At 43.2% G+C, this 61,916-nt stretch overlaps 3 protein-coding genes and 1 pseudogene across 3 annotated transcripts; 2 read left to right on the top strand and 2 right to left on the bottom strand.

The window, feature by feature from the left end:
- The first annotated feature begins 38,777 nt into the window (after window positions 1-38,777).
- On the top strand, window positions 38,778-40,096 carry LOC136524872 (polyubiquitin-like). The gene has a single exon (XM_066518120.1). The coding sequence runs from the start codon at window positions 38,992-38,994 to the stop codon at window positions 39,826-39,828; it is 837 nt and encodes a 278-aa protein (XP_066374217.1). The 5' UTR covers window positions 38,778-38,991; the 3' UTR covers window positions 39,829-40,096.
- Window positions 40,097-45,458: 5,362 nt separating this feature from the next.
- LOC136520146 (polyubiquitin) lies at window positions 45,459-48,566 on the bottom strand. Its single transcript, XM_066513576.1, has 2 exons — window positions 48,409-48,566; window positions 45,459-47,060 (listed from the first exon to the last, which is right to left on the bottom strand). The coding sequence occupies exon 2, from the start codon at window positions 47,058-47,060 to the stop codon at window positions 45,687-45,689; it is 1,374 nt and encodes a 457-aa protein (XP_066369673.1). The 5' UTR covers window positions 48,409-48,566; the 3' UTR covers window positions 45,459-45,686.
- A 960-nt stretch (window positions 48,567-49,526) lies between these two features.
- LOC136524470 (protein RGF1 INDUCIBLE TRANSCRIPTION FACTOR 1-like) lies at window positions 49,527-50,362 on the top strand (annotated as a pseudogene).
- A 4,286-nt stretch (window positions 50,363-54,648) lies between these two features.
- LOC136520144 (polyubiquitin) lies at window positions 54,649-57,733 on the bottom strand. Its single transcript, XM_066513575.1, has 2 exons — window positions 57,601-57,733; window positions 54,649-56,252 (listed from the first exon to the last, which is right to left on the bottom strand). Exon 2 carries the CDS (start codon window positions 56,250-56,252, stop codon window positions 54,879-54,881), a length of 1,374 nt encoding a protein of 457 aa, XP_066369672.1. The 5' UTR covers window positions 57,601-57,733; the 3' UTR covers window positions 54,649-54,878.
- Window positions 57,734-61,916: the final 4,183 nt, after the last annotated feature.

The raw sequence follows: 61,916 nt of genomic DNA, 5'->3' as shown, positions 1-61,916 counted from the left end.
TTAGAACTAGTCATCCTTAACCTTGTCATCCATCCTTTGAAATCAAAACGATTTCCATCGTAGGGGCATGACTACCTTGATTGCCCAATCGATCTCCATTACCATGACCTAACTTAATTGCCTCTGCAAAACACACATTAGTCATAGTAATCTTGTATTGTCATTAATCACCGAAACCCTACTAGGGGCCTAGATGCTTTCAATGAGCATATCCAATGTGTTGCTAGTAGAGAGCTTGAACTTTAATTTGCTATTCGTGGATCAATTGTGTGATCTTGGATTCAAATGCATATTTGGGGTAGATGATGTAGAGATCATAAGTGTAGATGGCTCTAACTTGATCTTCAAAGGCTTTAGATATGAGAATCTATACTTGGTTGATTTCAATGCTAGTGAAGCTAAATTATCTACATGTTTGTTCACTAAGTCTAGCATGGGTTGGTTATGGCATAGAAGGCTTGGTCATGTTGGAATAAAACAATTGAATAGATTGGTTAAGCATGACTTGGTTAGAGGCTTGAAAGATATTGTGTTTGAAAAGGATAAGCTTTGTAGCTCTTGTCAAGCCGACAAACAAGTTGGAAACACCCATCCTAAGAAAAGCATGATGAGCACTAGTAAATCATTTGAGTTATTGCATATGGATTTATTTGGGCCAACACAATACACTAGCATTGATGGAAACAAATATGGCTTTGTGATAGTGGATGATTACACTAGATATAATTAGGTATTCTTTCTAGTGGAAAAAAGGTATGTGTTTGCAACATTCAAATCATTTGTTAAGGGCATTCACAATGAGTTTGAAATAACCATCAAGAGAGTTAGAAGTGGCAATGGTAGTGAGTTTAAGAACACTAGAATTGAGGAGTTGTGTAATGAATTTGGAATTAGACATCAATTCTCGACCAAGTATACTCCACAATCAAATGGCCTTGTTGAGAGGAAAAATAGAACACTCATTGATATGACAAGGTCTATGCTTAGTGAGTATAATGTGAGTCAATCTTTTTGGGCCAAAGCTATCAACATGGCTTGCTATTGTAGCAACCATCTTTATTGTCATTCATTGAAAGAGAAGACACCATATGAGCTCTTGAATAGTAGAAAGCCCAACATTGCATATTTTTGGGTCTTTGGTTGCAAATGCTGTATCTTGAAGAAAGGCACTAGATTGGGCAAGTTTGATAAGAAATATGATGAAGGATTCCTACTTGGTTATTCCACTACAAGCAAAGCATATAGAGTTTGGAATTTGGATAGTGGTACTCTTGAGGAAGTTCATGATGTTGAATTTGATGAAACCAAGGGTCCACAAGAAGAGAATGAGAACTTGGAAGATGTTAGAGGCATTCAACTTTCAAATGCCATGAAGAACATAGATATTGGTAAATTGAGGCCTAGGCAAGTGAATGATGATGAAGATGATCAAGTGCAAGTGCTCTCTAACTCAAATATGCAAGATGATACGAATCAAGCTAGAACAAGTGTCTCACATGATAATGAACAAGATCAAGTGGCTAGTATATCATCTCAACCCAATGATCAAGCAAGTATAAGCAATCAAGTTCCAATCCTCTAACCAACCAATATTGCAAGAGATCATCCATTGGACACTATCATTGGTGATATTTCAAAAGGTGTGCAAACTAGATCAAGATTGGCTTCATTTTGTGAGCATTTCTCATTTGTGTCATCCATTGAACTAAAGAAGATGGATGAAGCATTGAAGGATGTTGTTTGGATGAATGCTATGCATGAAGAATTGAATAACTTCATAAGAAATCAAGTATGTGAATTAGTAGAGAGACCAAAGGGACACAATATGATTGGAACCAAATGGGTCTTTAGAAACAAGCAAGATCAAGATGGGATAGTGGTAAGGAACAAAGCAAGATTGGTAGCACAAGGCTATACACAAGTTGAAGGTCTTGACTTTGGAGAAACATATGCCCCGGTTGCTAGATTGGAAGCAATTAGAATCTTGCTAGCCTATGCTTGTGCCCACAATATCAAACTCTATCAAATGGATGTCAAGAGTGCATTTCTCAATGGTTACATCAATGAAGAAGTATATATTGAGCAACCTCTCAGTTTTGAAGATGACAAGAAGCCCGACTTTGTGTACAAGTTGAAGAAGGCATTGTATGGATTGAAGCAAGCACCTAGAGCATGGTATGAGAGGTTGAGGGACTTCCTACTCTCTAAAGGGTTCATGATGGGCAAGGTTGACACCACTCTTTTCATCAAAAAGATTGGAAAAGATTTATTTGTGTTGCAAATCTATGTTAATGACATCATATTTGGATCAACCAATCAAGACTTTTGTGAAGAATTTGGAAAGATGATGGCTAATGAGTTTCAGATGTCCATGATTAGAGAGTTAAGTTACTTCCTTGGTCTCCAAATCAAGCAATTGAAGAATGGTACTTTTTTTAGTCAAGGCAAGTATACCAAGGACATGATCAAGAAGTTTGACATGAGTGATAGTAAAGCCATTAGCACACCAATAGGAACAAATGATAACTTAGATAGTGATGCAAGTGGCAATATGGTGGATCAAAAATTGTATCGGTCTATGATTAGAAGCCTACTCTATGTGACCGTATCAAGGCCGGATGTCATGTTTAGTGTGTGCATGTGTGTAAGATTTCAATCATCACAAAGAGAAAGTCATTTGAAGGCTACAAAGAGAATATTGAGGTACTTAAAACATACACAAAATATTGGTTTGTGGTATCCCAAAGGAGCAAAGTTTGAGCTAGTTGGTTACTCCAACTCAAATTATGCGGGATGCATGGTTGAAAGGAAGAGCACCTCGGGTACATATCAATTGTTGGGAAGATCACTTGTTTCATGGTCATCAAAGAAGTAAAATAGTGTTGCATTATCAACTGCCGAAGCCGAATACATTTCCGCCGGTAGTTGTTGTGCACAAATACTTTGGATGAAGGCCACCTTGAATGACTTTGGAATCAAGTTCAAGAAAGTGCCATTGCTATGTGACAATGAGAGTGCAATCAAGTTGACCAACAATCCGATTCAACATGCAAGAACAAAGCACATTGATGTCTGTCACCATTTCATAAGAGATCACCAACAAAAAGGGGGCATTTGCATTGAGAGTGTAGGCACCAAAGATCAACTTGCCGATATATTCACCGAGCCATTGGATGAGAAAAGGTTTTGCAAGCTAAGGAATGAGTTGAACATATTGGATTTCTCAAATATGTGTTGATGCACCTCCCACTTATATGACATGCCTCTCCATCGAGCAATTCAAGGTAAAAGTTGATTGGCATGGCATACATCCTTGCTAAGGACTTGTTTAGTGCATCTAGACATCTTTCATATTTATAGGCCCATTCATGAAAATCAAATGAATTTAATGATTGTATGGTACCACTATTGCTTCTATGCTTAATTTGGTCTAGTGGTAGCATATAACATGTTTGTGGGCTTGTAAACCTAGTGTTTGATCTAGAAAATGAGCTCTAAGTGTTTAACTCAATATGGTATATTGGTGCACTCCGATTGGTATCACGCTTCAAAGGTCCATCTTTTATACCTTAGCATCATTTAATAGACATTGTCTCCTATATTTCCTATCTAAGCATATGTGCAAGCTACAATCCAAACTCTTAGCACATATGTGGGGGGAGCAATTGCTACCACTTGGGGTTCATGAAACTTGTGCATATCTATTTACACATGGTAAATATGCTTGGACAAGCAACATTGATTCAATTGAATTTCAATTCATATCTTTATGAAAAGGTTGTCATCAATTACCAAAAAGGGGGAGATTGAAAGCTCTAGTTTGATTTTGGTGAATTGATGAAACTCTATGTGCTAACCTAGTTTATCAAGTGATCATGAGATAGGTAGCACATTCCAAGTGGTGAAGCAAATGAAGATCATGACATGATGATGGTGATGCCATGGTAATGATCAAGTGCTTGGACTTGAAAAGAAGAAAGAGAAAAACATAAGGCTCAAGGCAAAGGTATAAATGGTAGGAGCCATTTTGTTTTGGTGATCGAGACACTTAGTTAGCGTGATCACATTTAGGATCGATAGCCGTACTATTAAGAGGGGTGAAACTCATATCGAAATGCGGTTATCAAAGTGCCACTAGATGCTCTAACTCATTGCATATGCATTTAGGATCTAGTGGAGTGCTAACACCCTTGAAAATGTTTGTGAAAATATGCTAACATATGTACATAAGGTGATACACTTGGTGGTTGGCACATTTGAGTAAGGGTGAAGAAGATAGAGTTGAAAAGGAGTTAGTCACACTGGTCATGTAGTGACTAGACGCTGGGGTCCAGCGTCCGGTCAGTGGAAGCAGTGTAGACGCTAGCGTCGATCTTCAACCAGATGCTAGGTTACTTGGTGACCGGACAATGAGTGGGTGCATCTGGTCCCACTGATGTGGTAGTGCATAGAGGAGACATTGAGTGACCGGACGCTGGGTGAGTCCGGTCGTAATTTTTTGCCTCTTGAGCCTTACTGGAAATGATCGGACGCTGGTGTTGGTGCATCCGGTCACTTTGAGCGGTGCATCCGGTCACTTTGAGCAGTGCATCCGGTCACTACTTAAATGTATTGATGATCATTGAGATCGGGCGATCAGTGTTTGAAGCCGATGACATGTGGCAAGCTTCGGGCGATCGGACGCTGGGGTCATGCGTCCGGTCGATCTGACCAGAGCGTTCGGTCACCCCGAGCTATGCCCAGTGAAGGGGTACAACGGCTCTATTTCATGGGGCCTTCTATTTAAGCCTCATGGCTAGCTCAAGCTCACTCTCTTGGCCATTTGCATTGATATAGCAACCTTGTGAGCTTAGCCAAAGCCCTCCCACTTGAAAGCATCTAGGCCCCTAGTTGGGTTTTGGTGATTAATGACAATACGTGATTACTATGACTAACGTGTGTTTTGCAGAGGCAATTAAGTTAGGTCATGGTAATGGAGATCGATTGGGCAATCATGGTGGTCATGCCCCTACGATGGAAATCGTTTTGGTTTTCAAATGATGGACGACAAGGTTAAGGATGGACTGGTTCTAAGTGTCGTTTGGAGTTGAAGAGACACTTAGAGTAGTTTAGGACTTTGTTTTTCCTTTGGCCATACTATTAAGGAGGGTATGGACAGTTAGCTTGACCTAGGTGAGTCTAGTGAGTTAGGTGTGGTGCACACTTGCTAAATCTAGCACTAGGTAGCTCCAAAATAGCCCTTAGATCCAATGGAGCAAACTTCATTCACGTATGATCGAGAGTTGGAAGTGAATGGAGGGTTAAATACTAACCGAACGCTGGCTCAGGGTCTGGTCAGTTCATTTGACCGAGGTGTTTTCGTCTGGTGTGACTAGACGCTGAGAGATCAAGTGATCGGACGCTGAGGGCCAGCGTCTGGTCGACTCCAGTAAGGTTCCAGAGAGGGAAAATCTCGACCGGACGCGTCCGGTCAGCGTCCGGTCACACTGTAAACACTGGAGTTTAGGGTGAACTGACCGGCACGTCCGGTCAACGTGACCGGAGCATTCGGTCACCCCGGAGAGGCACATAATGGTTCGTTTTTCAGCCCATGTTATAAATACTTCCTCCATTCGTGTGTGGGGGTACTTTTGCTCATTTCAACAGCTAAAAACACATCCTTGAGAGTGCTAAGAAGTGCAAGGTCCTAGTGAGATGATTGAGATTTGAGAATCCCAAAGAGAGCCCTCATTAGTGAGATCAAGAGTAGCAAAGTGTGCTTCCACCCTTCTCATTAGGCTTGTCGTGGTCAAGTGAGAGTTTGTGCATGTTACTCTTGGTGATCGCCATCACCTAGATGGCTTGGTGGTGATTGGGATATTGGTAATCATCCGGCGGTGCTTGTGGATGACCCAACTCAAGTTATGAGTGGTTGTGGGTGATTCACCATGACGGAGTGTCGAAGAATCAACCCGTAGAGAGCACTTGATCCTTGCACGGATCAAGGCAGAGCTACACCCTTGCGTGGGTGCTCCAACAAAGACTAGTAGGGAGTGACGACTCTCTAATACCTTGGTAAAACATCGCTACGTTCCTTCTTCTCTCTTTACTTTGAGCATTTCCTTTGAGCAATTCAATTCTTGTCATTTACATTCCTAGAATTGCCATGCTAGAGTCGGATTGGAACTTAGGGTGCTAAACTTTTGTGTGTTAGATCAATAGAAACACCTTCTAGGCACAAGAGGTTAATTGGGCTAACCATAGAGTTTAATTATTGCAAAGAAATTTAGAATTAGCCCAATTCACCCCCTATTGGGCATCTTGATCCTTTCAATTGGTATCAGAGCCTCGTGCTCACGTATTTAGGCTTAACCGCCTAGAGAAAGATGTCTTACAGGGATGGACCTCCTCCTATCTTTGAGGGGGATGATTTTCTATATTGGAAAATTCGCATGGAGGCGTACTTAGAAGCTCTAGATGTTGGAATACTTAGAGCCGCCTCACAAGGCTTCCCAAAACCTCGGGATGCTACTAACCTACAAGGCAATGAGGTGAATTACGAGAAATGGAATGCAAAGGCTCTAAACACCATCTTTAGAGGTCTTTGCAAAGATGTGTTCAACTGGGTGAGGAACCACAAAGACGCCCATGCACTATGGTCAGACGTTTGTGCGCTCCATGAGGGAACAAAGAGTGAGCGTGAGGAAATGTATTCCTAAAGAATGTGCTAATAAAATGTCATAAAAAAGCTTAACTCTTTTGAGATGCTTCCTAAAGAATGTGCTAATGAAATGTATTCATGTTTGAATGTTCTTGTAGAGGAAGTCAATGGGCTTGGACTCACTCAAATCCAACCATCTGATGTTGTAAGAAAGATCTTGAGTGTCCTCCCCATTGACAAATATGGGCATATTGTGACTGTGCTTCATCAAGGTGATCTTTTCACCGCTACACCGATACAAATCTTGGGAAAGATCAATGCTCATGAGATGTACATGCACATCACACCTCAAGATGACTCATCCTCTAACAAGAAGAAAGAAAAGGACTTAGCATTCAAAGCTAGTCAAGAGAAGGGCAAAGCAAGGCTTGAGTATGAGAGCTCAAGTGATGATGAAGTTGATGATGCAAGCCTTGCTCTCATGGTGAGAAAAACTACCAAGATGCTAAAGAAGCTCAACAAGAGTGGCATCAAGTTTGATGGCAAGAAGAAGTTCTTCACTAGCTCTAGAAGGAAGCCAATCTCCGAGATGGATTGCTACAATTATGGAGAACTTGGTCATCTAGCTTACCAATGCACAAAGCCCAAGAAAGACAAGTTAAAGAACAAGAACAAGGGCAAGAAAGATGACTCAAGTGATGAAGATGAGAAGAAGAAGAAAGACAAGCCATACAAAAAGAGGGATGGCAAGAAGGACTTCCACAAGAAGAAGAAGAGTGGAAAGGCATACATCGTCGATGATTGGCTCATGAACATTGATTCATCTAGTGGCTCATTCGATGATGATAGTGACAACGAGAAGGTGGACGCCATTGTTGTTGACTCTTCATCATCTTCACCGCCACCATCGCCATCATCCTCTACACACCTATGCCTTATGGCTAAGGGTGAACGCAAGGTATCAAATGATGATGAGAGTAGTGGTGATGAACATGCTAGTAATGATGATAGCGATAGTGATGATGATGAATATGAATCACCCTCTTATGATGATCTTGTTAAATTGCTAAATAAATACTCCAAGATCATTATTAAGACTAGAGCTAAGAACAAGCTAGAAGCTAAGAATGATTCTCTTTTAGCTAAATGTGATATAGCCAAAAAGGCTAGTGTTGAGCTTAGAGAAGCAAATGAAGCTATGTCATCCAAACTCAAAGAGCTCAAATCTTCTAAGAAAGAGCTTAAAGATAAACATGATAAACTTGAGAGGATGCATAAAGAGCTCATCACTAGCCATAATATGCTAAAAGATGAATATACTACTCTTAAGATTAATCATGATAATCTAGTTATTGCTCAAGAATATTTATTCAATAAGCCACATGATGCTACTAACAATGTTGTTAAGATTGATATAGCTACATCATGTGATGATTTGATCATTGAGAGCATTGAGCAAAGCTCTAGTAGCAAGGGCAAGCAAGTGGTTGAGGCCGATGATTATGATGAGTTTGTCAAGCTCAAGAATGACAATGAAAAGCTCAAGAAAGTTCTTGAAGAACTCAAAACCACCAAGTCTATTGTGCTAGAAACTCTTGATCATGATGGTGAGTTGATGCTTGAGAATGAGAAGCTCAAAGAAGAAAACAAGAAGCTCAAGGAAGAGAAAAACAATGATTCTCTTAAGGAAGAAAACAAGAAGCTCAAGTTGGAGAAAGAGCATCTCAAGATTGGATTGAGCAAGTTCACTAGAGGCAAGTATCTTCAAAGTGAGCTACTAATGAACACCGTCATGAAGATGGATAAAAGTGGCATTGGGTACATGGCAAACAAAGAGAAGAAGGCTCAAGCTCAATAACAACAAAAGCCAAAGCCAAAGAAGTGTTTTGAGGGTGGACAAGAAGATCACTTTGCTCATGAGTACCAAACTCCATCACCACAACCCTTGCCCAAGCATGCTAGACCTTTTGCCTTCAATGCTCACTACTTGCTTAGAAAGGATTCTAGTGGAAAGATGAAAGTCATGTTCTTAGGACCTCCCAACAAGAATAGTGTGGCAGAACCTCCTAAATTATAGGACCCACATGCACTTGTCACTGTCCATTGACCTTTGACAACTATGCATATGTTCCTGGTAACTTAAGAAGTCTATCGGGTGTCCTCGGGGAACCTCGAATCATCCACGATTTCCAAGCAGGATCACATTACAGAGTCATTGAAGTATTACAACATTTATTCAAATATCAATACCAGAGTAAAAACAGCGGAAGTCTTACGATAACTTAGTTTACAAACCAGTTGTTTCAAACCTTACAAACTAAGTTCGATAATTATTACAAACCGTAGTAGTAGTGGAGTGACATTATAATATAATACAAAACACACAATGAAACTGCCCTGCCCAAGGGCCACACATTCACTTCTCATCGTCATCACAAGGAACAACCATCATGCAGCATGATTCGAAACAGATCTGCTCATGAGGCTCACCTGCAACAAGGGTCAATGAACCCTAAGTACAAAAGTACTCAACAAGACTTACCCGAAATAATAACTGATAAACTAAGGAATGCAGGCTCAGGGATTCAAGGTATGGCTTTAACAATAATCAAAGTTCTTTTGAGTAAAAGCTCTTTAACAAAATTCTTTACTTCAAAGGTAAAACTTTATAAGTACTACATATGAATCTGCCATGATCCGTAATGAGATCATGAACTTCATATCAATCTCTTTCGCAAACCTTTCTCAAGTTCCAGTTATTAATACTACGATGATGAACAGTGAGTTGAGTCTCCATAACCGAGGAGCAACGACGATTCGAACCGATTAAAAACCCAGCTGGGAATTCCAGACCACACGACATATGCAGATCCTTGACCTCCATATACCAACCTACCCTTGGATCCTCTAAACAAGAATGGGTCCGCGCCACCTGAGAACACAGTACTCCACCAATCCAGCCCATGGCCACGTGGGTACACGCTATTCCCGCCATCTCTCCACTCCTAGTGCGCGAGTAGCCATTCTCATACTAGAATCACCAAGTTAAGGCTTACCAGAGTATGTGGTTAGTACTACAAATTCTCACCTCATGCAATTCAACAACGGACGTGCCTTAATCGACACAGGCGGAAAGAACCTGCTCACAAGACCTCCATGTCTTGTGGCTCACACACACCGAGTCCGCCCGGTCTAGATTTATTACTCCACATTCCCATATCACATGATAACATAAGTAACCAAGGTTCCATTTAAAACTTGTAGGTGGCAAGTAATCACCCGACTTTCATCGTTCTAAGCATAGCTAAGCAAAACCAGGCATATATGAATTTAAAACTGGTAATATGGTAAATATGGAATAACAAGGTTGGTAATGTACCAATTTGGCTTGTACTTGACTCCTAATCACTTAATGCAGTAAAAAGAAGCAAAAGCGAAATCAATTTGTAAAATACAAGGTAAGGTTGTATGCATCCGGGGCTTGCCTTCGTTGACGGAAAAGTCCGGTTCCTGCGACGTTTCACAATTATTCGATCCAACCTCAACAGACGGATTAACTTCCTCAACAACTTGATTAACTACCACGTGTTCACCTTCGTTCACTACACGTAATCACAATGCCATGTTTAACATGATGCAGAATACGAAACATGATGCTCGATGATGGATGCAAACATTAACAATTTGAATATAACTTTCCTTCGCGGTACAGTTGCAAGTCAAACAAACTAAATCTCTTTCGTAACACATACATCAATTGCCAAGGATCATTATCAACAAATGACCCAAGGTCATCACTCAATCAAAATTTCAAACAAAACCTAAATCATTAAAGGTTACTATTTGCTTTTATGAATTAATTATTTAATTCAAAATTATGAAATAAATCAACTTATTCCAATTGAGCTCAAAATTTTAGTATATGTTAATTATATGATAAGTAAGTGGCAAAACAAATTTCATAATTTTTGGACAATTAAATAAGCCTAGAAAAATCATGGAAATCCATTTATTAATAAATTGAGCAATTTTTATCACATTCAAAAAGTACTGAAAAACATTATTTCATATTTTTCTTAAATACTATACATCACAGAGAAGTCACACAAAAATTTTCATAATTTTTGGAGCTCTAAATAAATTTACACAAAAATAACAAATTACATCACTATTAATTCAAATCTGAAAATAGAAAAATTCCATTTGAACGTTGAGTCACTGACAACCCGACCCCACCTGTCATCCCTAACCTCACGCGCTGACCACGGCAATGACGACGCTGATCGGCGATATCTCCACGACGGCGAGACCAACGGCGACGGCCAAGGCACCAAAACACTCCCCTCGACTAGGCGCATCATTCTAGGACACAAGCTGGACTAGCTACGGACTGGACCAAGCACTACGCCGGCCATGGCGGGCACAACGGCACGGCAGCGCTACGCCGACGAGGCAAGCACGGTAGAGGTTAAACGCTTAGCATAGAAGGGTTCAGCACCTCACCCCGAACACGACTGAGCAACGAGCAGGGTCAGAGGAGCAACGAAGAGGTGGGTCGACGTTCCGAGCAAGCACGGCGGAGCAGATCGTCGTCGGTGACGTTATTCCGGAAGCTGTGGTGGTCCAAATGAGAAATCAATGGGTCATGGAGTACTACAGCATCGTGGTGAAGCTGAAACAAGACTCAGCAGGGGCAGAGGCTCACCGTAACACGCTGGCCACGGCGAGGCACGTTCGACGGAGATGCTGCCGGCCATGGGGAAGAAAGACGACGCGCGATGAAATTTGGCAAAGTCAGACGACTACGACTGGTTGGATGGGTGCACAAGGAAGAGGCGAAGCTATTGAGCACTTTGCTGTGATGACACAGGCGCTGGTTCGACGGTGAGGGCTCAACGGAGCTGCGGCAATGGCGCCGGGAAAACAGAGGAAGGGAAACGGCGAAGAACGGCGACGGCTTAGGCCTTAAGGAGCGGCCAGAAGCGCAAGGAAGCCACGCAGGAGCCTTTCCCACGCCAGCACGAAGCCGAGGACGTCCACGCACACGTCTGGAAGCGAACCGAAGGTCGCCGGCGGTGTAGCTACGGCGGTGAACACTGTTCACAGTATTTACAATTTTGCCATTCGCCAAAATTCACAAATTACTCTCAAATTTTCATAACAACTCAAAAATCTCCAAAAACAAAAGTTGTTCAAAATCAAAAGTTCTACAACTTTTCTTTTATAACCAACTCCTAATTCGGTCTAGATTTTGAAATGAACTTTTGAATTCGAATAGGGAAATTTAACGAATTACGCCTTTTCGAATTACTCCAAATTTTTCTAAACAACTTGAAAAACTCCAAAAATAAACTTTGTATAACTTGTCAAGCTCTACACTTTTACTTTTGGGCTCAACCCCAAAATATGCTTAGATTTTGAAATGAATTTTCAGGGTAGGGTTTAAATACTGAAAATCAGGGTTTTCGGAATTTCAAATCAATACAAAGATTTCGAACTTGATTCAAACAATACCAAGCAATGCTTATAACATAAATGTAAACTTATTTTAGTGAATGCATACAAAGTTTTTAATATGACTAATTACCTTGCAATGCATATGATGACATGGCAGTTTTAGTATTTAAACACCCAGGGTGTTACAATCCTTCCCCCTAAAAGAAATCTCGCCCTGAGATTCAAAGCCATAGAGTAAATAATGGAAAAGGAAATGTGTCGGTCCAAAAACATCCAAAACTTGTCCATAAAACAGCTGAGGTTCCTTTACAAAACACAATTTGTAGCAACCGAGCTCAACTAACATTACTCTATTCTATATTGACGCTAGAAACTCTGGAAACTTTTCTAACAAGTAATCTTCTGATTCCCAAGTAGCTTCCTCTCCTGAATGTTGATTTCATTGTATTTTATAGAACTTGATTGTCCGTCTTCGAGTAACATGATCTTTCTGATCTAACACTCAGATAGGATATTCGGAATAAGTTAAATCCGGTTCTAGTTCCACTCCTTCAACTTCAACATTCTGTTCAGGCACTCGGAGAAACTTCTTCAATTGAGAAACATGGAACACATCATGCACAACTATGAGATGTTCAGGTAATTTCAAGCGATATGCCACTTTTCCATACCTCTCCAAAATTTGATATGGTCCAATATATCGGGGTGCCAACTTTCCTTTAACACCAAAACGGGTAACTCCCTTCATTGGTGATACTTTCAGATATACAAAATTTCCTTTGTTAAATACCAATAGTCTCCGTCTTCTATCTGCATAACTCTTTTGGTGGGACTGAGCTATTTTCAAATTACTCTGTATTTGCCTAACTTTGTCTTCTGTTTCTTTCATAAGGTCAACTCCAAAGAATCTTCTTTCTCCAGGCTCAGACCAACTCAACGATGTTCTGCATCTACGACCATAGAGTGCTTCAAATGGAGCCATTCTAATGCTTTCCTGATAACTATTATTGTATGAGAACTCGGCCAAAGGTAAGCATTCATCCCACTTATTGGAATAGTTAAGGACACAACACCTTAACATATCTTCAAGCACTTGATTGACTCTTTTAGTCTGTCCATCAGTCTACGGATGATAAGCTGTACTATATAGAAGTTTGGTACCCAATGAAGAATGCAATTGTTTCCAAAAGTTAGAGACAAACTGTGTACCCCTATCTGACACAATAGTCTTGGGTACTCCATGGAGACTCATGATTCTTGCTAAGTACATCTTGGCATATTGGATCATAGGATATATAGTCTTGACAGGAAGAAAATGTGCTGACTTAGTGAGTCGATCTACAATAACCCATACTGAGTCAAATCCTTTTGATGTCTTGGGTAGACCAACAATAAAATCCATACTGATGTCCTCCCACTTCCAAGATGGAATAGGTAATGGTTGTAATTCACCAGCAGACCTCAAATGTATAGCTTTCACCTTTTGACAAGTATCACATTTTGCTATATATCTAGCAATCTCTATTTTCATTTTAGTCCACCAAAATCTTTGTTTCAAGTCATGGTACATCTTGTTGCTTCCCGGATGGATAGATAACCTAGTAGCATGTGCCTCATCTAGAATTGACTGCCGCAACTCAGGAACTTTTGGTACCACCAGGCGATCCTTGAATCATAACACATCTTCATCATCTATGCTAAAGCATTCTGCTTTTCCACTCTTGACTCTTTCCTTGATATGGGCTATACCCTTGTTTTCCTTCTGAGCAGCAATAATTTGATCTCGAATAGTGACTTCAACAATTATGTTGGTCAAACTTCCTTGTTGAATTACTTCTACATTCAACTTCTCCATTTCTTGACATAAATTCAAACCCATTGTTCTCACTGTCAGACAATTGTAATAACTTTTGCGACTGAGGGCATCTGCAACCACATTTGCTTTACCCGGGTGATAATGTACTTCCAAATCATAATCCTTAATCAGTTCTAACCATCTTCTTTGTCGCATGTTCAACTCTGACTGGGTAAAGATATACTTTAAGCTCTTGTGGTCTGTATACATATGGCACGTATTACCAAGCAGGTAATGCCACCAAATCTTCAGAGCATGAACCACAGCTGCTAACTCCAGGTCATGAGTCGGATAGTGTTCTTCATGCTGCTTAAGTTGCCTAGATGCATAAGCAATGACTTGGCCTTCTTGCGTCAACACACATCCAATACCAATATCTGAAGCATCACAATAAACATCAAACGGCTTTTCAATATCAGGTTGGGCTAGTACTGGTGCAGTAATCAATAGCCTTTTCAAAGTCTGAAAAGCCTTTTCACATTCAGATGACCAGACAAACTTAACTTGGTTCTTCAACAATTCAGTTATGGACTTTGATATTTTAGAGAAATCTGGAATAAACCGACGGTAATATCCTGCCAAACCCAGAAAACTCCGAACTTGATGAACTGTGGTTGGCGGTTTCCAATCAAGCACATCCTTCACTTTGCTGGGATCAACTGCAACTCCTTTGGCTGACAAGACATGTCCAAGAAATTACACTTCCTTAAGCCAGAAATCACATTTGCTAAACTTGGCATATAGTTGATGTTCTCTCAAGCGGGTCAGAACAATTCTAAGATGTTCCGCATGTTCTTTCTTATTCTTAGAATATACTAAAATGTCATCAATAAACACTACTACAAACTTGTCTAGCTCAGGCATGAATACTGAGTTCATCAGATACATGAAATGAGCTGGAGCATTTGTCAAACCAAAAGACATTACCAAGTATTCATATAATCCATATCTTGTGGTAAATGCCGTTTTGGGAATATCTTCAGGCTTTATCTTGATTTGGTGATATCCTGACCTCAAATCTATCTTGGAGAAAACTTTAGCTCCGGCCAATTGATCAAAAAGCAAATCTATCCGAGGTAATGGATACTTATTCTTGATGGTCACTTCATTCAACGGATGATAGTCGACACATAACCTCAGGGTCTCATCTTTCTTTTTCACAAAAATTGCCGGACATCCCCAAGGTGATGAACTAGGTTGGATAAACCCCTTTTCAATCAATTCTTGTAACTGAGTCTTCAACTCGGCCAATTCCTTAGGTGGCATCCTATAAGCTCTCCGAGAAATTGGAGCTATTCTAGGTTGTAACTATATGTTAAACTGTACATCCCTATCAGGTGGTAGTCCGGGTAAATCTTTAGGAAACATGTCCAGAAATTCACACACTACCGGGATATCTCTAATTTCTTTGACAGCAGTTGCACAAACCTTGCCCACTGATCTTCTTAGGGTTGGAAGTTGGATGAGAAGTTAAGAATTACTATTAGGCAAACTTACCCTTAATGTCCTATTCAAAGCATCTATAACAGCCCTATGCTGATACATCCAATTCATTCCCAAGATTACATCTATATCCTGATCCTTAAGGATAATCATGGTAGTGGGAAAAATATGCCCACCCAGGTTTACGGGTACCTAGTATACCATTTCCTTAGTACACAGACGTCCCCCAGGCGACTGTAAAAAGAAACTTTCCTTTGTTGCCCCAATTGAAATTTCATACTTCATGACAAATGTTCTATTGATGAATGAATACGATGCGCCAGAATCAAAAAGTATAACTGCAGGGTGATTGGCAACAGGAAACATACCCATCATCACTGGCTCTCCTTCTGGAATTTCTCCAGCTTGAATATAGAACACCCGTCCTGTCTTCCTCTCATCTTTGCCCTTCTGAGTATTCTGATTGGGGTTCTTGTTTGATGCCTGACCCTGTTGTTGATTTGCAGGGGCCTTCGGATAATTTTGATTAGCCTGCCTAGGATATGGACATTCCCTGGAGAAATGACTAGTCCTTCCACAATTGTAACATGGATAGTTGTGACCCTAGGACGTTGGAGCATTGCCACCAGGAGCATTGGCCGACTGTGAATTCGGATAGGTTATAGCAGGACGGACATTTGACTGTTGCCCAGCTTGAGACTATGGCAGATGGTAAGGAGGACGATTATGATGTACTGGATGATAAATCACCCTCTGCCTCTTCTGATTTCCCCCAAAAGATCCGGACGACATACTCTTTTTCTTTTTGAGCTCCTTATGCTGCCGATACTTTGACTCTGAAGCAATTGCAATATTTACGGCCTCATGATAAGTGACATTGGTGCAAGTTGTCATCATTGTTTGCAGCTTGGTATTCAAACCTCTCATAAACCACCTCTTCTTCTTGGCATCAGTATTGACATGTTCTGATGCATATTGTGATAGGTGATTAAATCTTCCCACATACTGCATCACGGTTTGATCTCCTTGCTTCAAAGCAAGGAATTCATCTAGCTTCATTGCCATCACTCCTTTAGGGATATAATGGGCTCTGAAGGCAGTACGGAACTTAGCCCAAGTTATTGGAATGCTAGCTGATTGCATAGCCACTAAGTTCGCCCACCAAGCACTTGCTGCTCCTCTAAGTTGCTGGGCAGCAAACGCAGGTTTCTGATACTCCGTGCATGGAATAAGGTCAAATTTCTGCTCCATGGTTCGAAGCCAGTCATCAGCCTCCAATGGTTCATCTGCCTTGGTGAACACCGGTGGTCTTGTGTCTGTAAAATCAACATATGTAGTCTCCTATCTGTTATGGTGGCGACCACGGTTTTCTTGCATCTGATTCTGATTACTTAGAGCTATCTCATGAAGCAAACGAGAATTTTTGGCCGTCACATTGACAAGTGCGGTTATGGCATCAGCTATATTTGTTGGAACTGGTGGTGGATCTGGAATACCATCCTCATCTTGTGAAGTTCCAGGAACATACAAACCCCGCATACGACGCATCTGCTCATAACAAACCAAACTTTATTCACAAGCCTTTATTGAATTGCACAAAAGCTTACTCCAGACACATTACATAGGGTTTACTAATATAAACACCAGAACCTGTAAGTACCAAAACAAAACTACATAACTTAACTATAACTAACTATTATACAACTCTACTCCTTTCCGTGATTACTTCAAACTTCAGGCTCGGTATCCATTCCGAAATTATTACCGCCTTCATCATCACTTTCATTGATCATTACTAACTCTTCAGGATCTTCTTCTTCTTCCTCTTCTGATTCATTATCATCGGCAAGGATGACACTGGGGTCCATGGCATCAGCTTGGGGCTCATGATTTGGATTTAGTAGATTGCTAAGCCTATGAACTTCCTCATGCAGATAAGTATTATGTTCTTCTAAATCTTCTACATAGAATTCTAGCTCATGAGTTCTAGCTCTAGCTACATTTTCCCTATGCCAAGCTTCATTTCTTCCCTCCACCGTACGAACTAACATGCTTTCACAGTTCCTGTGTACGGTGGTGAGATGCCTCAATTGATCCTATAATTCTCCTACCAGTATAGCATCCAAAGCCCTATCTCTAGTAGCTTGTGCTAACTCTGTAGAAATCCTCTATATCTCTGACTGGGGATCAGGCCTAGAACTGCTACTGCTAGCACCGTCATTTCTAGGGGTAAGTTGGTGACGAGGAACTCCTTTGGGTCCAGTGGACTTATGGGGCGTCATCTTGGCATGAGCCATACTGTAGGAAGCCAATTTAATCCAAGTAAGACCATTTGCTCAAAGTCTAAAGAGTAGCTAAGATGGATTACATTACTCAAACTAGACTCACTACTCAACTCCAGACTAAGAGGTGATGGAAGTAACAAGTGAATTAATCATGATGCATGAATCGTTCTTACGAACAAAAACATCAAAGTTTATAATGCACATAAACAACATTTATTTTTATATAGGGCATAGTAAGATTACTACTCCACCATACAAAACCTTTTTAATCAAATACGGAATGGTGAGGAAGAAATAAGATAAGTTAGAAGCAATTTGGACCAAACTATCAAGTTAAATTTAGTCATCCCAAATCATTTTGAAGTTTTTGTAAAACAATACAACAAAAACCTTGTAACGATCGCTCTGATACCATTCTGTGGCAGAACCTCCTAAATTATAGGACCCACATGCACTTGTCACTGTCCATCGACCTTTGACAACTATGCATATGTTCCTGGTAACTTAAGAAGTCTGTCGGGTGTCCTCAGGGAACCCTGAATCATCCACGATTTCCGAGCAGGATCATAGTACAGAGTCATTGCAGTATTACAACATTTATTCAAATATCAATACCAGAGTAAAAACAGCGGAAGTCTTACGATAACTTAGTTTACAAACCAGTTGTTTCAAACCTTACAAACTAAGTTCGATAATTATTACAAACCATAGTAGTAGTGGAGTGACATTATAATATAATACAAAACACACAATGAAACTACCCTGCCCAAGGGCCACACATTCACTTCTTATCGTCATCACAAGGAACAACCGTCATGCAGCACGATCCGAAACAGATCTGCTCATGAGGCTCACCTACAACAAGGGTCAACGAACCCTGAGTACAAAAGTACTCAACAAGACTTACCCAAAATAATAACTGATAAACTAAGGAATGCAGGCTCAGGGATTCAAGGTATGGCTTTAACAATAATCAAAGTTCTTTTGCGTAAAAGCTCTTTAACAAAATTCTTTACTTCAAAGGTAAAACTTTATAAGTACTACATATGAATCTGCCATGATCTGTAATGAGATCATGAACTTCATATCAATCTCTTTCACAAACCTTTCTCAAGTTCCAGTTATTAATACTATGATGATGAACAATGAGTTGAGTCTCCATAACCGAGGAGCAACGATGATTCGAATCGATTAAAAACCTAGCTGGGAATTCCAGACCACACGACATATGTAGATCCTTGACCTCCATATACCAACCTACCCTCGGATCCTCTAAACAAGAATAGGTCCGCGCCACCTGAGAACATAGTACTCCACCAATCCAGCCCATGGCCATGTGGGTACACGCTATTCCCGCCATCTCTCCACTCCCAGTGCGCGAGTAGCCATTCTCATACTAGAATCACCAAGTTAAGGCTTACCAGAGTATGTGGTTAGTACTATAAATTCTCACCTCATGCAATTCAACAACGGACGTGCCTTAATCGACACAGGCGGAAAGAACCCGCTCACAAGACCTCCATGTCTTGTGGCTCACACACACCGAGTCCGCCCGGTCTAGATTTATTACTCCACATTCCCATATCACATGATAACATAAGTAACCAAGGTTCCATTTAAAACTTGCAGGTGGCAAGTAATCACCCGACTTTCATCGTTCTAAGCATAGCTAAGCAAAACTAGGCATATACGAATTTAAAACTGGTAATATGGTAAATATGGAATAACAAGGTTGGTAATGTACCAATTTGGCTTGTACTTGACTCCTAATCACTTAATGCAGTAAAAAGAAGCAAAAGCGAAATCAATTTGTAAAATACAAGGTAAGGTTGTATGCATCTGGGGCTTGCCTTCGTTGATGGAAAAGTCCGGTTCCTACGACGTTTCACAATTATTCGATCCGACCTCAACAGACGGATTAACTTCCTCAACAACTTGATTAACTACCACGTGTTCACCTTCATTTACTACACATAATCACAATGCCATGTTTAACATGATGCGGAATACGAAACATGATGCTCGATGATGGATGCAAACATTAACAATTTGAATACAACTTTCCTTCGCGGTACAGTTGCAAGTCAAACAAACTAAATCTTTTTCGTAACACATACATCAATTGCCAAGGATCATTATCAACAAATGACCCAAGGTCATCACTCAATCAAAATTTCAAACAAAACCTAAATCATTAAAGGTTACTATTTGCTTTTATGAATTAATTATTTAATTCAAAATTATGAAATAAATCAACTTCTTCTAATTGAGCTCAAAATTTTAGTATATGTTTATTACATGATAAGTAAGTGGCAAAACAAATTTCATAATTTTTGGACAATTAAATAAGCCTAGAAAAATCATGGAAATCCATTTATTAATAAATTGAGCAATTTTTATCACATTCAAAAAGTACTGAAAAACATTATTTCATATTTTTCTTAAATACTATACATCACAAAGAAGTCACACAAAAATTTTCATAATTTTTGGAGCTCTAAATAAATCTACACAAAAATAACAATTTACATCACTATTCATTCAAATCTAAAAATATAAAAATTCAATTTGAACGTTGAGTCACTGACAACCCGACCCCACCTGTCATCCCTAACCTCGCGCGCTGACCACGGCAACGACGGCACTGACCGGCGATATCTCGACGATGGCGAGACCAACGGCGATGGCCAAAGCACCAAAACACTCCCCTCGACTAGGCGCATCATTCTAGGGCACAAGCTGGACTAGCTACGGACTGGACCGAGCACTACGCTGGCCATGGCGGGCACAACGGCACGGCAGCGCTACGCCTGCGATGCAAGCACGGTAGAGGTTAAACGCTTATCACAGAAGGGTTCAGCAGCTCACCCCGAACACGACTGAGCAACGAGCAGGGTCAGAGGAGCAACGAAGAGGTGGGTCGACGTTCCGAGCAAGCACGGCGGAGCAGATCGTCGTCGGTGACGATGTTCCAGAAGCTGTGGTGGTCCAAATGAGAAATCAATGGGTCATAGAGTACTACAGCATCGTGGCAAAGCTGAAACAAGACTCAGTAGGGGCAGAGGCTCACCGTAACACGCTGGCCACGGCGAGGCATGTTCGACGGAGATGCTGCGGGCCGTGGGGAAGAAAGACGACGCGCGGCGAAATTTGGCATAGCCAGACGACTACGACCGGTTGGATGGGTGCACAAGGAAGAGGCAAAGCTATTGAGCACTTTGCTGTGATGACACAGGCGCTGGTTCGACGGCGAGGGCTCAACGGAGCTACGGCAATGGCGCCGGGAAAATAGAGGAAGGGAAATGGCGAAGAACGGCGACGGCTTAGGCCTTAAGGAGTGGCCAGAAGCACAAGGAAGCCACGCAGGAGCCTTTCCCACGCCAGCACGAAGCTGAGGACGTCCACGCACGCGTCTGGAAGCGAACCGAAGGTCGCCGGTGGTGTAGCTACGGCGGTGAACACTGTTCACAGTATTTATAATTTTGCCATTCGCCAAAATTCACAAATTACTCTCAAATTTTCATAACAACTCAAAAATCTCCAAAAACAAAAGTTGTTCAAAATCAAAAGTTCTATAAGTTTGCTTTTATAACCAACTCCTAATTCGGTCTAGATTTTGAAATGAACTTTTGAATTCGAATAGGGAAATTTAACGAATTACGCCTTTTCGAATTACTCCAAATTTTTCTAAACAACTTGAAAAACTCCAAAAATAAACTTTGTATAACTTGTCAAGCTCTACACTTTTGCTTTTGGGCTCAACCCCAAAATATGCTTAGATTTTGAAATGGATTTTCAGGGTAGGGTTTAAATACTGAAAATCAGGGTTTTCGGAATTTCAAATCAATACAAAGATTTCGAACTTGATTCAAACACTACCAAGCAATGCTTATAACATAAATGTAAACTTATTTTAGTGAATGCATACAAAGTTTTTAATATGACCAATTGCCTTGCAATGCATATGATGACATGGCAGTTTTAGTATTTAAACACCCGGGGTGTTACAAATAGGCCAAAGAAAATTTAGGTTGCTAAGTCACTTGTTGAGAAGGTGAAGGGCCCTCAACAAGTTTGGGTTTCTAAAGCTTGATCTCTTGTGTGTAGGTGAACTACAAGACCGGTGGAAGTCATTGGGTTATTGATAGTGGTTGCACACAACATATGACCGGTGATCCTCGTATATTCACCTCACTAGATGAAGAAGTAGATGGACAAGAAAGAATCACATTTGAAGATAACTCAAAGGGCAATGTTAAAGGATTGGGTAAAGTGGCAATATCAAATGATCATTCTATCTCAAATGTGCTATATGTTGCTTCATTGAGCTTCAACTTGCTATCCGTTGGACAATTGTGTGATCTTGGCTTTCAATGCTTGTTCACCGAGAAGAAAGTTGTTGTATCTAAGAAGGATGATGATCAAGCTAATGAAGAATGATTTGGTGAGAGGGTTGAAGGATGTGAAGTTTGAGAAGGACAAGCTTTGTTGTGCATGTCAAGCCAGCAAGCAAGTTGCAAATACTCATCCAACCAAAGCTTTCATGTCAACCATAAGAGTGCTAGAACTCCTTCACATGGACTTATTTGGGCCAACAACGTACAAGAGTTTGGGAGGAAATCTTTATTGTCTTATGATTATTGATGACTATTCAAGATATGCATGGGTATTCTTCCTTCATGACAAATCCAAAGTTGCATGTTGCTTCAAGAAGTTTGCCAAGAGAGCACAAAATGAGTTTGAAGTGAAGCTCAAGAAGATAAGAGGTGACAATAGGAAGGAATTTGACAACACAAACATAGAAGCATACTGTGATGAAGTTGGGATCAAGCTGAGGTCTCCGCAATATATACTCCTCAACAAAATGGTGTAGTTGAGAGAAAGAATCGGACATTGATCACTCTTGTAAGAACAATGCTAGATGAGTACAACACCCCCGAAGCTCTATGGGTGGAAGCTATCAACACCACATGTTATGCATCCAACCGCCTATTCCTTCAAAAGTTCCTTGGCAAGACACCTTATGAGTTGCTCAATGGGAAGAAGCCGAACATCTCCTTCTTTAGGGTGTTTGATTGCAAATGCTACATCTACAAGAAGCGGCAACACCTAGGGAAGTTCCAAAGACATTGTGATATTGGTTTTCTTGTTGGTTACTAATCAGAGTCCAAAGCATATAGTGTACTTAATCATGCCACCGGCTTGGTTGAAGAAACATATGATGTGGAATTTGATGAATCTAACGGCTTCCAAAGAGCACATGAGAATCTTGATGATGTAGGTGATGAACCATTGAGGGCGGCTATGAAGAATATTCTGGTTGGAGATATCAAGCCAAAAGATGATGAAGATGATGTACAAGTGATTGATCCACCCTCTTCATCAAGTGTACCACAAGATGGTGAAAAAGATGGGAGAGTAGAAAATGAAAACACTCATGTCTCCCATGAGCAAATGGTGGTACAAGCACAAGATGTTGATGCTCCACAACCTCCTCCTCAAGTGGTCAATAGAAGAAATACACCTCTACTACAAGATCATCCACAAGATCTCATCATAGGTAGTCCATCAAAGGGTGTAATGACTTGATCTCAAAAACTTGCTTCATTTATTGCTCATCACTCTTTTGTCTCTTGCTTTGAGCCTACTAAGGTAGAAGAAGCTCTTCAACATCCGGATTGAATAAATGCCATGCATGAAGAGTTGAACAACTTCACTCATAATGAAGTTTGGACTCTTGAAGAGCGGCCAAAAGGTGCAAGAGTCATTGGAACAAAGTGGGTGTTCCAAAACAAGCAAGATGATCAAGGTGTTGTTGTGAGGAATAAGGCAAGAGTAGTTGCAAAGGGGTTCTCTCAAGTTGAAGGTTTGGACTTTGGAGAGACATTTGCACCGGTTGCAAGATTAGAAGCCATCCGTATCCTCCTTGCATATGCATCACATCATGAAATAAAGCTTTATCAAATGGATGTGAAAAGTGCTTTTTTAAATGGCTTTATTAATGAACTAGTCTATATTGATCAACCTCCCGGGTTTGAAGACCCTAGATATCCTAATCATGTTTATAGGTTGTCCAAGGCACTATATGGGCTTAAGCAAGCCCTAAGAGCTTGGTATGAGCGCCTTCGGGACTTCCTCATTGAGAAGGGCTTCACAATTGGGAAGGTCGACACCACACTATTCACCAAGAAGCTTGATGGGCATATCTTCATTTGTCAAGTGTATGTTGATGATATCATCTTTGGATCATCAAATAAAGACTCTTGCAAAGAATTTGGTGAATTGATGTCGAAGGAGTTCGAGATGTCCATGATTGGTGAGCTTATATTCTTTCTTGGTTTTCAAGTCAAGCAAATGAGAGACAGGATTTTCATCTCTCAAGAGAAATACACTAATGGTCTTCTCAAGAGATTCAAGATGGATGAATGTAAGCCAATCAAGACACCAATGCAAACCAATGGACATCTCGACCTAGATGAGGGAGGTAACCCAGTTGATCAAACTCTCTATCGCTCTATAATTGGTAGCTTGTTGTATTTGACCGTATCTAGGCCCGACATCATGTTTAGTGTGTGTATGTGTGCTAGGTTTCAAGCTAATCCTAAGGAAACTCATTTAATTGCCATAAAAAGAATCCTTAGGTATCTTAAGCACACACCAAGCATTGGCCTTTGGTATCCCAAAGGAGCTAGATTTGAATTAATTGGCTATTCTGATTCGGATTATGCCGGGTGCAAAGTTGATAGAAAAAGCACATCCGGAGGGTGCCATTTGCTTGGTAGATCTCTTGTGTCTTGGTCCTCCAAGAAATAAAATAGTGTGGCTTTGTCCACCGCCAAAGCAGAATACATTGCCGTGGGTGCTTGTTGTGCACAAATCCTTTACATGAAACAAACTTTGCTAGACTATGGTGTAGTTCTAGATAAAGTACCTCTTTTGTGCGACAATGAAGGTGCGGTAAAACTTGCAAATAATCCAGTTCAACACTCTCGCACCAAGCACATAGATATCCGCCATCACTTTCTAAGAGATCATGTGGCTAGAAATGATATATCACTAGAAGGTGTAAGGACCGAGGATCAATTGGTGGATATCTTTACTAAACCGCTAGATGAGGCAACATTTTGTAGATTGCGGAATGAACTCAATGTGCTTGATTTTAGTAACTTCACTAAAAATTGAGCTTGTGTTGTTCCTTGCAATGCATTGTAATATACAACATGTTTAATGTTTTATATTGCATATAGGGCTTGTCTAACATGGTTAAGATAACCGCCGTAAAGCGTGTGAAGAAGCTTAATCTTGGATAAAATTTGACAAGCAACTAGATTTATCTTCCAAGTATTGCATTACATATGCATGAAACTTGTTTTATCGTTCATCTTCAATTGCCCTCTTATTGCCTATTTTCATAAAAAGAATTATAGCCTAAGGCAAAATATTTTTGAAAAACATGAGGGTTTGAGAGAGGTCACTCACATCAGTCCCAATTGGTGTTTATTTGGATCTTATTGGAGTTGGGACTTGATTGGGAACAAGCAGCATGAAGGACTTTGAAGATTCGCTGGAAAAGGAGTGACCGGACGCTGCACTGGACTCTGATGTCCAGCGTCTGGTCAGTTCACAGGTGGTGAACTGCTGCTGCGAAGGAGTGACCGAACGCTAAAACAACATTCTCCCAGTGTCTGGTCAGATGGTGGCTCTACGTCCGGTCGATCAAAGACGATGAAGATAGCTTGCACCGGACTCTGGCTGCGCCCGGTCGGTGTCCACCGGATGCGTCTGGTCGTGATTCCAGGGGTTTTGGACCTTACTAGAATCGACTGGACGCTGGGTGGCAGCGTCCGGTCGCTGCCACCGGAGCGTCCGGTCAGTAGAAAACGTGCGGGACCCGGATTCTTTCTCCTTTTCCTTTTCTACTCCGTGGGGGACCCCATATAAGTCGCGTGTCACTTGACCTATTCCCGTACCACACATCGACATCGCTGAGCCGCTGCATCGCCATTGCGCCTAGTTGCCGAGCTCGCCTCTACCGCCGCTCGCGCTGGTCGCCGCCGCTGCCGCGCTATGCCTCCATGCGCTGCCGCGCTATGCCTCCATGCGCCGCCGCTCATGCTCGCCGCGCGTCATCGCGCCTCCGCTCCTGCGCGCCGCTGCTCGCACTTGGTCGCACCCTAGCTGCCCTAGCGCCACCGCTCTTGCTCTGCCGCCCTAGCACCGCCGCTCCCGCACAGCCACCCTTGCGCCGCTGTGCCCTAGCTCCAGTGCCGCCGTGCCTCAGCCTCACCCTCAACCTCACACTGCATTCAGTGTTGGTGACCCTAACTCCCATCCAGTGTCGACGACCAGCGTCTTTGGGCAGTCACTGAACCCTAGCTTCATTGCTGACCCGATGGTTCCTCGATCCGTACCTCTTCTTGTCGTTTCACCGGTTCATCAGGTAGCAAGCCCTTGATTCAATTTCGTACCTAATTGCTTGCTTTCTTAGGGTTTCGTATCTCTAGATGAATAATTAAGATTATCAGTATATCCTCTATTCTATCATGCAGTGAGTCGGTGCCGTTGAGGTCATACTTGCAGTTGTCAGTCAACTCGGGGCCAAGTTCGTGAGTATGAATGGAGGCTAAGCCTCAGAAGTGACAGTTAGCAGTTGTTTCTTATCAGCAGCAATTGCTCTTTTCAGATCCAACCAATGGTTTGTGTCAAGAATGTTGAAGGTGGTCCTGGTGATGAGGATCCGTGGCGTCCGCCTTGCTTGCCTATAGATCCAAAAGGCAAGGCGACAAAGAAATTGGCAATAAAGAAGCACAAGTATTTAGATGCAGATACAGCTAGAGCAGCTGCAGTTGTAGAGGCCGTACAGCATGCTAAGAGTGGAGGTGCTCGTAGTGGTGTAGTCATTGTAGATTGGTAGCTTCCACTAGCGACAATAGAAGCACTTGAGCATGTTGAGCGCTATGATGGTGGTCCAGCTGGGACTGTCATGGTTGCGGGACGGTGAGTTGTCTTGGATGAGAGTCAGCCACCGAGGGAGTCATAGTAGGAGCCACAGGCAGTAGAGCAGACTCAGGAGGGACAGCAGGCCCAGGAGACAGAGCAGGCACCTCAGCCACAGCTTTGCCGCTCTGGTTGTACTCGTGCTCTAGTAACATCGAGGGCAGATACACAGCGGAGGGATTCTCGTCCACCGCCCAGACCATAGGGTCCGCCTCTAGTGACTCATCTAGATCTGAGGGCCGCCACGGCCAAGTAGGTGCAGCAGCTCAGATTTGTGAAGTTTGAGCAGTGGTTTCCGTCGAGGCGAGATGAGCGTGCATCAGAGGGCTTCTACACACCACTGCAGGAGGATTTCTACAATGCATATCTTAACAGTGGAGCCATTTTTAGATCTCAGAGGGTGTGCAATATAGAGTCTATTATTGCAGCAGCTGGAGAGCACATTCGCCCTGACCTTTCTTACCTGCCAGGGTTGACAGACTTACTTGGACGGACAGGATTGTATGTTCCATCTTGGGTCCGTCAGTTCTATGCTTCTCTCTAGATTGACATACAACACAGATTCATACACTTTGCATTCAGTGGCAGAGATTACAGGCTGACAAGCACTAGGGTCAGAGAGATACTTAGGCTTTAAGAGCAGCCCGTCTAGCTACATGAGGTTTGCTATGGACAGACAGCGCCCCTAGATGTCCTCATGGCGGGATGGTGCCTCCTACTGATCTGTCCGCCACTGCTTCATAGAGCCATTCGACGAGGGGTCAAGCAGGACACCCAGTGATCTTACTCCCACTACTAGAGTGCTTGATGCCATTATGAGGAGGACACTGCTTTCAAGGATGGGGTATCGCGAGGGCTTGACTTGCATCCAGTTGTGACTACTAAACTGTCTGATGCAGCAGATCGTGTTTGATATTTGGGATCTTCTTCTATCAGAGATGGAGGACACTATTGCTAAGGGGTTCAGAGGTCACCAACAGTTGCCCTATGCCCACTAGATCACATTTCTTATTCACAGGGCAGTTACAGTGAGGCCGCCTGAGATGCTAGCTGAGTATAGTGGTGCTATGATAGAGTTCCCTACATATAACCTGACTCAGATGATCCGCCATAGTACACTGACTGCACCTAGCTAGCCACATCATCGTCTAGATGTGCCAGAGACAGCAACCCAATAGGATGATACTATCAGGGGCATAGCAGCTATAGAGGGGGAGCAGTTGGATGCTCAGCAGGAGGGGATGGTCGAGAGTGACCCCAGTGACAGCTCAAATGAGGACTACCATGATATTCCTCAGATGCCTCCACGACGACATGATCATGAGGCCGGTAGCTCTAGTTCAGCTCCATTTGCACCACAGACAGACCCTGCTCTATTTGCCATACTTGAGCGGATGAGGCAGGATCAGGCTCGCTAGGCTCAGGAGACCGCCGCTACCTTTGCACAGTTCTAGGCTCGACAGGATGAGTTTTAGCGGCAGTAGCAGCAGGCCATGCATGAGCAACAACTCCTTATGCAGTAGCAGCTCCTTAGATTTATGCAGCATGTAGTGACAGCTATTGGGGTTCCACCACTATAGTCTTCACCCCAGCTTGGTCAGCCTGCCACCACTTCTATGACTCCAGCGTTACAGCCTAGTGGGCTTCAGAGTCAGGGACAACCACTAGCATAGTTTGCTTCACCTACAGAGCATGTGTTCTAGTGGTTTGCTTTGCCTGTGATAGGCCCGTAGTTCACACCTCTCTAGATGGGCTTTACACCGACTCAAACTTCTTCGCTGCTAGTGCCAGAGACTATAGTGTCCAGGAGCCTTGGTGCATCCTTCAGTGAGTTGATAGGGCAGCCTACTCCGCTATATTTGCATGTCCTAGGTCCTTCTATCATTGCACCTATTACCAGGACTACAGAGATGCTCCCTTCATCAGTGGCATCATCAGAGCCAGTTGCGCCAGTCATACCTGCATAGTCTACAACAATTCCAGTTGTTGATCCGACCTAGACTGCTTCAGCGTCGCTTCCAGCTACAGAGGGCCAGACAGCTCCGAGCTCTGGTTCAGATGATGATGACACTCAGTTCTAGCTTGCTCCTCGTACCTCAGCGCCTGACTCATCCGCTGCTGCCCCGCCGACCGACCCTTAGGTTTTGGTGTTTGACGCCAAAGGGGGAGAGGGATCGAGTATGCTAGACTTAGGGGGAGCTTAGTTTACATAGACTATCTATTATATTTGGTTTTCATGTGTGATACACTATTATGCATTCGTCGTGTGTTTACTTTTATGCATTAAACTATTTATGTGATAGTGATATCTATGTGATCGTGATATATGACATGTGTGTGTGATAGTGATATCTACGTGATCATGATATATGATATGTGTGCTCTCTACTTTGAATTAGTTATATGTCATATCACTTGTGCTATGATCATTTGCTTTGCTTCCGAGTTTCACTCTGATGCAAATGAGTTTCATTACTTGTACTCATGCTTATTTCATATCTTTTGAGTACATCATGTTGGCTTGGGTCATATAAGCTTGCCTAACACCTTTGTTCTTATTGCCAAAAGCTTATATGAACCAAGCATGTTAAAAACCTCATCTCTTTCACATACTCGAGGTGGTATTGTCATCAATCACCAAAAAGGGGAGATTGAAAGCATCTAGGCCCCTAGTTGGGTTTCGGTGATTAATGACAATACGTGATTACTATGACTAACGTGTGTTTTGCAGAGGCAATTAAGTTAGGTCACGGTAATGGAGATCGATTGGGCAATCATAGTGGTCATGCCCCTACGATGGAAATCATTTCCGTTTTCAAAGGATGGACGACAAGGTTAAGGATGGACTAGTTCTAAGTGTCGTTTGGAGTTGAAGAGACACTTAGAGTAGTTTAGGACTTTATTTTTCCTTTGGCCATACTATTAAGGGGGCTATGGATGGGTAGCTTGACCTAGGTGAGTCTAGTGAGTTAGGTGTGGTGCACACTTGCTAAATCTAGCACTAGGTAGCTCCAAAATAGCCCTTAGATCCAATGGAGCAAACTTCATTCACATATGATTGAGAGTTGGAAGTGAATGGAGGGTCAAATACTGACCGGACGCTGGCTCCAGTGTGACCAGATGCTGGCTTAGGGTCCGGTCAGTTCATTTGACCGAGGTGTTTTTGTCTGGTGCGACCGGACGCTGAGAGATCAAGTGACCGGACGCTGAGGGCCAGTGTCCGGTCGACTCTAGTAAGGTTCCAGAGAGGGGAAATCTTGATCGGACATGTCCGGTCAGTGCCAGCGTCCGGTCACACTGTAAACACTGGAGTTCAGGGTGAACTGACAGGCGCGTCCGGTCAATGTGACTGGAGCGTCCGGTCACCCCAAGAGGCACATAACGGTTCATTTTTTAGCCCATGTTATAAATACTTCCTCCATTCGTGTGTGGGGGTACTTTTGCTCATTTCAACAGCTGAGAAACATCCTTGAGAGTGCCAAGAAGAGCAAGGTCCTAGTGAGGTGATTGAGATTCGAGAATCCCAAAGAGAGCCCTAATTAGTGAGATCAAGAGTACCAAAGTGTGCATCCACCCTTCTCATTAGGCTTGTCGTGGTCAAGTGAGAGTTTGTGCTTGTTACTCTTGGTGATCACCATCACCTAGATGGCTTGGTGGTGATTGGGAGATTGGTGATCATCCGGCGGTGCTTATGGATGACCCAACTCAAGTTGTGAGCGGTTGTGGGTGATTCACCGCGACGGAGTGTCGAAGAATCAACCTGTAGAGAGCACTTGATCCTTGCGCGGATCAAGGGGGAGCTACACCCTTGCGCGGGTGCTCCAATAAGGACTAGTGGGGAGTGGCGACTCTCCGATACCTCAGCAAAACATCGCCGTGTTCCTCCTTCTCTCTTTACTTTGAGCAATTCAATTCTTGTCATTTACATTCTTAGAATTGCCATGCTAGAGTCGGATTGGAACTTAGGGTGCTAAACTTTTGTGCGTTAGATCAATAGAAACACCTTCTAGGCACAAGGGGTTCATTGGGCTAACCGTAGAGTTTAATTATTGCAAAGAAATTTAGAATTAGCCCAATTCACCCCCCTCTTAGGCATCTTGATCCTTTCACCACTCATCTCCATCATAGATTCAACATCTTTGTGAGATTGGGAGAGAATCCAAGTGCATTGCTTGAGTGTTTGCATTTAGAGGCACTTGGTGTTCGTGTTTCGCTGCGGAATTCGCTTGTTACTCTTGGTGGTTGCCGCCACCTAGACGGCTTGGAGCAGCGAGGATCATCGAGCGGAGGTTGGTGATTGTCTCCGGCTCCGATCGTGGTGATTGTGAGGGGTTCTTGACCTTTCCCCGACGAAGAGCCAAAAGGTACTCTGGTGAATTGCTCGTGGCTTGTGTGATCCTCATCTTGTGTTGGTTGTGTGGCACCCTATTCAGGGTTTGGTGTGTGATGCCAATTAGCGCGTGAACCTCCAAGTGAGTGAATCGCCACAATGAGGACTAGCTTGCCGGCAAGCAAGTGAACCTCGGTAAAAAATCATTGTGTCATCATTTGATTTCGAGGTGATTGATCTTCGTTGATATTTATCCTTGTGATTGATTGGTTCACTTCTCGACATGGTGGTATAACCATCTTGCTCACTCTCTCTACATTACCGCAAACTAGTTATCAAGCTCTTTAGTATAGCTAGTTGTGAGAGCTTGTTAGTTTGGTTTGTGTGGCTCTTTAGTTAGCCTTTGAGAGCACACTAACTTAGTATAGTGACATAGCCATTGTGTGGTTAGAAATTATAGAAACTAGAATTGTGGTAGGTGGCTTGTATTTTTAGTAGGCTAGCGCAACACTTGCTTCACCTCATAGTTGTCTAACCGGTTTGCTAAGTGTTATTGTAGAATTTTTTAATAGGCTATTCACCCCCCTCTAGCCATTAGGACCTTTCAGCAGCCCTGATGATTGGTCCTCCGTCATCCTCGTCCTTGCCCCCGCCCTCGTCCCTGTCCCCCGACCCCGTCCTCCCTTAATCCCAGAGTAGGTCACTGCTGACCTCCGTCGCGCCGCCTCCACCCCATCGACCCCGTCCTCCCCTAACCTCTACCACGACGCCTCCGCCGTCCTCGTCCTTGGCCTCGCCCCTCAACCCAGCCCTCCCCTAAACCCAGAGCAGGTCGATGATGATCTCCACCATGATGCCCTCATTGCCCACCCCGCCCAACTGCCTTCTCCCGCTACCTTACCCCACCGTCGTCTCACCCGCCTCCACCGCCGTGTCGCGGTCGCCACCCCCAAAATCTCCTTCTAAGCCCGCCGAGAACAGATCCCCTAACCCGCCATCGTCGTCTTCTTCTTCATCTCTGGTGGGGGGGGGGGGGTGGACACGGTCGAAGCTGTGTCACTTGGGAGAAGGGTCGCGTGGGCGCGGGCGCGTGGGAGCGGGCATCGTGCTAGAGCGCGACGGTCACGTAGTAGAATTTCCACTACAAGTAGTAATACGAAGCAAGGAATCAAGGAGTTTTAATTTGCTTCTTGGATCACATATAGATGCAACAAACAAAGCAGAACATACCAAATTGTATTATTGAAGAAAAAAAAGAAAATCCAAACTACAGAAAACAGGAAAAGGAAACGAAAAGCAATATGGCGTCTATGTTGGCCTCGATGATCTCTCGCGGTCCTAGAGTGGATTGGCGGGGTGAACTCCTGTCTCCTGGCTTGGAATTGTAACACTACTCAATGCTCACCATACCAGGTCGCCCGGTGGAAGGGCTGATGCCGCCTCAGCTGTCGTTCATGAGGTGCATCTGACGTGGTCGATGGATAAGGCAGGGACTGTGCTGTTCTATGTGCTTCCGGCCTTCAACGACTAGTTGGCGTTGAGAACTTCAATGGGTCTTACACTGTTGGGCCCTCCAATATAGTGGTGGCACAGAGAGCCCTTGGATGAACTTTTGAAACAAATGGTCCATTAGTGCACCATGCATTGTGTATACTAGAAGAACACCCCGCGCGTTGCGGCAGGAACTACTGATTTGGAATGAAATTTCACTATTCATATAATTCTTAGAAAGAGATTAACTATTATAAACTAATGTTAGTGGATAGCGTGGCACGCTGATGTGAACAACTAAATGTATGTTAGTGGATGATATGTCTCGCTGACGTAGATATCATAATTGCTTATGCTAGGGGACTTTAATTGCAAGTGATAGTTGACTGATGTGGTAGACACCTTGCATGTCAAGATAATATTCTAGTAGGGTTTAGAATTATAAGAGATATAGATTATATGAGCAGTATTTATTAATTTTTACAAATATATACTTGTTGACACCAATTTTGGCATATCCAAAAATGTGTGAAAACATTTATACCATATTAAATAAAATGGTATAGATGATCAAGTTTTATATGAATATGATATAGACAAATAAGAAATAATATAACATCGCTAAAGAGGAAAAGAAGATGGAGCAAAAAGAAAAAGGGTACACACATGTACATATATGCATGAGCGTGTTCACGCTTGGAAAGAAAATGAAACTAATGTATGTATATATATATATATATATATATATATATATATATATATAGTGCATACAAATATGCACGATGAGTATATATATATATATATATATATATATATATATATATATATATATATATATATATATATATATATATATATATATATATATATATATATATATAGTGCATACAAATATGCACGATGAGTGAAGGTGTATACCTATATAGGGTTCTAAATTCTAAAGGGAGTTGACAGCATAATCTATCATATAAGTGACGTGGTGATTATTCAAAAGGAGAAAGAAAAAGATAATGGCTTATGCAAATGTATATGCACGTATGGAACAAGTCGGACCATGGATCCTCTCATACGGCACTGCGGGAGTAAATAAGTATTATCATATGTCCCATAAATACACCCGACCGTAAATGCAAACACACTTTGCACACGCGTGGATTAAAGTATGATCATGCAACGTAGTATAGTGGTGTACTACCTAGCGTGTAGCGCTACGTATGCCGGCCAGGAGATAAACCTCCCCATTTTCCTTTATTAAATTAATTACTTCAATCTAAAGATAAAGTGGCCCACAAGCCATAGAGGGAGCAGCAGGTCTCGATGCGACCAAGTCCAAGTCCAAAGACGATTCAAACTCCCACGAACTTCACGCTCCCTCTCTACTTGTTCGGATCAAACCACCTCCCGAAGGGACGCGGTGTTGACACGATTTTTGGCTCACTTATATTATGTGCAATATTTGCTTTAAATAAATATAAATGATATATATATATGTCATTTATATATATGGCCTAATTCCATAATAAGAGAAATAATATTGGCTATGAAAGTCAGTGCATCCAAGAGCGCACGACAAGCAAAGGTGTGTGCTCGTGTATTTCGTTTGTGTAAATCAAATACCATGTACTCATGTGAATACGTGGCCAGCTGGCAAATCATCCGAAGAGCACATATGAAAATAAAATACTTTGTTGATTGACTAAAATAATCAATCATTTTCAATGTCAAAAGATGATGTGGTGATTAGTGGAAAATTAAGAAGAAGAAAAGAAAGCTAGAATAAAGAAAGGAGGACATATACGCATATATGCATGAGCATGACTATATCTTGGCAAAGTATATATAGTGACAAAAGCACGGCTATTACATGTCATATTAAAAACGCTCGGTCGTAAATACATACACGCTTCCATACGCATGGATTAAAAAAAAAGAGACCATGCAAATACGTACGTGTGTGTACATACACAGTAAACGTATAGCACATATGTGTATGCCGGCAAGGAGGGAGCTCCTGAACGCGCTCTACACATTCAAACTGAGTCAAGCGCTGGTCATACACAACTCCCATGCACGTTCAACAAGCGCGCGCAAAGTTCAAACTCCAGCGCACCGGCGTCATTAGCGAAGGGAAATCAAACTCCAGAGCGCCAGGCAGTCCAGCAACTGCTCCCGCAGCCTTAGACCTTGACGTGATTTCAAATCAGACGAACCGCTGGTTGCTTGTCTATAAGTAGCAGGCTAGTGTAAACGTCTGGCTTCCCACACATACACATACACACCCGCTCTCTGATCACAGTGTCGCCAGGCTACTGCCGCATACACACATACACCCGCTCTCTGATCACAGTGCCGCCAGGCTGCTGCCACATACACATACACACCCGCTCTCTGATCACAGTGCCGCCAGGCTGCTGCCACATACACACATACACCCGCTCTCTGATCACAGTGCCGCCAGGCTGCCTCTCTGCCGCATCACCAGAGGCCACAAGCCTACGACGCCGTTGCTGCACCAGCTAGAGTTTCAGGGAAGGTGAGAAGCGCATCATGGTGTTCATCTGATTTGCTTCCTCTCTCTCCATCTTCACGGCTTTACAGTGCTCGGCGACAACCAAATCTTCACCGACAACTTGTCGTGCCCCGGTATACGGCTGGCCTATGTTATTGAGGATGAGCAGTGCACGTAGGTCTTACCCTGGTAAAAGGTAAAAGAAATGGTGATGGTTGCGCTATGCGCATGGGCTGCAAGCCCCGGTAAAAGGTCGGCCAACAGTGCCACGACCGCGCTATGCGCATGGGCTTTGTGCCCCGGTAAAGGTGTGAAAGGCCAGCAAATATGGCTCTGTGAAATTTGGGTCGGACGCGCTGTGGCTCCACCCCGATTACGTTCATGGTGAAAATTCGGTTGGGCGCGATCTTGGCTCCAACCTGGTTAAAGGTTCATGGTACAAAATTGGTGGACGCGCTCCACCCGGTTCATGGTAAATTTGATATGGATGCGAATCGGCTCCATTTCTAACAAATCTACATGTGTTTTGGCGACGGCAACGCCGACCCATTCTTATCATGTATCAAAGAAAATAAAGAACTCGCATGCTACTGCCATGAAGAAAGATCATGCATGGGTTTCTATCAAATCAAAGAAACAATCATATATGCAAATGAAATTATATAAAAAACAAGACATTGACAACGTACCGCAACCCCAAATAAGTCTGTGTTGATCACTGCCACGATTTTGCCGGCCTATGTCTATTCATACGGTTCATAAGAGAAAACAAATTTTGCATGCTACAATCACCAAGGTTTTGCATGCCAAAAGATAAAGTCTTAATTAAAACTGATACAAAAAAAATATCAGTGTTGTCTTGCATCATACAATTGTGCATCACGTTATGTCTCCTAGTTGGGCGTATGTGATCAGTACTAATCAAGTTGCATGCTCAAAGTTTAAAACCCTTAATTAAATCAATGAACCGAGTAAAAGATGTTGCATATGTGCAATCCATAGGCTAGTTAATTAGCATCCCTCTCGCCGAAATGCAAACTAGCTTGCCTGCTCCGTCTTGCATGAACGGCGGATGATCGAACCGCCTATACCACATAGATGAAGTCAATTTAGTGTTGCATCAAAATCAACACGGCGCACTTGCATATACCTGCCCCTGACTAATCAAAGCTAGGATGCAAATAAGAAAACCTGCACACTATGCTGTGGTCATGTTGTGGAATCAAATATGCCAAATCACGCATTAGATAAAATTACGCCATTTTAAATGATGGCTAGACCGTATAAATAAACTTAACTAAATTCATTTCATCATATCAAATTCTATATCATGATTGCCTATGCTAATTAACCTGCTACGGCCCCAGGTTAGAATAACCAAAGTGTCCTGAACATCGATATAGATTTAGCTAAGTCAAATAAGCTTTGTCATATTTATCATAATTTCCAAGCGCATCATCCATGCCCAACATAGGCCTTCCAAGTGCCATGCATAATGGGTAAATTAAGTATTGCATCTTAGCTAGATTGTATCCATGAATGTTCATGCCTAGCTAAGTCGTTAAAAAGGGTAGACCAAATTAAATTGGATCATATAGCACCGTGCACGCAAATCCCTGGCCAAACGCTGTACTATGAGTATGCATGCTAACCTTGATAAAATAAATTAATTGCACGTGCCTCGGCCGAGTCAATGATGCGACATATCTTTCTAGGCCATGACAAATTAAATACTTTGGCTTAGCCCAAATAAATATTGCACCATATGCTGAGTACATCTATGAACGGGCATCTAAAAAACATGCTAAATCATGATCTTAAATGATCCAAAAGACTATGTCAAATTTAGTCTTCAAAGTAAATTACGTGCATACATACATGATACTATGCACCAAAAAAATGTCTATACAAACAAACAAATCATTTCCTCGTGGTCAAGATGCCGCATGCTGAGTTAGCTAAATTTAGTGCCATATCATGATATGAACAAATAATAATATATTCACACATGCTTTGCATAGATTAACTACATGCATATCATGGGTCGCTAGAAAGCTAAACAAGCTAGCGACCAATTTTATAAGGAGTATACGGTTAGCTCCTCAACAAATGAAAATGTCATGTTTAAATAAAATAACATGCATCAAGTTCAAGCCTATGCCAAGCATGCATATTCATCCATCCACGGCCACAAGATCGAAGACTTTGTTTTCTTTTGTAGTTTGTAATAGGAAGCCATATGATGTAATCTTATTCTTTATGTACTCATGTTGGAACTCTTAATCAGGGGTGTTCTCTTCGGAGATGTAATTAACACAATTTTTATGCAAATATAAGAATTATGGAAGTATGGACTCGCAATACCTGCTCTCTTTCTCTTTTTGTCCCAATTAAATTTAATCAAAACCAAATTTGTCTCTGCTGACGCGGAGGCGGGTCATAGCCGCCCGTTTCTCCGCCATCAATACTCATATAGTCATATGCATAATATATAATACATAAAACCGGAATGGTATGCTGGAACGCACCGGTATTGACACATTCCAATTCAGGAGGAAAACAAGAAGAGATACGTTTGGTTTGTGCCAAACTGCCAATGCATTCCCTTCAATTTGTTCTTCGATCTCACCTTGAGGCTTGAGCCACATCTTCATCCTCAATTCCGTTTCTTCTCCATCATCGGTATCCTCATGCAATTCAATACTATTGCCAACCCTGTTGAGCACCTGCACAAACAACATCAACTAGAAACTTGATATTGCATGTTCTAAATATTCTAGTTAATAAAGAGATTTCTTAATTTACAAAACCTAGTCCATGCTATCTTATGTACAATACACGACTCCTACTAAATATTTTCAATTTAATTTTAATGAAAAATAAAGTACATAAATATAATACGATAAATACAACTTATTAGATCTCTATAAACCTATTGACCACTAAACCTATGTGTAGATCCTAGGTCCAAATCTAATCCTAGGACTAATTCTTATCAAAATGGTAGGCCTAATTCGATCGGGTCTAATACTCTAACTATAGTCTAAATCTAACCACTAGATAACTAAAGTGTAATACTAGGTATTCTTGCCGATAGATCAAATGTAAAATAAAGTTTGTGCAATGCATCTTAAACTAATCTCAATTTGAATAGCGCCAGGCTATTCCAACTCCCTCAACCCTCTCTCTTTCCTTTCCTTCCCTCCTCTTTATTTTCAAATTATTCTAGGATTTCTAGCGATTTTCTCTCTTTTTATAGGCACGCAACGGAAAAGAGACCGCCACACCAATAGACGACAAAGGCCTCTCTCTTTCAAATTTTATTAACGATGGTGGGTGCATAATAAACCCATAAAAATTAAATTTATTTTTGTTAGGTTTATGAATAAACCCGCTTGCGCCCCTAGCTATGAGTCTGGTGTGAATTTCTTAATGCCGATTCCACTAGCAGTACCAAACAATGCGTTACGATTACACATCAAAATGCATGGAATGTGGCCAAATAATACGAAATGTGTGCAACGGCCAACTTCAGAAAAATATCACTCCAAACAGCTAGATGTTTATACAAATCTACTACCGCCGTTGTTGCAAGAGGCGGTATTTATAAATCGCATTTTTTAGCCTAGATTTGCAAATCTTTTCCGTCCGCAACTATCTATTCTAAGCAGGAAAAATAGTAAAAAATAAACAAAATCAAATCCCGCGAGGTGCAACTGTAACGGTTCCACACACGCCGCCCCGCTGGATCTTCGCCGCGGACGCTTCGCTTCGCCCGCAACTTCCGCATGCACGAGAAGCGAACGCGCGCCGGCACAGGCACAGCTCACCGCGCCACCACGTCAGGGACCTTCCTCTTCTGCGCCTCGCCGCGCCGCGCCGTGGGGACCAGCAGGGGACCACCGCGATATATACAGACCGATCGATCCGCCGAGAGGGCGAGGGATAGTGACAGCCGGGGAACGAAGGAGCGCGATCGACGGAATGGACGTGACGTTCGTGACGCCGGGGGGCCGGGAGTTCACCCTCGAGGTGTGGTACTTCGCGACGGTGCGGGAGATGAAGGAGGCGGTCCACGCGCGCGAGGGCATCCCCGTGGCGTCGCAGCGGCTCTTCCTCGCCGGGCGGGAGGAGGAAGAGGAGAACGACCAGGAGCTCGACGACGCGCGCGACACCGCGCACTACGGCATCGTCCAGGGCTCCCGCGTCCTCCTCGTCCTCCCCGACGACGCGCCGCCCTCGCCCTCCCCGTCCCCCGCGCCCACCGCCGCCGTCGTCGTCCGCGTCGCCGACCCCGAGATCCGGCCGCGCAGCGTCGCGCTCGACGACGTCCCGGCCTCCGATACCGTGGCCCGCCTCAAGGAGCTCCTTCAGGACCGCACCGACGGCGCGCTGCCCGCCACGAGGACGGCGCTCTTCCTCGGCAAGGCGGAGATGGAGGACGGCAAGATGCTGGCGGACTACGGCCCGCCGGCCGACGGCATGGACGTGAGCGCCGTCGTGCGACCGCAGGCCCCCGTGGCGTCAGGCGGCGGCGGCGGCGGAAACGGCGCCGGGTCCAGGAACCAGCAGAGGATCGAGGTGAGCGTCATGTTTGGCGAGACGGCGGTGGCGCTGGAGGTGGGCGCCATGGATTTGGTCCGGGACCTGCGCAAGAAGGTGGAGAGGCTGCGCCTCCCCGTGCGCGACGGCAGCGGCGGCGGATACTTCTTCGTGTACAAGCAGAATGTTATGGATGAGGACTGTACCCTTCGGTGGCACGAGGTTAAGAACGGCGACACCATCGAGATCTTCAACGGCACCGTCACCGGCGGCGCCTGATCGCCCCCATCAGATCAGGGGTTTAACAAAGGGTTTATGCCTTTAGGGTTTGTTTCATCTCCAATCCTGCATTGCCATATTTCAGAGCTTCATCGTTTTAGGGTGGCATGTCCAACAGCGATCGAACAATGCTATGCTATAGTAGGAATTTTTCTTCTATATAAATTCAAATGGTACGGAATGGAAATGTAGGAATGTCCACAGTACCAGGATTTAGTTAGATCCAATTCAAGAGATTTTGTAGATTAATTAATCAAGGGTTGGCAGAAGAACTTGAGAAGTTTCCAAGAATTAAAGATCCAAATCACGAAATTGCATTTCAATTATTTGTGAAAAGGATATCAATCGCTAGAACCCTTGATAAAAGAAAGCAATGATGCTTATGAATCACTCACCTATTCTTCCGAATTATATGTGTCCATGAGATTAATTTTCCTAACATCTAGTTTTCATAACCATCATATTAGCAAGAAACTATCTTTGGGAACTCCTTATCACAATGCATGATTTCAATACCTAAGCCCTAATAATTGTATCTATCATTTCACTCACACCATCATCCTCGTCTATGAATGTCAAGCAGCTGGCGATCTCAACCTCTGCATGACAGCTGGGCCCAACGGATCTCTAGAGTCCCACATTAGATCTGTGCGCATACAGGCAAGACTCCATTGTCTGATTTGCGATAACCGCTAGTGGCTATTTTCTAGCTAGCTACAACCACACTTTGCAACGGGCAAGGCACTTATGAGCACGGTGCTAGGGCATAGTCTTGTCCCCATCTTAGGCCCCACAAACGTGTGGGGCGAAGAAACGCCCTCTCGTCCACCCCTTCACAAAATCACCAATTTCTTCGTGTGATGGAAGTTGTGGATTTCGTTTCTTACATGATAAACGATATCTTTCTTTTTTTTCTTGTTAATTAACGCCCTTATCAAAGCATCTCCAATAGTTCTCCAAAATTAGTTGGTAAATCAATGAGTTTTAGAAGTGGCTAAAAAAAGTTGGGAGTATATTTGATGGCTTTCTCTAACAGTTTTCATAACCTCACTCCTAAAGTATAAAAGACAATCATATGATCTGACTAGTTGGGTCTGCCCCAAGTATATGGCCATATCTTGTTCTGAATCATAAGGTTTAACAAGGGGTTTGTGGTGTTCGATCCGCAATCCTGCATTGGGATTTTAGAAGTTGTTTTGTCTCTTTAATAGATTTCCTCTGCTTTTTAGAAAGCCATAGAGTTTAAAGAGTAATGTTGAGGTCACTAGCTAACAAAGTTGCAAAAGTCAAGAACTGAACTCAACTAGGCAATTACACACAAATTAGATTTCCCCAACATCAGAAAGCCAACCTACCTTTGTCTTGCTAGTCAACTCCAAACACAAAGACCCACAAAAGTGAGGTCTTTGTGTATTTCTTGCAAGGACTACTCTGCTAGTTGTACATGAATTTCTGAGATGATATAATTCTGTATTCACACATTGTCTTTTTTTTATTTTGAAGAGTTAGCTTAGATTATTAGTCTAGTCTCTCAGCTTGATTAAATTGTCCAATGCACTGTAGATCCATGCTTACTTTTCCTTGTCGTGATGATCAGAGATGTCGCATTGTTTGATGATTACAAAAACAGTTCTCTGATGGATTGAATTTGTGTGTTTGGTCCTTCCAGAAGTAGACGTAGATTATTCTATCCCAAGGAATAATATCCAGCAACTACTTGTACTCTACCACTTATTAACAACGATGACACAAGGTCCGTGCCCAGTACGGCCACAGTTTAATCTAAAGGCATTAGGGAGAGTTTCAAACAGCCCCCTCAGTCTCTTGACAAGCAGCAGGCAGAGAGACGGGTGGAGTAGCGCATCGAACTGTCTTGGTGCTTTTTTCGGTTAAAACATGGTAATTTTGCTGTCGGCGTAAAAAAGTTAACCATGAGACATGCTCCAAAAAGATACTTGAAAAGTCTATGCGAGCTTGATAACGTCCTGCATAAGGATCATGTCCAGAGTTTTTTTTTCTTTTTATTTGGCCTTATATATGACTAGCTGCATTATAATTTACACTAAAATACTCTTAACTATAATTCCTATATTAGTAGATTGGATAAGGGCTCCAGCTTTTCATTTTAGTTCATGAGCTCTTATTCAAACTACAGAGTCTATGATATGTCATATGTCTTTTTCAGCAAAAGAACAAGGAAATGTTTCCTTCTATATGTAATAGAGGATTGTGCAACTCAAAAGCTTTAAGAAATTGTCTTCACTCCTTCAGTTTGCCGAAATTGTCTTCATAAAAGGTTCCTAAAGTAAGAAGAGATAAACAATGTATGTCAGAAATAGATTGTTTGGTTATAAATATAAGAAAAATCGTAGCCTTTGCTACCACTATATTCTAATTCTAATACTGCTGTATTTTCAAATTTTCATTGCATAAATATAATATCTATAGGATGTGCGCAGAAGTCATGTATGCTGCTATCAAAGCAAAATGGTTGTTTAGTGTACGGTGGGCTAACATATTATAATGTAATAGGAAGATCATAGCTGTACACTTGTATTTTTCAGGTAAAGAGATCTTATATTTACCTCAATGATACCCTTTGCTTCATTGGTGCTGCTTCTTTGATTTGTCAAGGTGATATATGGACCAGACGAGGTCTGATTCGTTATCGGTTAAGTATAAGTTTTTTTTTAAAAAAAAAAACCTCCGTAGTAGAGTATTTTGGAGAAATTGTGCACTCTTGTTCAAGCACTCATCTTGATCCCAAATGCTGAAAGTTTAAAGTTCATAGAAGGCTTTAATAAATGTTAGTTTTGAAAATAAACTATTTTGTCCCCTCTGACATCGAGTTTGTTCCATATCCATGTACTGTATCCCACAGAATGCTAAACATGCTCTAAATTTGTAGCCTTGCAAAATGGAGCAACACATTTTCAAATTATGCAGTGCTGTGTCAGAATCGAATTGGTGGCCCAATAGTACCACTAAAGTACTAATCAGCAAAAATTACAACGTGTGTAGGAGAGATTGATCAGGAAGCCACTGGATCTGGCAAACATTTCTGCAGGACCATGACAGAGGTTCTAAGGATGACTTCCGGTGTCTAACATATCTGAATATTTTTTATCTAAAGTATACTATTTATCAGTTGAAACAGAGTGCAAGGTTCTAAGAATTTCTTACCTAAGTAAAGGTGTACCTTTCCTAGGGATTGATCAGTTGAAACAGAGTAGTTACCAAAGATTACGACTCTTGAAAGTTACTCTTTTGCAGTATACAGAACTGAGAAGATGGAACCCGAAATCAAACGGGGGATCTAAACCTGTTTAGATGTGAGGTCCTTGTGTATTTTCTTGCAAGGACTACTCTGCTAGTTGTACATGTATTTCGAGAGGATATAATACTGTATGCACACATTGTCTTTTTTTTTTTTGAAGAGTTAGCTTAGATTATTAGTCTAGTCTCTCTGCTTAATTAAATTGTCCAATGCATTGTAGATCCATGCTTAATTTTCCTTGTCCTGTTGATCAAGATGTCGCGTTGTTTGATATAAAAACAGTTCTCTGATGGATTGAATTTGTGTGTTTGGTCCTTCCAGAAGTAGATGTAGACTATTCTATCTCAAGGAAAGGCATTAGGGAGAGTTTCAGACAGCCCTCTCTGTCTCTTGACAAGGGGCAGGCAGAGAGCCGAGTGGACTGTGGAGTACAGCTTTCTTGGTGCTTTTCGGTTAAAACATGTTCATTTTCTTGGTGCTTTTCGGTTAAGAAATGTTGATATTGCTGTCGGCGTAAACAAGTTAGCTATGAGACATGCTCCAAAAAGATAATTGACAAGTCTATGCGATTTTGAGAATGTCCTGCATAAGTATCATGTCCAGAGTTTTTTTTTTTTTTTTTTTTGGTCTTATATATGACTAGCTGCATTACAATGTACACTAAAATTACTATAATTCCTGTATTAGTAGATTGGATAAAGGCTCCAGTTTTTCATAGCAGTTCTAGATCTATAGAGTCTATCATATGTCATACGTCTTTTTCAGCAAAAGAACAAGGAAATGTTTCCTTCTATATGTATTAGAGGCTTGTAACTCAAAAGCTTTAAGAAATTGTCTTCATTACTTCAGTTTGCGAAATTGTCTTCATAAAAGGTTCCTAAAGTAAGAGGAGATAAACAATGGGTGTCAGAAATAGATTGTTTGGTTACAAATATAAGAAGAATCATAGCCTTTGCTACAACTATATTCTAATTCTAATGCATTTTCAATTTTCCATTGCATAAACATTATATCTATAGGATGTTCGCAGAAATCATGTATGCTGCTATCAAAGCAAAATGGTAGTTTAGGTAAACACTCGGTCTCTTTCATAAGTAAACACTCGGTCTTTTTCAGTAAACGAGATCTTATATTTACCTCAATAATACTCCATCCATTCCAAATTATAAGTCGCTTTGACTTTTTTTATACATCTATTTTGCTATGCATCTAGATACATAGTAAAATGGATGAACCAAAAAAGTCAAAGCGACTTATAATTTGAAATGGAGGGAGTAATACCCTTTGCTTCATTGGTGCTGCTTCTTTGATTTGTCAAGGTGATATGAAGCAGAAGAGGTCTGATTTATCTGTTTTTTTTAAAAAAAAAAAAGAACTCCGTAGTAGATTATTTTGGAGAAATAGTGCACTCTTGTTCGAGCACTCATCTTGATCCCAAATGCTGAAAGTTTAAAGTTCATAGAAGGCTTCAAAAATGTTAGTTTTGAATATAAACTATTTTTTTTCTGACATACCAAGTTTGTTCGATATCCATGTATTGCATCCCACAGAATGCTAAACATGATCTAAATTTGTAGCCTTGCAAAATGGAGCAACACGTTTTCAAATTATGCATTGCTGTGTCAGAATCGAATTGGTGGACCAATAGTGCTGTGTCAAAATCGAATTGGTGGCCCAAAAGTACTACTACATATATACAGTGCTCAGCAAAAATTGCAGCCGATTAACAGGCACTCCACAGATTGATCAGGAAGCCACTGGAGCTGGCAAACATTTCTGCAGGACCATGACAGAGGTTTGTAAGGATGACATCCGGTGTCTAATATATCTGAATATTTTTCATCTAATAAAGTTTACTATTATTATCAGTAGAAACAAAGTGCAAGGTTCTAAGAATTTCTTCCCTAAGTATAGGTGTACCTTTCCTAGGGATGGATCAGTTGAAACGGAGTAGTCACCAAAGATTATTACTCTTGAAAGTTACTCTTTGCAGCATCAACCACCCAACTAAATGCAAGTACACACAACTTCTTCTTTTTTTGAATTAAACGGGAGATCTAAACCTTTTTAGATGTGAACACCGGTGGTTTTTGACGATCACTCGAGCAGCACAAAACAAACCGGTTGTTTCTATCACTCAACCAGCACAAATGAAATCTAGAAAACCAGAGCAACCAGCATGACCAATTGAAGAATGACCCAAAGTTCAACTGCATCTTAGTCTGTTGAAGCAGAACTTCCTCTGAACCAACTAACAGAAACCAAGAACCATCAAAACACAAGCAGAATTGTAGTAGCAACGCAATAGAAGATTAGAGCTTCCACTTCAAAAACATAAGCTAACACACACATATAACCAGAAACCAGGGTTCAATTATTTCATTGCACAGTTCCAACCAAACCGCTGCGCAGCAGCAGAAATGTTCACAAACACAACCAGACTGACATAGGACTCAAATTTCTTGGAAAAACATAGGGACTCGATCATGACACGACGACGACATGCAGATAATCTCCATTGGAGGGAGATAAGGCACCAGACTTGTGAACCCTGGAAGGACAGCTGCTCATGGTCCAGGACTTACTGGCCACCACGGAGACGGAGCACCAGGTGGAGAGTGGACTCCTTCTGGATGTTGTAGTCTGCCAGGGTACGGCCATCCTCCAGCTGCTTGCCGGCGAAGATGAGACGCTGCTGGTCCGGGGGGATGCCCTCCTTGTCCTGGATCTTCGCCTTCACATTGTCGATGGTGTCAGAGGACTCCACCTCCAGCGTGATGGTCTTGCCGGTGAGGGTCTTGACGAAGATCTGCATACCACCGCGAAGGCGGAGCACCAGGTGAAGGGTGGACTCCTTCTGGATGTTGTAGTCAGCAAGGGTGCGGCCATCCTCAAGCTGCTTGCCGGCGAAGATGAGACGCTGCTGGTCCGGGGGAATGCCCTCCTTGTCCTGGATCTTCGCCTTCACATTGTCGATGGTGTCAGAGGACTCCACCTCCAGGGTGATGGTCTTGCCGGTGAGGGTCTTGACGAAGATCTGCATACCACCGCGAAGGCGGAGCACCAGGTGAAGGGTAGACTCCTTCTGGATGTTGTAGTCTGCCAGGGTGCGGCCATCCTCAAGCTGCTTGCCAGCGAAGATGAGACGCTGCTGGTCCGGGGGGATGCCCTCCTTATCCTGGATCTTCGCCTTCACATTGTCGATGGTGTCAGAGGACTCCACCTCCAGGGTGATGGTCTTGCCAGTGAGGGTCTTGACGAAGATCTGCATACCACCACGAAGGCGGAGCACCAGGTGAAGGGTGGACTCCTTCTGGATGTTGTAGTCAGCAAGGGTGCGGCCATCCTCAAGCTGCTTGCCGGCGAAGATGAGACGCTGCTGGTCCGGGGGGATGCCCTCCTTGTCCTGGATCTTCGCCTTCACATTGTCAATGGTGTCCGAGGACTCCACCTCCAAGGTGATGGTCTTGCCAGTGAGGGTCTTGACGAAGATCTGCATGCCACCCCTGAGCCTGAGCACAAGGTGGAGAGTCGACTCCTTCTGGATGTTGTAGTCAGCGAGGGTTCGGCCATCCTCAAGCTGCTTGCCAGCGAAGATAAGACGCTGCTGGTCCGGAGGGATTCCCTCCTTGTCCTGGATCTTGGCCTTCACGTTGTCAATCGTGTCAGAAGACTCGACCTCAAGCGTGATAGTCTTGCCAGTGAGGGTCTTGACGAAGATCTGCATGCCTCCCCTGAGCCTGAGGACCAGGTGGAGGGTGGACTCCTTCTGGATGTTGTAGTCAGCTAGGGTACGGCCATCCTCGAGCTGCTTGCCAGCAAAGATCAGCCTCTGCTGATCCGGAGGAATGCCTTCCTTGTCCTGGATCTTAGCCTTGACATTGTCAATAGTGTCTGAGGACTCAACCTCAAGGGTGATGGTCTTGCCAGTGAGGGTCTTAACGAAGATCTGCATCTGCAAGCATTGAGGACCAGAAGAGTAAGCGACCATAAGTTACTATGAATCTAACAAAAACTGATCAACTGTTGAACAGAAAAGAATTCAAAAACTGATCAGCTGTTGAACAGAAAAGAATTGAAACATGAAACAAAGTTGTAGGATCAGCTGCTCAGCATCCTAATTCGAGGGATAGGCAACTAAACTATGAAGCAGATCTTTCTAACAAGTACCAGAACTATATAGCATTTAAAATAAGAGAACCATTACCAAAAAAAATACATGATATATGGTCTTAATCAGAATAGAACAATTTAGCAAAACATGCAGGGACCAGTTCAATCTTCATGGGTTAAGGAAGTGACTAAAAATTGTGCCATGGTATGTACTTGATATATGATTAAACGATCAACTAATTAATTCCAGTGATATATGATTATCATCAGGCATGAGCAGAAGGCACATACAGCATTAAACATACGAACCTGATTCTTACTAACAAGTAGCTATAGTATTTCACATTAGAGAACCACGCAAAGCATACATGGATCAGTAAAATTTGCATTTGTTAAGGAACTAAGCAATTGTGCCATGGTATGTACATGAAACATGATTCAACAATCAACTAATTAATTCCACAGTGATCTATGATTATCATCAGGCGTGAGCAGAAGTCACGTATGGCATGTAATAAGGGTAATAAGTTACCAATATAATATAATCTACTAAAAAGATTAAACAGCAATCTAAGCAGTGTCCCTTTTACAGCCTAGATGAGTGGAACAAACAATATAAACTAAATCGCATAATTGCAACATGAGTACAGGACCAAACAATTAGCCGCAAGTCCCTACACCTGTAACTGATACATGACTATGCAATCAACTAGTTAGTTCCACAGCCATCTATGATTATCATGAGGCATATGAGCGGTAGGCGCATCTGGCACATAAGCTTCTACAGATCTAAAAAGTCCAAACCAAATCACATAATCGTAACGAGATCTGGCAATCAAACGCAAGTCCTGCTGCGGGATCACGCGCAACGGCGCATGCAACATCATCCCAGCCCAACCCTAGAGCGGCAAACGAACCAACCGGTCCAACCATCATATCTACTCGAGCCCACCCGCAGAATCACGCAAGCACGATCACACCAAATACCTTCATCACAGCCCGCAGATCTACAGCACGACCCGCAAATCGACTACAGATCGAAGGACGCGAGCAGGCCATCTCCTCACACGACCTAATCAAACACTACGACGAACACGAACAGGGAAAGCATACCTAATCAAACGCTACGACGAACACAAACAAGGAAAGCATACGAGGGGGTCGAGAGGGGAATCGGAAACTCGCAGCACCTTGAGAGGATCGGGAGGATTCGCTTCGCTTCGATGAATTTCTCCGACGATGGGATTGGGGACTGGGATTTGGATGGACGAGGCAGGGAGGGGATGAAGCCAATTTATACACGGGGGAGCAGGGAGAAAGAGTCCCGTGAGGCTACGGCACCGAGCGGTGTGGGGCCCAGCGGCGAGAGGCGGTTGCGGCGCGGTCTCGTGGAATCCGTCCCCACCGCGCAATTCCGCGGAAAAAGCCAGAGGCCGCCGCGGAGATATCGAGGAGGAGGACGCCGTTTCTTCCCGCGGTTGGTGGCCGTTAAGGATTACAAAATATCTCTAGATCCGGTTAACACCGTTACTATACCGTTTGCTTCAATCGTGCATTGGCTTGATTTTTTCTTTACGTAGACCATTTCAAGTTTTCTATATACCGTTTGCTTCAATCATGCTCATGCATTGGTTCGAGCCCTGTTCACTTGGCTGATAAGCTATGACTGAAAGTACTGTTAGCTGATTTGTTATGAAAAAAAATATTGTTCATTAATTGAAAAAGTACGGCTTATAAGCCCAGCGAACAGGGCGTTGAATTTTTTCCCCGTATAGAACATTTCAAGTTTTTGTATACTATATATATAACGTGGAGCGAATCCTTAGATGGCCCACCACGTCCATTCACGAACACTGCCGACACTTTAGGCACTGTTCATGTTACTTTGAATACGACATAGGCATAGTTCATCTCGGTATTACATTTATGTCTCACATGACGAGAATTAGCACCGCTAAGAATGGTGTGGAACTCCACGTTTTTCGGTCTTTGAATTGAAATCGAGTTTATCGTTGCTCATGGCCATCTACATTCTTGGTCTCTGAATTGGAATCGAGTCTATTGTTGCCCATGCCTCCTCTACGCGCTCGCTAATCCAATCGAACCATAAGCATCTCGCATGTCGAGAATCGGCACCCCACGGAATGGTGCGGAACTCTGCGCTTTTCGATCTTTCAATTGAAATCGAGTCTATTGTTGCCCATGCCCCCTCTACGCGCTCGCTAATCCAACCGAGCCTACTAGCAGCCCATCTATTCCCCCACCGGCCCAGATCGATGCGCGCATGCGGACAGACGATGAATCGGCGATGCAGCCAGCGGTTGTGCGCAGCGCCCCACCGTGGTTGCGCGAGCTGCTATCGGAGGAGTTCTTCGACGCGTGCGTCGCGCACCCAGGGGAGCGCAAGAATGACAAGAACCACTTTTGCGTCGACTGCGCCGCGGCGCTATGCCGCCACTGCCTCCCGCACAAACACGCGCACGACGTCCTCCTCACGCTGTTTCTTTCCACGCTGCACTTCGGCAGTCGGCATGCATGCCGGCCAGCCGTTGCTACCAACAAACCGATCTCAAACTCTTCTCTTTATATATTTGATGATTGACGGTATGTAATGGAACCCAAAGATCTGGAAGTACGCGTCCTGCTTCGTCGTCCGCGTCGATGACTTGAAGCTGTTCAATTGCACTGGCATCGATGACTTGAAGCGATCAGCGAGCGCGGAGAACCCAACCCCTACGCCGCGTGCGCGCGGCCACTCCTCTCCGACCACGACTACTGCTCACTCTTCTGCGAGGTACTAAGGCGCGTGCTACGTGTGAGCCGACAGGAGGTGGCTCCCATGCCGGAGCTGCAAATCGAGAAGAGGAGATCGTCGTCGTCGTCATATGCGAGGCAAAACTGCGGCGGATCGTTCCGGAAGCAGAGCCGGCACAGGCGCCATTTTGTTGACACCCGGGCATTGGCTTGCCGCTTTTTATGGCTGGGCTATTGCATGCATGCCCTACACGTATCCATTTGTTTCCGGGGTCTTTTTGGGTGGTTTTTGGGGTTTGTTTGGCACTGTTCCCACCCCGCTTTGGCTATAGTTTCACCAACAATTCTTTGTTCATTTAGCAAAAGCTTTACCCGAGCCGCCGAGAATAAGGGGCCGTTTGAAAGGGCTTATACAAGGTCTGGCTCCTCCAACTCATACATCGTTCATAATATTGTTTATCGGAGCCGTTTTTCTTTCTGTTCTTCAAATGAACTAGGGACATGTTTTCTTTACCAAAAATAATGGCTCCAGCTATATCAAGCAGGTTCGAAATCTATTATGACAACCAAAAAATAAATATGCTTGATTTAGGATTTAGGTCAATACTAAATTGAACTATAATAATTTGAAACGGAGTGAGTGACTCTTCAGAAGCCGACTAACCAAGGATGACTAAGAACCCTACAGATGGTCACTAAAATCTATCAACGCTTAAAAGGGTTTGAACATCAAAAACAAGATTAGGATGTAGATGTTTATAAAGCTAAAGGGAAAGGCAAAGAAAAAAAAAACATATGTGTTAAAAGTAAGGCCGGACGAAAAGCTCGCAGCTCGTTAGCTCGCTCGGCTCGTGGCTGGCTCGACTCGGCTCGTTATGATAACGAGCCGAGCTGAGCCAAGATTTTAGCTCGTTAGCTATAACGAGCCAACTCGAGCAAGCTCGCGAGCAAAACGAATCAAGCTTTCAGGAAAAAAAGTATCAAAACTTATATTAGTTTTTGTATTACTTCATGTCTTGCACTTTATAATTGACTGGTAACTGGTCTAGATGCATTTTTTTATATTATTATTATTCTCAAACTTTAGATAAATGCAAATATTATATTTTGTGTATTTTTTATACCTGGCTCGCGAATTTAATGAGCCAGCTCGAGCTTTTAACGAGCCAAGCCAAACTGGCTTTCTGGCTCGTTAGGATAACGAGCCGAGCCGAGCTAGCTCGTTATCTTAACGAGCCAGAACGAGCCGAGCCCAACCAGCTTATTATCCAGCCTTAGTTAAAAGCATGCATAAGGTCAAATGACTCCATACACGGATAGAAAAACTGGACGAGAGGGTTAGAACGTACTCCTAGAAGATAATAATCATTTGGAGTTGCATATCCAAAATGTCAACTTTTTGTAAAACGATTAAACATGAATTTACGTGTAGTTTTTGCTTACACAAGAGTGCAAGACATTTGACACTTCGAAAAGGTTGGCAACATCGCATCCAAGATTAAGTTACCTTGAAAATCCCCTATCTATATAAGCTTCAAAATTTATCAACTAAAATATAGACATGAAAATATTATTTCACTAACACTTTTTTTGTCACGAATGATTGTGTAAGTCTTTGAGATATAGTGATAAAGATATATGATCTATTTGGATGGGCTAAAAACAACCTAATTTAGGTGTTGAGTATTTTTTTGGGGGTCTGTAGCCACTAGAGCAACTCCAAAACCCTCTTTATATCATTTTGTGTTGATAGGAGATTTTCAACTACAGTCATCCTCTATTCTTGGTTTTCTCACTAAACAAAGATAGAGAACAAAAATGACTCTCCAAAGTGCGCACACAATATATAGAGAAGCCATTAGATGGAAAGATATAGACATTATTTTTATTCAAATGGCTCGAAAAGAGAATTTAGAGAGTAAGCCTAAGAAAAAATATAAGGGTAAATTTAAAAACGGTAAATTTAAGCTAACTTTAGCTAGCTAGTTATTCAAGTATGTCTATAGAAAAGTAAGGGTACGAATATGTGCTTGTAATTGTGGTCGTGCTCATAATAAAAAAGAAAATAATAGGCTTAGCACTTAATCATTGGTGGTCGTGATGCTATAGAGTTTTATTAAGGGCATGTTTGATAGGCTCTGACTCCTCTAAAAATGGCTCCTGCTCTAGCTCCTCTGAAGGAGCTGAAACCGTTCTAGAAAATGTTTGGCAAAACGGCTCCTTTGCACTAGACGACGTGAACCCACAACAAGGAGCTGCGCGAAGCTCGTTTTTTAGGCTTCTCCTGCGCAGGCAAAAAATAGCTTTGGCTCTTGATCAGCTCTTCATGCGGAGCTTTTTCCAAAACAAATGTTTAGCACAGCTCCTGCAGAAGCCGAAACTAAAACCTCTACGAAAACCTATCAAAGAGGCTCTAAAACAGCAGAACCTAAATTAGCTGGAGTACTCCAAGATGGACCAGAGGAAAAGAGCACGTCGGCATTCCTAGCGTGCCGTGCGCTTAACGGCCACGTCCGTTTGGCCGACGTGACTTTTACACGGCGAAGACACGGAGGGAATCTCACAAGCCCTGCCCTGCGCTCTCGTGGTCCTCCCTCCCAATCTTTGCGGTTGCGTTTTGCTTTCGTCCACTTTTATTTTTCTTTTCATTATTTTATTTGTGAAAGACGTATGATTAGACCGAACGTCCTTGTTCGTGTCAGGGCCATTTCTCAGCGAGAAAAATCGTCAACACACATTTCTTAATCGCGCGAGACAGAGACATTCCGCCTGGTTTCTTCGGGCGTGTGTAGTGGTGGGTCGACTCACCGAGGTCACGTATGACGTATGTACACAACAAGGTGCAATTGAGTTAAATTAAAAAATGTTTTGTTCTCTTAAGCCGAACACATACACCAGCGATCCGGTGCTTTCCGTCCTTTTTCCTCTTCCTCTTCTTTCCGCGTGAATACTATTTTAATTAGAATGAATTGACTCATGTTTGGTGGTCGGCTCCTGACACACTCCATGCATCGGTTTGCTTCAGCAGTGCATGCATCGACTCATGCCAAATAAAATAATTCCATGAGTCTAGAAACACCAGTGGAGAAGCTCTTCTCCTCCTTCGAAGCCACAATCACATACGTAAGCAAAGCAAAGAATATTTTAATCATCTAGCAATAGCAGACAGCAGCATCTCCCTCTCTCGTCGTTTCCCTATTGGAAGGAAAGAAAAATTGGCATTGCTTGGTCCGGCAGACTTGCGCTGATGTAGGGTTCTAATTTAAAAAAAAAAGATCATGAATGATGGAAGGATCCAAGACTCCAAGACCTCCAAAGAGAAAGCGTAGACAATACTCCATCCATTCCAAATTTTTAGTTGTTCTAACTTTTATAGTATGTGTCTAGACGTAATAATATATATTTAAATATATAGTAAAAGTTATGTATTAAAAAATCAGAACGACTTATAATTTAGGAGAGTAAGAGTTATGTTTGAAAAATTCAGTCGATAAGCAAGATTTTCTACTCAAGAATTATCGGGGTTTTTTTAGCGTAAGAGAATGCCTGCCGCTCAGAATGTTTTTTTTTGTGCCAAGTCATCACCTTTTTTTAGGGGAGCCAAGTCATCACCTGCTCGAGTATAAAAAATCCACCAATTAGGCCATGACCGACGACGTCCTTAGAGTTTTGAGTGAGCCTAATACTGCAACAGGCCAGGCCCGAGTATTATACACTGAAATGTAGCCGAACTGAATGCAATGTAAGCTTTCGGGCTAAAATTAGCCCGTCCATTTTTTTAAAGAGAAAGTGTATCTTTCTTCTCTGAGTGATATCTTTTTAACCAGATTTTTTAGTTGGATGTTAGTTTTGAATATAAAGTATTTTTTTTTCTCTGACATACCAAGTTTGTTCGATATCCATGTATTGTATCCCACAGAATGCTAAACATGATCTAAATTTGTAGCCTTGCAAAATGGAGCAACACGTTTTCAAATTATGCATTGCTGTGTCAGAATCGAATTGGACCAATAGTGCTGTGTCAAAATCGAATTGGTGGCATAGTACTACTACATATATACAGTGCTCAGCAAAAAATGCAGCCGATTAACAGGCACTCCACAGATTGATCAGGAAGCCACAGATTGTAAGGATGACATCCGGCGTCTAATATATCTGAATATTTTTCATCTAATAAAATATACTATTATTATCAGTTGAAACAAAGTGCAAGGTTCTAAGAATTTCTTCCCTAAGTAAAGGTGTACCTTTCCTAGGGATTGATCAGTTGAAACAGAGTAGTCACCAAAGATTATTACTCTTGAAAGTAAATCTTTGCAGCATCAACCACCCAACTAAATGCAAGTACACAGAACTTTTTTTTGTGAATTAAACGGGAGATCTAAACCTTTTTAGATGTGAACACCGGTGGTTTTTGACGATCACTCGAGCAGCACAAAACACACCGGTTGTTTCTATCACTCAACCAGCACAAATGAAATCTAGAAAACCAGAGCAACCAGCATGACCAATTGAAGAATGACCCAAAGTTGAACTGCATCTTAGTCTGTTGAAGCAGAACTTCCTCTGAACCCAACTAACAGAAACCAAGAACCATCAAAACACAAGCAGAATTGTAGTAGCAACGCAATAGAAGATTAGAGCTTCCACTTCAAAAACATTAGCTAACACACATATAACCAGAAACCAGGGTTCATTTATTTCATTGCACAGTTCCAACCAAACTGCTGCGCAGCAGCAGAAATGTTCACAAACACAACCAGACTGACATAGGACTCAAATTTCTTGAAGAAAAACATAGGGACTCGATCAGGACACGACCACGACATGCAGATAATCTCCATCGGAGGGACAGAAGGCACCAGACTTGTGAACCCTGGAAGGACAGCTGCTCATGGTCCAGGACTTACTGGCCACCACGGAGACGGAGCACCAGGTGGAGAGTGGACTCCTTCTGGATGTTGTAGTCTGCCAGGGTACGGCCATCCTCCAGCTGCTTGCCGGCGAAGATGAGACGCTGCTGGTCCGGGGGGATGCCCTCCTTGTCCTGGATCTTCGCCTTCACATTGTCGATGGTGTCAGAGGACTCCACCTCCAGGGTGATGGTCTTGCCGGTGAGGGTCTTGACGAAGATCTGCATACCACCGCGAAGGCGGAGCACCAGGTGAAGGGTGGACTCCTTCTGGATGTTGTAGTCAGCAAGGGTGCGGCCATCCTCAAGCTGCTTGCCGGCGAAGATGAGACGCTGCTGGTCCGGGGGAATGCCCTCCTTGTCCTGGATCTTCGCCTTCACATTGTCGATGGTGTCAGAGGACTCCACCTCCAGGGTGATGGTCTTGCCGGTGAGGGTCTTGACGAAGATCTGCATACCACCGCGAAGGCGGAGCACCAGGTGAAGGGTGGACTCCTTCTGGATGTTGTAGTCTGCCAGGGTGCGGCCATCCTCAAGCTGCTTGCCAGCGAAGATGAGACGCTGCTGGTCCGGGGGGATGCCCTCCTTATCCTGGATCTTCGCCTTCACATTGTCGATGGTGTCAGAGGACTCCACCTCCAAGGTGATGGTCTTGCCAGTGAGGGTCTTGACGAAGATCTGCATACCACCACGAAGGCGGAGCACCAGGTGAAGGGTGGACTCCTTCTGGATGTTGTAGTCAGCAAGGGTGCGGCCATCCTCAAGCTGCTTGCCGGCGAAGATAAGACGCTGCTGGTCCGGGGGGATGCCCTCCTTGTCCTGGATCTTCGCCTTCACATTGTCAATGGTGTCCGAGGACTCCACCTCCAAGGTGATGGTCTTGCCAGTGAGGGTCTTGACGAAGATCTGCATGCCACCCCTGAGCCTGAGCACAAGGTGGAGAGTCGACTCCTTCTGGATGTTGTAGTCAGCGAGGGTTCGGCCATCCTCAAGCTGCTTGCCAGCGAAGATAAGACGCTGCTGGTCCGGGGGGATTCCCTCCTTGTCCTGGATCTTGGCCTTCACGTTGTCGATCGTGTCAGAAGACTCGACCTCAAGCGTGATAGTCTTGCCAGTGAGGGTCTTGACGAAGATCTGCATGCCTCCCCTGAGCCTGAGGACCAGGTGGAGGGTGGACTCCTTCTGGATGTTGTAGTCAGCTAGGGTACGGCCATCCTCGAGCTGCTTGCCAGCAAAGATCAGCCTCTGCTGATCCGGAGGAATGCCTTCCTTGTCCTGGATCTTAGCCTTGACATTGTCAATAGTGTCTGAGGACTCAACCTCAAGGGTGATGGTCTTGCCAGTGAGGGTCTTAACGAAGATCTGCATCTGCAAGCATTGAGGACCAGAAGAGTAAGCGACCATAAGTTACTATGAATCTAACAAAAACTGATCAACTGTTGAACAGAAAAGAATTCAAAAACTGATCAGCTGTTGAACAGAAAAGAATTGAAACATGAAACAAAGTTGTAGGATCAGCTGCTCAGCATCCTAATTCGAGGGATAGGCAACTAAACTATGAAGCAGATCTTTCTAACAAGTACCAGAACTATATAGCATTTAAAATAAGAGAACCATTACCAAAAAAAATACATGATATATGGTCTTAATCAGAATAGAACAATTTAGCAAAACATGCAGGGACCAGTTCAATCTTCATGGGTTAAGGAAGTGACTAAAAATTGTGCCATGGTATGTACTTGATATATGATTAAACGATCAACTAATTAATTCCAGTGATATATGATTATCATCAGGCATGAGCAGAAGGCACATACAGCATTAAACATACGAACCTGATTCTTACTAACAAGTAGCTATAGTATTTCACATTAGAGAACCACGCAAAGCATACATGGATCAGTAAAATTTGCATTTGTTAAGGAACTAAGCAATTGTGCCATGGTATGTACATGAAACATGATTCAACAATCAACTAATTAATTCCACAGTGATCTATGATTATCATCAGGCGTGAGCAGAAGTCACGTATGGCATGTAATAAGGGTAATAAGTTACCAATATAATATAATCTACTAAAAAGATTAAACAGCAATCTAAGCAGTGTCCCTTTTACAGCCTAGATGAGTGGAACAAACAATATAAACTAAATCGCATAATTGCAACATGAGTACAGGACCAAACAATTAGCCGCAAGTCCCTACACCTGTAACTGATACATGACTATGCAATCAACTAGTTAGTTCCACAGCCATCTATGATTATCATGAGGCATATGAGCGGTAGGCGCATCTGGCACATAAGCTTCTACAGATCTAAAAAGTCCAAACCAAATCACATAATCGTAACGAGATCTGGCAATCAAACGCAAGTCCTGCTGCGGGATCACGCGCAACGGCGCATGCAACATCATCCCAGCCCAACCCTAGAGCGGCAAACGAACCAACCGGTCCAACCATCATATCTACTCGAGCCCACCCGCAGAATCACGCAAGCACGATCACACCAAATACCTTCATCACAGCCCGCAGATCTACAGCACGACCCGCAAATCGACTACAGATCGAAGGACGCGAGCAGGCCATCTCCTCACACGACCTAATCAAACACTACGACGAACACGAACAGGGAAAGCATACCTAATCAAACGCTACGACGAACACAAACAAGGAAAGCATACGAGGGGGTCGAGAGGGGAATCGGAAACTCGCAGCACCTTGAGAGGATCGGGAGGATTCGCTTCGCTTCGATGAATTTCTCCGACGATGGGATTGGGGACTGGGATTTGGATGGACGAGGCAGGGAGGGGATGAAGCCAATTTATACACGGGGGAGCAGGGAGAAAGAGTCCCGTGAGGCTACGGCACCGAGCGGTGTGGGGCCCAGCGGCGAGAGGCGGTTGCGGCGCGGTCTCGTGGAATCCGTCCCCACCGCGCAATTCCGCGGAAAAAGCCAGAGGCCGCCGCGGAGATATCGAGGAGGAGGACGCCGTTTCTTCCCGCGGTTGGTGGCCGTTAAGGATTACAAAATATCTCTAGATCCGGTTAACACCGTTACTATACCGTTTGCTTCAATCGTGCATTGGCTTGATTTTTTCTTTACGTAGACCATTTCAAGTTTTCTATATACCGTTTGCTTCAATCATGCTCATGCATTGGTTCGAGCCCTGTTCACTTGGCTGATAAGCTATGACTGAAAGTACTGTTAGCTGATTTGTTATGAAAAAAAATATTGTTCATTAATTGAAAAAGTACGGCTTATAAGCCCAGCGAACAGGGCGTTGAATTTTTTCCCCGTATAGAACATTTCAAGTTTTTGTATACTATATATATAACGTGGAGCGAATCCTTAGATGGCCACCGCGTCCATTCACGAACACCGCCGACACTTTAGGCACTGTTCATGTTACTTTGTATACGACATAGGCATAGTTCATCTCGGTATTACATTTATGTCTCACATGTCGAGAATTAGCATCGCTAAGAATGGTGTGGAACTCCACGTTTTTCAGTCTTTGAATTGAAATCGAGTTTATCGTTGCTCATGGCCATCTACATTTCTGGTCTCTGAATTGGAATCGAGCCTATTGTTGCCCATGCCTCCTCTACGCGCTCGCTAATCCAATCGAACCATAAGCATCTCGCTTGTCGAGAATCGGCACCCCACGGAATGGTGCGGAACCCTGCGCTTTTCGATCTTTCAATTGAAATCGAGTCTATTGTTGCCCATGCCTCCTCTACGCGCTCGCTAATCCAACCGAGCCTACTAGCAGCCCATCTATTCCCCCACCGGCCCAGATCGATGTGCGCATGCGGACAGACGACAAATCGGCGATGCAGCCAGCGGTCGTGCGCAGCGCCCCACCGTGGTTGCGCGGGCTGCTATCGGAGGAGTTCTTCGACGCGTGCGTCGTGCACCCAGGGGAGCGCAAGAATGACAAGAACCACTTTTGCGTCGACTGCGCGCGCGGCGCTATGCCGCCACTGCCTCCCGCACGAACACGCACACGACGTCCTCCTCACGCTGTTTCTTTCCACGCTGCACTTCGGCGGTCGGCATGCATGCCGGCCAGCCGTTGCTACCAACAAACCGATCTCAAACTCTTCTCTTTATATATTTGATGATTGACGGTATGTAATGGAACCCAAAGATCTGGAAGTACGCGTCCTGCTTCGTCGTCCGCGTCGATGACTTGAAGCTATTCAATTGCACTGGCATCGATGACTTGAAGCGATCAGCGAGCGCGAAGAACCCAACCCCTGCGCCGCGTGCGCGCGGCCACTCCTCTCCGACCACGACTACTGCTCACTCTTCTGTGAGGTACTAAGGCGCGTGCTACGTGTGAGCCGACAGGAGGTGGCTCCCATGCCGGAGCTGCAAATCGAGAAGAGGAGATCGTCGTCGTCGTCATATGCGAGGTCAAACTGCGGCGGATCGTTCTGGAAGCAGAGCCGGCACAGGCGCCATTTTGTTGACACCCGGGCATTGGCTCGCCGCTTTTTTATGGCTGGGCTATTGCATGCATGCCCTACACGTATCCATTTGTTTCTGGGGTTTGTTTGGCACTGCTCCCCCCCCCCCCCCCGCTTTGGCTATAGTTTCACCAACAATTCTTTGTTCATTTAGCAAAAGCTTTACCCGAGCCGCCGAGAATAAGGGGCCATTTGAAAGGGCTTATACAAGGTCTGGCTCCTCCAACTCATACATTGTTCATAATATTGTTTATCGGAGCCATTTTTCTGTTTGTTCTTCAAATGAACTAGGGACATGTTTTCTTTACCAAAAATAATGGCTCCAGCTATATCAAGCAGGTTCTAAATCTATTATGACGACCAAAAAATAAATATGCTTGATTTAGGATTTAGGACAATACTAAATTGAACTATAATAATTTGAAACAGAGTAGGTGACTCTTCAGAAGACGACTAACCAAGGATGACTAAGAACCCTACAGATGGTCACTAAAATATATCAACGCTTAAAAGGGTTTGAACATCAAAAACAAGATTAGGACATAGATGTTTATAAAGCTAAAGGGAAAGGCAAATAAAAAAACATATGTGTTAAAAGCAACGGAAAAAATAGTGTGCTATTTTGCCGCAATAGCGCCGCTATAGCGGCCCACAGCACTTGCCGCGACGATATTGTTCGTTTCTGCGCTATGTGCGCTATTGCCGCTATAGCGCGCTATCGCCGCCGCTAAACCGCTTTAGCGCCATAGCGCCGCTAAATGCCCGCTATTGCCTGGTTTGCTGGCTGGCCCAAAACTGAAGCGCGGCCCGGTTGAATTTGGCCCACTAATGGCCCGAATAGGGGAGACATACATTAGCAGAGTCATTTTTTGCCTAGAAACCTAGTGCGTGCGTGCGTGCCACTCGATTCCAGCGGCGGCGGCGTGATGGGCGGGAGGCTGGGCGACCGCGGCGGCACGGGCGGGAGGTTGGGCGACGGTGGTGGCTGGGTGACGACGTCGGTTGGGCGACCGCGGCGGCCAGGGGGATTACGAAGCTTGTTCCAAATGAAGACACTCAGGACAAAACTATTGAAGAGCTTCAGCTGTTTCAGGATGCTGAAGGATCCTTTTGCAAAGAAATTGCTAAAAGGCAGTGCAAAAATATCAATTTTGATCCAGGTATGAAAAATTAAAAATTTATTAATTTAAAACAGAAAACTTTTGAGTTTTCTCCTGGCCTTGGTACCTAATATGTTACATTGTCCTTTGTTTTTTGTAATTTAGCTAAGTGGTGGTTGAATCATGGAAGTAGTGCACCAAACCTAAGAAAGTTAGCTGTGAGAATTCTAAGTTTGACATGCAGTTCATCAGCTTGTGAGAGATGCTAGAGTTCATATGAACAAGTATGAATCTGACTTACTAATTTTTGGGTTTATTTCTGCAATTCTTCAATCCTCTTTTTTATTGAATTTAATTATTGAAATAATGAAATCAAACCTATGCAGATCCACACAAAGAGACGCAACAGGCTCCTTCATGACAGAATGAGGGATCTTGTGTTTGTCAAGTTCAACTCAAAACTGAGGCAAAAGAAGGACAACAAGGATAAAGATCCCATTCACAAATCTGTTCTTGATGCTTTAGAAGATGAAGACAATGAGTGGATCACTGGCATTGAGCCAATAGAAGGAGATCCAGAACATGAAGGAGAAACTGGAGCATCATTATAAGGAGCTGCACCACAAGGACAAGAGAAAACTAACAGAGCTAGGAGCAGGAAGAGAAAGAGGTTGATCCCTACAGTTGAGGATGAGGAGTCATCTCCCTCATCTTCTGATGGAGAAGATGACAATGATATGCTATCTAGTTCTGATTCTGAGGCTGAATGATCATTGGATTCATTGCTCTTTTGCTCTGCATGTTTGCTGTGAATGTGGATGACTTGATGCCTTTATGGCTGTTTGCTGTGAACTTATTAGCTTATTACTTTATCAGGAGTTCAGAACTTAATAGTTACTACCTATGTTATGAGTTGATGCCTTTATGGCTGTTTGTGTGTATGAAAACTCATGGGATTATGTTGGCTGTTATCATATATTCAGAATATCATGTTTCTTGTGTTTGTAAAAAAAATAGCGCGCTATAGCGTGTAAATAGCGCCGCTATAGCGTGTACAGGCAGCTGGCGCTACTGCATTTAGCTGCCGCTATAGCGGAGCCATAGCGGCGCTATAGCGCCCGCAATAGTGTCAATAGTGCCTAGAACAGCTTCACGCTAAATTTGATAGCCCGTGATTTTTTTCTTTGGTTAAAAGTAAGGCTGGACGAAAAACTCGAAGCTCGTTAGCTCGCTCGGCTCGTGGCTGGCTCGACTCGGCTCGTTATGATAACGAGCCGAGCCGAGCCAAGATTTTAGCTCGTTAGCTATAACGAGCCAACTCGAGCTAGCTCGCGAGCTAAACGAGTCAAGCTTTCAGGAAAAAAAATATCAAAACTTATATTAGTTTTTGTATTACTTCATGTCTTGCACTTTACAATTGACTAGTAACTGGTCTAGATGCATTTTTTATATTATTATTA

This window comes from Miscanthus floridulus, chromosome 18 (assembly GCF_019320115.1).
Source record: "Miscanthus floridulus cultivar M001 chromosome 18, ASM1932011v1, whole genome shotgun sequence".
Taxonomy (NCBI): Eukaryota; Viridiplantae; Streptophyta; class Magnoliopsida; order Poales; family Poaceae; genus Miscanthus; species Miscanthus floridulus.
This window is presented reverse-complemented; position numbering and strand designations above follow the sequence as displayed.

Coding starts and splice junctions, on each gene's coding strand:
- LOC136524872 (XM_066518120.1), top strand. CDS start 38,992: ATGGACGTGACGTTCGTGACGCCGGGGGGCCGGGAGTTCACCCTCGAG.
- LOC136520146 (XM_066513576.1), bottom strand. CDS start 47,060: ATGCAGATCTTCGTTAAGACCCTCACTGGCAAGACCATCACCCTTGAG.
- LOC136520144 (XM_066513575.1), bottom strand. CDS start 56,252: ATGCAGATCTTCGTTAAGACCCTCACTGGCAAGACCATCACCCTTGAG.